The sequence below is a fragment of the Mycena indigotica genome (genome assembly GCF_014461135.1).
Source record: "Mycena indigotica strain 171206Taipei chromosome Unknown Mind.scaff0010, whole genome shotgun sequence".
Classification (NCBI taxonomy): domain Eukaryota; kingdom Fungi; phylum Basidiomycota; class Agaricomycetes; order Agaricales; family Mycenaceae; genus Mycena; species Mycena indigotica.
In genome coordinates this window covers 106,239-177,826 of record NW_023503009.1, presented here as the reverse complement: position 1 = coordinate 177,826, position 71,588 = coordinate 106,239, and the positions used below count along the sequence as shown (strand labels likewise).

Sequence of the window (71,588 nt, the reverse complement as noted above, 5' to 3'; positions counted from 1 at the left end):
ATCGAAACGAGGTACGAAGAATGGCGAGCGACTCAGCAACGGAGGGAGGATTGGTGCGTTTGCGCTTCGCCGATGGTGTTCGATCGATGAACCATTGCTTCAGTTGGGTCGAGACGCCGCTGACGAAGTAGAAGTCGCGTTCCTTATCTGTGATGGTCCCTTGCTTGATGAGCGGAGCTGCTAGACGCGTGAAATCGCGAAAATAAGCGTCTAAGTCGTGCTTGGTCTTGAAAGGCGACTTAGCAGTTTGGACACGACAGAATTCCTGTAGCATCGCTTCCGAGTAGCGCGGCGCCTCCTCATTCGCACCGTATAGCGCCAGTAAAGTAGCCCTCGCGTCACTCCATTTCGTAGTTGTTGATTCTGGATCGAACTCGGGCATGTAGCGAATAAGATCCTTGACTTCGTCCGACGAATATCGAAGGATGAATGGTACAAGGGTGTCCGCATCGTTTTTGCCAGCGGCGGCGCCATGCTGAAGGATCAACGAGAGGAAGTCGGATGGATACTTGCCGTTGAAGTAGGTTAAGCGGGGCGACGATGGGCTTGAAGGTGACACCTGAGGGAGCCGATATCAGTGAGATTAAAAACGAGCGAGGGTAGACACGCACTCCAAGGCCCGTGTGAATTCAGCTCCTCGGCCCACGCAACGATGGTGTTCTGCGTGCTTTTCAGGCTGGCAGGATATTTCCCGTTCAGCCCCGCGATATATCCGGGGTCGACAAAGGCATTAGCGTATTGAACGAAAGGGTTGGCCGCCCAAATTGGCAAAGAAAGGATTAACAGTTGAGAAAGAAGGGAGAGGCGAAGGAGTGAAGGTGTAGAGGGCGACGGAACAAAACAACAACATGGGGGATAACGGAAACGTGAATAATGGAGGACTTGGAGGAGCGGCTGCGGCGTTTTAAGGTACCGGAAACCTGGGATTCGGGTCGTCTGAGTTTCGATGGGAAGACTCCTGTCAAGTTGGAGAAATTCCTAGACAAGTGCGATCGAATTATCGACCAGGCGGGTATTACTGAAGCGGCGCAAAAGAAGGAGACGGTGTTGCGGTATTTGGATACGCGATATGTGAAGGAAGCGTGGAAGAACTTGATGCCGTACGGAGGAGGAACGTATGAACGAAGGTTCGAGGAGGCACTTGAGAGAGATTTGCGCGGAAGCCAAGGGGGCGAGTCGAGATCAAACAAACAATTAGTGTCCTCGATCTTGGACACGTTGCATGGCGACTTTGCGTCAGCAGTCGAAGCGGCTCTGAACCAGCCGAATATCGCAAATATTCTGGGCCCAAACGCAAATGCAAATCAGAACGCAGCGAACACTCGGAGAGGGGATCGTTGGAGTTACAAGGAAGTTCTCAAGGTGGTGGAACGGCTTGCGAACAACTGGTCGGGCAGAGAAGCGGATGCGGTATCAAGGGACAATGCTAAACCATCGATCTCGGTGTCGAATCTCAGTGGAGGACCATTATCTTCGGATGCGAGGGTCAAGTCGGAGTTTAGAGATCAAATGGAGAGTTTTGTGCTGGAAATAAATGCGTTAAAGGACGTCATGGCCGTGCGGGGATAAACAGTTGATTGAGACTATGAAGCAGATGCATGTAGCAACTGAATCTAGATCGAAAGAAACCGCGACTCACCAGTACCAAGGGCAACCTCAACGGGAATATTGCCAGGGTGGAGAGCGAAACTATGGTGGAATGCAAGGAAATGAACAGGGTCATTTCTGTGAAGAGACTGGCCATATGGTGCAGGATTGTTCGAAAAAGAGGGCATTATTGGATCAAGGAAAGATCGTTATGGAGAATGGGGGTTTGCGATTACCTGGTGGATATTATATCCCCAAGTATCCTGAGAATGTGTCTCGTTATCAGCGAGTGTTGGATTGGTATAGCAAGGGAGGAGGAGCTGGAACGACTGGGAATGCGCAAGCGAACTATCAATCGTCGTTCTTCAACGAGTATACTTCGAATGAGCAATACAATCTCTTGTATGACACAAGCGAAGATGAAATCCGTTCGTTGCGGGGCACAGATGGCGGTTATGGCAAAGCAAGTGCAAGCCAATAGCATGTCGACTGGTAGCCAACAGCAGCGTTTTTCAAGTCCTCAGGCGCCAGTGCAAACTTATCCACAGATCCTTCAACGGGAACCCATGGGGCAGAACAGGAGTGGTGGAAGAACGCAGCAGTGAATGGGAGAGAGTGGAGTTGGGAACGAAGCCTATCCTTCCTTCCGTCAAGCGCCCGTTCAAGCGGGCTTGCCAGCAGGAGATCCGAACTTTCAGCAGTTCTTGACGATGTATAACATGGTTCAGGCAATGCAGAATTCGCCTGGGTCGAGTTCGCAATTGGGAGGACAGTCGATGGAGTCGCAGTACGCGAACACACGTTCGCAGAAAGACAACTCGGCTAGAGGAAACCAAAATTTTTAGATAGTTCGAGGATGGAGACAGGGAGCAAACGAAAGAAGGCTTCCAAGGTAACGAAGAAAGCAGGAGAGGAAAGAACTCGAGGAGGAGCCCAATTCGGAAAGTGAAGAGGACGAAACGGAACCAGAAGTGTTGGAAAAGGAAGATGTGCCGAAGAAGAAACGGAAGGCGCGTGTCAGAGGAGAAGATTCGGAAGATGAGAAAGTGGAATACGCAGTGAGGATGGCTCCTCATTCGGAATCTCCAGGGAGAGAAATGGGAAAACACAAGAATGGTGAGGAACAGGCGTATAAATTGGCAACCAAGTTCGATGATCTGAATATCATTAAGCGTATCGTGGAGAAAACGGAGAGTACAGTCGTGCACGATATTACCGTGGGCGATTTGATCTCGCTTTTGCCAGAATACACCAAAGCTATGAGGAAGTCAACGAATCGAACGAGGCAACCGATAAAGCCAGTGTTACTTAACGGGAAACTTGATGAAGGATCGGAATATCCATTCATGGAGGACGAGGGTGTCGAAGCCCGACTCCAAAATGATGCTGTGGATATAGATGAACTACCAATGGTTGATTCGTTCTATATTTCGACTGAGGAGGATCGTCGCACGGAACGTTTGTTTCTTGTTTGGAGACATACCTGTATATCTGCAAGTCCACGTTATTGACCAAGTAGCGTACGAGGTGTTGTTGGGACGACCTTTCGACATCGTTACTGAGTCAAAATTGGAAAACTTTGGAAATGGGAACCAAATGCTCACCATTCACGATCCTAACAAGGAACGACGATGTGTCATTCCAACCCAAGCGCGGGGAACGTTTTCATCGACAACCAATTCAAAGAGGATTGAGAATGCGCAGAAGGAATCGTCAGGGCAAAAGGAGAACCAAGACCATCGAGTTAAAGTTGAAGCGGAGTCGGATTGTCAGAGCTCGTCCAGGAACTAGTGGAGGACTGGGGAGGCGAGGAACTGTGTATTAGGGTAGGAATGGACAAGTCTGGAGAGTTGAGAGTGGAAGGATATGTGGAACCTGAGGACGGACGTTGTTTCTCGAATGATGAATTACGAATGGCGTACTTAACAGCGAGTATGGAGTCCAAAGCGATGCCGAAGGACCAGAAAGCGAAAGAGCTGTTGCAAGATTTCGTTCGAGAGAGGTGTTCGGATCCGAAAACGAAGAAATATGTGGTGGAAACCAGAGTTGTAACAGAGGAGTATAGGGAAGACGAGAGTCAGGACGAAGAATGGAGAGCGGAAATAGAAGCATCTTATCTGGGACATGTCCACAGACACGATCCGTTGATACTGTGTCTGAGATGTGCGGATTTGGCTTTTGACAGGGAAAGGAATGGGACTGCAGTGGAACCAGGAGTCGAAATCGTTGAGACGTTTGCAGGCAAGAAGTATAAGCCAGTAGCCTTAAAGACGAGGCCGGTTTATGGCAAATTGCCAGAGCGTTATCGTATCAAGCGTGAGATAATCGGTGATCCACTCGCGGAACTACCCTCGTTATCAGCTAAACCAGTGGACTTCGTTCCAACAGAACAATACACACAAGAGAGGATGGAATTTATTGACAAGGTTCATAATACTGGATTCTTGTAGGACGAGGAGTTGAAAGTTATTCATAAATTTATGATGCTTCAATGGCCTGCGTTCGCCTGGAACGATGAAGAACAAGGGACCTTGCGACATGATTTCTTTCCGCCTGTTGAGATACCGACTGTGGAGCATACCAAGGGGGCAACTGGAAGAGTTCTGCAAGGTGATCAAGAAGAAATTGGACGCGGGAGTGTATGAACCATCGAACACATTTTATCGTTCTAAATTCTTTAGAGTCCTCAAGGAAGATGGGAAAAGTATTTGATTGGTGCACACTTTGGAACTGTTAAACGCAGTAACGATCGCACATTCGGGTATACCCCCAGCAATGGAGGAACTTGCAGATCATTTCTCGGGAAGAGCCTGTGGAGGAGTGTTGGATCTCTATTCTGGATACGATCATAGGGACTTAGCGGAAACCTCGAGGGATTATACTACGTTCCAATCGCCTTTTGGTGCGTTGCGACTGGTAAAACTGCCTCAGGGATGGACAAACTCGGTTCCAATCTTTCATGACGACGTGAATTACGTTCTGAGGGAGGAAGTACCACATGTTTCGATGCCATATATCGACGACGTACCTATTCGTGGACCTGCAATTCGATATGAAGACGAGAATGGAGTGGCGGAAACGATTCCAGAGAACAAAGGGATCAGGAGATTCTTCTGGGAACACATGCAGAACGTAAACCGGGTCGTTCAGCGATTGAAGTACCCTGGTTTAACGGTTTCTGGGATGAAGGTGGTGTTGTGCGCAGACGAGTTTGTAGTCGTTGGGCATACTTGTTCGTATGAGGGTAGAAGGCCGTCGACAGATCGAGTAGGGGTCATTACCAGATGGCCTCCTCTCAAGAACATGTTGGAAATTCCACAGTTCCTAGGAGTTCTCACCTATATCAAGCATTTCATTCAAGACTTTCACATAATGAGCAAACCGCTCACGGATCTGCTGAAGAAAGGGGTGGAATTCGAATGGGGGGAGTTGCAAGAGGCATCCATGGCGATTATAAAGAAGGCTGTTGCTGAGTGTCCTGCGATCCGTCCTTTAAACTATTCGGAGGACTGAACAACGGTCATTCAGATCTACAGTTCCTATAAAGGAATCGGCATTGTGATTTATCAATATCAGGAAGGGAACTCGAAGAAACGATACTATTCGCGGTTTTCGTCCATTCCATTGGATGAGCGGCAGGCAAGGTTTTCACAGGCGAAGAGAGAGTTGTTTGGAATCAAGAGAGGGCTTGAGCATATGCAATATTGGATATTGGGATGTCGAAATTTAGTTCTGGAAACGGATGCGTCATATATAAAGGGGATGCTGGATAACCCTGGCATGGGCCCGAACACTACGATTAACCGCTGGATAGAACAGATCTTGATGTTCCATTTCGAATTGAAGCATGTTGTGGGCAAGACCTTCACGCCAGACGGACTGTCTCGACAAGACAAGGTTCCAGGAGACAAGGAATACGACTATGTTGATGACGGACCGGAGATAAACAAGCCTGGGGTTCATGAAGACTGGCATTATTTGATCCCTCAGCCAAGGGAGTTCGATGATTTCAAGTCGGAAATCGATACTCGGGGTGGATATTACTTCGGAGCGCTGGATCTTGACGATGATGACGAGATGGAAAGCGAAACGTGGAGAAAACATGGCCAGCTGTGTCTCGACACTTACATGGAGTCTATCGACGAAGCGGAAGGCATTCGAAACGCTTATCAACGTGAAGGAACAGAGTTGCCTCAGTACATTCCGAGTTTTGTTCGAGAACCTGAGAAGTTGCTGCCTAATTCAGCTTTCAAATGGGACACACGCAAGCGTGAACCATATCCTGAAGACTATCGGAATGTGGAAGCAATCAGAGCTGATGAAAAACTGGAGTTGGTTGAGAAATGGTTGAGGAATCCAAAGAAGAGACCGAGCGGTTTTACGGATAGAGCGTTTGACGTGTTAATGCAGTACGCGCAGAAGTTCTTTCTTAGTGAAAAGGGTCGACTCTTCAGGAGGGACAAAGATGGAATGCATAAAGTGGTGGTTAAGAAGGAGCACCGGATGTATGCAATGCGTTCAGCACATGACAGTCTGGGACATCGCGGCGCTTACACTACGAAATCCTTGATAGAAGTCAGGCTGTAGTGGCCTCAAATGGATCGAGACGTGTCTTGGTACGTTAAAACGTGCCACATGTGTCAGGTTCGGCAGAGTACATTGTTGCGCATACCTCCAGTACCGACGAAAACACCAAGTTTGTTCCAGATGATCCATACGGACGTTATGGTGATGGGAGCTATTTGGAATGGACACAAGCTCGTTATTGCGGCGAGGTATTCGTTGAGCAGATGGTTGGAAGCGAAGGGACTTAGGTCGGATACGGCTGCTGCGATTGGCATGTTCCTGTTGGAAAACATAATCTGTCGTTGGGGATGTCCTGCGGAAATCGTTACAGATAACGCTCCTCAGTTCATTGGTTGGAGAACAAGTATGGAATCAAAGGCATTCAAATAACTCGAAAGCAAACGGACCAGTAGAGAGTGGACATCGGGATGTGAGGCAGTCTATAGTGAAAGCCTGTGCAGGGAACCCTAACAAGTGGTTTTATTTCTTACCACAAGTCGTTTGGTCAGATAGGATAACGATCCGACGGGGATTAGGCTGTTCTCCGTATTATGCGGCGACAGGCTGTCATCCGATCTTGCCGTTTGACATCGTGGAAGCGACTTGGCTAGTGGAATACCCGGGGCAGATCATTAGTACCGCGGAACTGATCGGTTATCGAGCACGCGCCTTGGTGAAACATATAAAGGAGATGCGAGAACGAGTAACTGAGGAGAAATTGGAGGCTGTTAGGCGATATGAGCAGATACACGCGGCAATGATAAAGGATTACAATTTCAAGCCGGGGCACATAGTCCCCGTTCGGAACACAAGGATTGAGAAGAGTGTCGATAAGAAAGCGAAACTGAGGTATCTAGGCCCAATGGTCGTCGTTAGACAAACAGCTAGTGGATCGTACCTTGTTTGCGAAATGAATGGAGCAATGGTTCCAGGGAAAGTTGGTGCTTTCAGGGCTATCCCCTATGAAGTGAGGAAACACGTCTCGTACTCAAAGGACATTGAAAAACTTATCGATATGTTAAAAGAGGAACTGGATTCGTTGGCCTTGGGCCAAGAGGATAACGAGGGGACGGACTTACAGTTTGGGAATTTGGATCTCGATGACGAAGAAACGTCCGATAACGAGGGATCATTGAAAGATTCTTAAGGAAGGAACCAGGTTAAAGGGAGAGTCGCAGCGTCAAGATACAAATGCCTCGAGGCGCGAGTACACAATACAGTCCGAGTAACGACAGGAACGGCTAGGGAACGTGGCCTTGTAAACGAGCGTGGGGGTATCCAGTATTGTGGGAGAGAGGGGAAAAACACTAGAGAAGTGTTTACTTGTGATTGTGGGATGGACCATTGGACGACTGAACATCCGTTAACGGAGGGATTGCTGTTCACGGATTCAGGAAAATGTACTTTTGGGGAGAGATATGGAGTGAATGTGCTGGGATAAAGGGCAGAGAGGAACTGGAATGGGTTGTCTAACCACAGCATCCTAAATAGGAGGGCTGGATTGCTGGGACAGCAAGATGTTAAAAATGGGGGAAATGGGCACAACGTGGTCCGGATGGAGCGCAGCGTGGCCCTCTGACGAGGAAAGCATGGAAGCGCGTCGCAATTGAATTAATCGCACCAACGGCGATGCACATAAAACGACTAGCATCATGTTTCCACCCTAGAAAACATCTTACTACCAGTGAAAGGCCCCACTATGTTATGAAATAACGTGGAGAACAATATATCCGGGGCAGGACCTTATGCTCTATCGTCACAAGGAGCTCGATTTTACTATCTGGAAACCAAGATCTTCAAAAAGTACCTTATCAACGAGATTTGTTTGGGCCAGAACAAAGCAAATCAAGGCACAACGCGTCCTTGGCATTTCAAAACGCTACTGTAAGGACAGGAATACTTGTTTTCAACGGTAACGACAGACTACAAGTTGGACTAGGGAGATCTTCATGGAGGATGATCAAGGGAGATGTTCAGTGGGGCAGGAATTAAAGGAGTGTGAGTGTAAGGGCAACCCCGGAGGCCTGAGATCAAGGGCTAGCAGGGGAGGATCCAAAGAGAAGAAAATCTAAGGGTCCGCCTGCTAGGGAGCTGACTATATACTGCTTGTCCGTAGCTGCCGCTGTCGGGCACAGAAAGCTTGGGCGGCGTCGCAGGCAAGGTCCCAGGGCGACCGTTGGGAGGGCGTTGACGGATCGGTGATTGTGCAGGCAAGATGGAGGGCTGGACCGGAGACGGAACCGGAATCGGACCGAAATCGGAGACGTCTCTGAGGGGCTGAAAGGGAGGTTCCCCTGACATCACCCCCCCCTTTGAATGTGGCGTCCCGACGCATAGACCGGAACGGAATCGAGTTGAAGGTTGCAGAGGCAATATGCCGTGGTTTGCCAGGGTACTTACGACTGGTCGTGCGACGCGTCGTAGCCTTTCCTTCTGACGAAGTAATTCAGCCGTTTATACCTCACCCTTGCGTCCAAGATTTCCTGTACTTCCCACTCCGGGACTCCGTCCTCGAGGTCTGGAGGGGGCTCGTCGTAGCCGGGGCGTCCATCGAAAGGGTCGTCTTGGGCGAGCTCAAGCTTGACGACGGGGAAGACCGGGTGGAGCTTCGAGTAGCGCGGAGGAAGGTCGAGCTTGTAGGCACCTTTGCGAGCCATAGTGGTAATATATAGCCTAATGTAGCCCAGTAGCTGCTGGGGAAGGGGTTGCCTAGATTGCCAGCTGCCACTGGCCGACCAGTGACTACTGGATTGTTAGGCTATAGGCTGCCCTGCCAGCCGGCTGATAGCTGATGGCCCGACCTTGGCCATGCCGGCCATGCAGATCCATCATTCTTGAACACCATCTGTTGATTGGAACGATGGCGCATCATATTCAGATCTCGCATCAATTCTCAGTCCATTCAATGGTATTTCCAGCAGTTGCTGGAAGCAGAGGCTAAATAGTGCACCTACGGGTGCGAGCCGCTTTTTTTTCTAAGTACAAATGGTCACATGGCCACAACAGCCCCACGTCGACAAGTCCAAAGCTTTTCATTTCTAAGTCTAGTTTTCACACAGTACCACTCGTTTTCAGAATCACTCGCATTGGCAAACAACTAATACTAAGTTAATGTTTCATCTACTTGCTCCTCGTTGACTTGCTGCCGAACACCATTCATAGCCCATGTCACATCGTCCACTGCGGCCAGCCAGCCCTCGGTCTTCCCCTTGCAGCCCCACCAGTACAAGCTGGCGATCACGCTGAAGAACCCGTTGATACCAGGGATGAGAAGCTGCCACGGCTCTCCCCCCCCGTGACACTTGGGCGGGGCGCAAGCCCTCCGTCCGCCGCCAGCTTGGTTGTCCGGCACACCACCACTTCCACCACTGTCTTTCGAAAACCTCCGCATTGGGGATGCTGCAATACTGCAACGACGCCTTGCGCTTGCGCTTTATCCACTCCCCCACTTGCTTCGGACGACCTTCAGCCGTGAACTGCCCTGTCCCATTGGCCCATCCGAATACGGCCTCCAGGGCCAGGAACATCTTGAGTAGTTTGTTTGTTGAACGGAGGCCCAAGGTTTTTTGTCGCCACCTCAGAATAAAGCGGAAGCAGCCACACGGCGTCCTCTGGACATGTCGGTATATCCGCCTCCTCCTCCGCATCCACATCCATTGCAACGACAACCAAAGCTCCATCTGTTTCGACGTCCATGTTGTCGATCTCGTTTGGCCCGCTAGTCGTAGTTTCATCCTTTTTTTGGCTGTTCACATCGTCATTGCCGTTGCCATTGTCGACGTCGTTGCCGTTGTCGAAGTCAATGTCGTTGCCGTCGACGTCATTCCCCTCCCCTCCCAGCTCTCCTTCATTTGCTTCCCCATCTTCCGGCGCTTGAGGCGGCTTTGGCTTTGGCATTTCCCAGGCTATTGTACTGCCGTTGGCTTCGGGAAAGAGCGTCGCCATCATGGCCTTGTTGCGCATGATATTCCTTTCGCGCTCGTTTTCGAAGGCCCTTCGTCGTACGTTGTCTTCATGGTTTAGACGAGCCTTTTCTGCTTCTGAATCTTCCTCTTCGCTCCCACTTTCCTCCATAGCAATATCCTCGTTCTTGTCCCGGTCGCCTTCGTTCTTGTCCCCATCCTCCCCGCCCACCACAGCTGCTTTCCTCTTGACGCCAGCCAAAGTTAGTGAGGTCGCCGCCGAGGCTGTTTCAGCGACAACGGGAGCAGCAACAGGTGCCGGCGCAGGCAACACGGATGAAGAGGTCGTTGAGGAAGCAGATGAGGTCGTTGAGGGGATTATCTGAGAGGAAGTCGACTGAGCGGAGGTCGTCTAGAGGGCCGTTTGCGAATGCGAAGGGGTCGTTTGGGAGGAGGATGTGGACGAAGAGGTTGTTTGAGAGGCGGAGGCAGACGATGTCGACACGCTGGCGCTGTCCTGTGCCTGGGGCGGTTCCACCCGTAGCTGTAAGTTTTAGGCTAAAGCCCTATGTACAGCTAAACAGGTGCTTGCCTACACGGTGATTTCCACCTAGGGCCAGCTGTACCTAGTGATTTAGGCTATTGACTCAATAATATCAATGATGGAATAAATTATTATATAATATATATAAGTTAATAATTATGTAATATAATACTTTAAACTCCTTTTCTTCAGGCCGATGACCCGGTATATAGTTGGGAAGGCCTGTATCAACAACTTTCCTAATTAGGACAAAATGATGTATCATGAGATAGCCATCAAAAGTACTGATGGCAATCAAAAATGGTTCCACAATAAAATCATTATCTAGATAGGTGCATTGCCACAGGTGCTAGGATACCAGATAAGGAATAATAATATTTTTTTAAAAAAGTGTCACACATGTCACACATGTTACAAAGCGTCACATTTGGCTCTAACAGAGGCCAGTAAAGGGCTGCCTAGGTAGGGCTAATCCTCTAGGCAAAGGGTTCCCTAGCCGTACCTACTGGTTTTAGCCTAAATCTTACCACTATGGCTCGCGGTTCATCACGTATAGCAACCACAAGTTTTTGCTCGATGGCTACCATTTTCCAATAAGCACATGTTAATTAATTATAGCAAGAGCTACTCACAGAACGCCGTCTCCAAATAGGCCTTCATTCGGGCAATATAATGCGCGTTGAATGCTGGGTCCCAGTCGGCGACTCCAACAGGCACAGTGGCCCTGTTCTCGCCGACAGACATGCTTTTCGATGGTGAGCACACACATCTTTGAGAGGAATAGAACGACACGCACTATTGGGTGCGAATCTCTCTGCCCAGCCGCGGCATAGGACCACCGCCGACCAGCAGGTAATGAAAACCCGTAATCTCCATCAGTCCTCCATAACGTCTTTCATAACAACGGGCACCAGGTCTATCGCCCTGCAGCCAGGTGAGTCCTCCCGCGACAAGAAGAAAAAATTAATAATAACCCACGTTTGACGATTCTCTGGCGCCGTATTTGTCCACGCTGCCACTTGGCGCAGATATTCATCCTTCTGTTCCTTCGCCTCAGCCCCTGCTCGGGCTTGAAGCTCGTTCCACGTTGAAGTACCCTTCACGCCCGCCAGTTCTAGGGCCACCTTGCTCATCATATCCGGCGGCAGCACTGCTTCACGGTCGGCCTTGGTGGCATTAGGAGGAAGCTCACGCTCCTTCCACCGCTCTGCGACGAGTGGCCCAATCAGGGTTGCGTAGGACTCGTGCATGAGTTGTTGATGGGGTTGGCGCGCGCGTTTCGGCCGTGGAATGCCGCAGAGCTCCGTTTTCAGCCATTCCTTGATATCCAAGTTTTTGGCCGCCGCTAGGGACTTTGGGGTGGGGGCTTTGGCTTGAATGGTGCCACTCTTGCGATTACGATACCACCGACATATAGCCTGTCATCGTCGTTAGCGCTCAAGAAGGCCGCGTCACGGAGACGATGACATACCTCTTTCAAGTAAGCAATCCGCTGCTCCTTCCAAACGATCTCCGTTGGCGACAGGCCTGTGTGGTCGTCCAGCTGAGGCGGTTGCAACGGGTCATGCCGGCTCCTCGAAGTCTTCCAGCTCCCAGCCTGTTTTTGCGAAGAACTCGTTCTGGACCGCGCTCATGAACCTTTGTAGTGCGACTTTGCCGCCACGCTTGGCGACCTCGTAGGCGGTTTGGTTGGGCTTGAGTACCTCCTCTTCATGAACACCGCTGGCCCAGTTGCGGCGATTGCCCTTCAGCGCGTCTTCTTTCGACATTTTGCTCTTGCCCTTCGTCGAGGCTCTGGATGACGATGCCTTTCGCCTTGTGTCTGGCGTCAGCTCGCTATCGAAAATGACGGCATGTAAGCAATTGGAAAGCAAAAGCAATAAACTTTGCCCCACGAACCTGTCCAGCGGACCAGTTGGGACAACGTCTGGTATCTCGGGGAGGTCCACATCCATTTTCCAATAAGAGAGGCAAGGTAGGAAACGAACGGCGTGTTGTTTTCGTTTGTGCCGGAAAAAAGAAAATAGTGACCATCACCCGATTAGACCGACCTCTTCTTAGCGCAAATCATCATGGCAGTTGCAGGTGAATGGCCCTTTCTCGCACCTATAGAGCGAGTTCCAACTCCCCCTGCACCCTCGATCCCCTTCTTTACGCCATCCATCTCTCCCTTTGTTGGCCCAGCAAGTTTTTACTCGTTTTCATTGCTCTTCACTGAGAGTTATCCAGCTTGTCGACAGCGGAACCGTTGCCCTCTTATATTCTCAAGATGAGATCTTGCCAAAATTAGTCTTCTGGCCGGCTCAGACGCTTCTTGCTGCCAAGCATCTCCCCCCCTTTCTTACCTGATGAAAGTCCGCCCACAACATCGCTTGCTCCCTCGTTGCGTCGCCCTTGGCAGCCGCGTTTTCTGCCTTACTTCGACCAGAACCCCATAGAGTGTCCCTTCTGTACGCGACCCAACTCCACTACCACCATCGGCTCGATCACTCTCCTCTTCACCTGTCTCCATCTCGCTGACGACGCCGATCCCGTCCAGCGCAATGTTGCCATCTTGGATCTTCTCAACAGGCGCGACTCGGTCCATCAGCCGCCTCTGGGCAATGTCATCGCGGTCAAGCATGCCCGTAAGCCCACTGCAGTACCTGAAACACCCGCATGGAAGAGCGAACTCCTCCGCATTCCACTTGTTGCATTGCAGCCCAGTGATTTGGCAGTTGTTAATGAACTTATCATCAAGTGAGTCGCTCCCGTTTACGCTTGCAGAATCCCAACTCACCGTCCCCAGCGCCTGCTTCCTGCTTTGGCACGTTAAGCGGGATTGGACGTATTTCATTCCCATTGAAGAGGCTTACGATCATCGAGGCGCGCTCCTCTACGCTCCGTCTCCGTCTCACGAGGAGCTTGAACGGGTGGTCCGGGAACAGCAAGTGGGGTGTTTGTAAACTTTTCAAATGAATCAATTTTATTTTGCATACATGCGTCAATTCTAAGTTCTGCGTCAATTCTAAGTTCCACGACGATTCTTCTGCAGATCATCCCACTTGTTCCCTATCTTAGCCTGGATCTGTGCTCGTGTCAACAACTGAACCCAACCGTGGCGTCCCATCGCATTAAGCGCATCATCTCTGATGGACCGTCAACGGAAATGCCAAGAAGGGGAGAGGCTTGGCTGGAGACTCACGCATTTGCGTAGACGCTGGCCGTCTTGTCGTTGTAGGCATATAGCGTCTCCCGTCGAGAGGTGTGCGGCTGGCTCTTGGTAGACGTGGACGACTCAGTCAACGATGAAGCCGTACTTGGTGAGGTCGAGCGTGGCGGAGTCATTGCCCGAGGTCCCCGATGGTGCTGGTGAGATGCCATGGATGCAATGGATATTGACTCCGTTTGGCCTTGGCCGTCATAAGGTCGCGGACCGGCACCAATGAAGGCAAAATCAGAGCTGTCAAGTAAGTACCGCGCGCCCGGGAGGGCAATCTGCGATAGCACGGGGGGGTAGGGCCAGAAGCCGAGGATGACGACCGCGAACATCGTTATGGTCAAGTGCGCAGAGCAAATTCCATTGCTGAAGTGCGCCTTGCCACACGTTATGGGCCGTAACATTCGCAATGTTGACATTTTGCGTCCGAGCAGCCCTTTCCGCGGTCCGCCTTGAGATCATTTCCTTCAGTCATCTGATTTACCAGCGACAAAAAAAAAAAAAACTCACTTAAGGGTGAAAATCCCGACATTGGGTACGAGCCAATACAACTTGTCTGACTCGTTGTGAGCCATGATTGAGTCGAAATTTTTGGAGTCCGGTATGAAAGGAGGGGTGCAAGCGTCGTTCATAGTGGTAGTCATGGTGGGAAACGACCAAGGAGGACAAAAGGACAGATTCATTGCAAACAAAACAATCACAAGGTGGGCTCGTCACCGGGAAGCTCCCCGGTCGCCAAAAATCTCCGCATCTCGTAAGTGGTTGCCGTGAAACGTCCCACTGAGCGATGAAGGCGGCATACATACGTGCTCACAGTATGAAGTTCGAGTTCTGGCAGTTCCTTGGCCAGGTTATCAATGCGAAGCAAATGGGCAACACAGAAAACGGGGGCGCCAGTTTCAAGAGTGAGGATCGGGTCCGATGTGATGGATGTAGACCAAGGATCGTCGCGCGCGCAAGCATGTGCCGTCTAGTACAATATCAGCAGGACACGTCGCGCAGATCTCCGACTGACTGACAGTGATAGTACGGCGGGTGACATGCACGTAGAAGGTTGGCTTCTCCAAGGCCCGCTTGTCGTTCACCCAAGGCGTGATCGACCGGGTGTACTAAGGGGGTCAGGGGCTAGGATAGATCCAGAGCAAGCAACTCACCTCAAGACCAAATGAACTTTGCAGTCGCTGAAGCATCCCATGCAAGGCATTGAAGTCTTGAAGATGAGATTCGTCGGCCGGTTGTAGAACAAGAAGCTATGCGGTCTGTCAGTGTGTGAGCCTGTCCGGAATGATTCAGGGGTTTCCATGACCGTAATGATCCTTCCCACAAATGCCACTCTCGCACGCTGATTGCGCCGTTGGTCCACCAGGTACCGAGTGTTGCCCAGAGGGAGCTGACGGTCAGCTTCATGGAGACGAGGGTGTAGTAGGATATCTTCGGCCAGCGAAGATTTGAACCACGAAGAGAAGAACATAGCCAATAGCTGAGAGGTCAGATCGAAAGAAGAAATGAAATGTGTGACGAAGCGTGTCGCGATTTGTCAAATGATATTACTCAAGCGTCAATGAATCGTAAATAGTACAAACGATAAATTTTGGGAGCCAAAAAGATGAAATGGCACTCGAAAATCTGGTGCGCGCGACTTCCTGGTGTGTAATGAGGCAGCTCGGTCTTCATTTCGACCCACTCCTCATCTAAGAGTTTTCTGACTTCGGCGCGAAGATAGTCGTGGAGTCGTTTCTTGCTGCTGTGCGCGAAATCCTGGCGAAGGTTGGCTTCAAAAGCGCGTTCTCGGCGTAGTAGACACCCATCGATAGCGCCGCTCAGTCCATATGTTGTGGATGCATCCTCCCATTCTCCAGGCTCATCCCGAGAGAAAGGGGGCTGAAGCCACTCGGTGATTTGCGCCTTTTCTTCATCAAAGTCGTCCTCTAAGGCCCATGTAAAAATGAGTTCATCGTCACGAAGGCAGGCATTGGCCCAGTCCTCCACAAGATCAGGTATTTTGAGGCGAGAGGGATGCTTCTTAGCTATTTTGCGTTTGGAGCGGTTGTGCCGAGCCTCCGCGCGGACTGCCTGGCCACTGTGTATAGTTAGAAATATAGGCCGAACCCTGCCAGAAACTCACTGAGAGCTGCATTCGTACTTGAGGTTAGCCTCCTGGTGGGTCGTCTTGGGGCTCATCGGTGTGTAACCGTGTGTAACCGTGTGTAACCGTGTTGTGTCTATAAGCTAAGTCGAAGAGGATAAGACATGTGTGACCTCACCCATAATATCAGTCAGTCGCTCGAGTCTCAAATTCAAAGTTGTCTGTTGCGACTGAGTTGTGGTGGAAGGATGTCGGGCAGTTGTAGGTAATGTTTTGCGCACCAAATCCTAGCAAAAGCGGTGGCATAGGCTGAGCACGAGCAACAGCTTTACAGTCCGGTTTCCTCACCCGAGAAATTTGCGACCGGGCCAGGACTGGTTGTTGTCGGGGGCCTCCTAGTACTTCATAGGAATGCTCAATAACAACATCAGGGAGGAAGGTGTCTCAGACGAACGCTATCTGTCGACACCGGTTTTTGACAGCGCCGCTTAGAAGCCATACAAGTCATCGCTGTACCCTTCTCAAGATTTCCCAAATAGCTGTGTAATGATTTGAAATTTATTAATGACTACTACACAACGATGCAAGTAATAACTACACCAGATTGCAAGGAAAAAGAGGCAGAGGGACAAGATAAGTCAGGGTTCGACATCCAAAGCCAGCATATTGACACCATTCACCCATCGTGAGCGCAACGCCGCCACTGATCGTGCCTTTTGCTCTGGGGTGGCTCGTTGCTCAAAGTCTTCGTTAGTCCGGCATCCATTGTCCACCCAGCGAAATAGCCCGCCTGCGCTATATTGCATAAACGACTGTCGGCTCTCGTGGTCTCGCACAGGCGTGTTCGAGTGGTGGATCGCAGTCGAGGGGATGAGAATGGTGCAGCCGGGCGGAAATCTAATGACGAGCCCGAGCTCCCAGAGAATTATATGTCCCCCTTGGTCCGGGTCAAAATTCCCAAGCGCCGTAATGGAGCACCAACCCCACGCAAGGTTTCCGAAGTCAAGGTGGCGACAAGTGACGACGTGGCCAAAGTTGAAGGTGCAGGCGGCGAATATGCCGTTTGGGAACGGCCAACCCCGGGCAAGGCTGGGCTTCCACTGAAACAAGGCGGCTCTTGCCCATTCATAGTAGCCAAATAGAGCGGGAGCCCAAATACTCATCAGCGCTGGGGCTCGTTGTTAGGCATGGGATGGGCGAAAAAAAAAAGCCAAACGTACTTCGAGCGAAGCCTGCGATCCGCTTGAAGCTTTCGTGCCGCAGAAGCTCTTCCCTGACGGCCTCGTTGGTTGGGTGCAGGCTCAGAATGCCGGGCTCCTTTTTTTGTGGAGTTAGCTCAGGCTGAATGACTTTAAGAGCGCACCGTCTGGCCGCCGCCGTGCGAGACACCTCGCGCAATGGCGCTAAAAGGCCGTTGGGCTCTACGATGATGCATTTCCTGCAAGGGGGCGTGTAGTCGAGACTGGCACGAGCAGAGGAGGTCAGAGGCTTGCCGCATGAGGTCGCTCCACGTCCGATCTCTCGGAGTTCCTCCCAAAATGGCGACGATACGGCCTTCAGAGTCCTTGATAGGGATGGTCAGGCTGTGTTCCCATCAGCCAAATAAGCAGCGACGCAAGAAAAGGCCTTACCGTCCGTCCCAGCAAACCTCCACGAAGCCTTCGCAGCCAACCATAGCGTCGACTTCAGCCTGTGAATGTCGCTCTCCCTCCGTTCCATATGACGCGTCAAGGGCGGGGCTGGTTGCGGGCGGTTGCCGGACGGGGGCGCTTCGCAGGCCAATCCAGGCTGGTTTTGAGTGAGGCAATTGCTGAGCGTCGAGCTGGACTACTATGGCATGTTGTTGGCCTTCTTGGCCTTCTTGGCGTCGGGCGGCCGTGTACTCGCTTGCCCAAGCCGTCGTCACCATTTGCCAGCCCCAGGGCCGCACGTCGACGGTTAGACTTTCGCGTATTGTTGAGCCTGGCCGAGGAATTCGATGTCGAGGGGGGACTTGTTGCGGGGGAAGACGTCGAGGCCGAAGGCAGGATCGTTGAGCTCGCAGGGGGAGTCAATCCCTGTTGAAATTCGCCATACTGGTCAGGGTCGACCAGGTTTTGGGCGGGCTGGTGGCAATCATCCACCAGAGATCCAGGGGGAGAGGACTGGCTCAACCTAAACTCGAGCGCTGGCGATATTGCGTTCTGGACAGCAATCGAGTAAGCGGAAAACTCCCGCCCTGAACATGTCTTGCGAAATAGCCCTGCAGAGAAAAAAGTGAGAATGGGCGGCCAACGGCCCCCAAATGCTCCACATGCCGAGGTCCAAGGGCGTTCTCTCTTTGGAGGAGCGTCTGAGGGCAAATAGGCTTGCTCACCGGCGAGCTGCATGGTGGAGGAGCTAAGCGAGGGGAAGGCGCAAGTTTGGCAAGTTCATTGGGAGCTTGCACGCAAAAACCAAGGCAGTGTGAGAAGAATGATATTGATAATGTGATAATGTGATAGTGTGAATAACGTGTGGATTCCTGATCCAATCATGCTTCGTTTCCACTTTGACCCCGAACTTCATGGACCACAAATCCGACTCACTAAACTCAAGTCAGTGCTTTGCGTGCAGTGCTTGCTTATCCTGTTGGTTCACCCCGCTGGCAGGTTTGACCACCACCTCCGCCGCTGCCTCTGACGGCGAAGGGGTTGAGCGAGCATGGGCTGATGCGCTTGACGGAAAAGACGCGCTTGACGGAAAGGAGCTTGAAGGTGCGTGCGTTTGATGATCACTTGGCCGCCAGTGAATGATGTGAATTCAGAGAAGAGCGGACACCTATCTCTTGAAGCTGCCGCAAAAAAGACGACGACAAAAAGCCATATGATAGTAGTATTATCTTTTGCTGGTTAAAAGTCTAAATCGAAGCAGTCCTTTTCTGCCTACTGTAAGGGCAACCTCGCGAGGCTCAAAATCAGAGTCCTGAGCAGAGGGGGAATCCTTAGTGAACTACTACAACAGGAAGGGACGCTACAGACTCACCTGAGCAGAGGGGGAATCCTTAGAGAACAAGCCAAGGAGCCCTCTGCCCAGGTGCACTACTATATACCAGTGACCGGAGTAATGATAGAGTGACTGCATAGCGACGGATGACGGATGGAAGAAGTCAGGCGTCGCTAATGGATCCTAGGTGAGTGTCGAGTAGCCCTTGAAGCTCCGGAGAGGCAGGTTTGGGACCGTGATGCCAAGGGAGGGGCCCAGGCATCCCTAGAAGGCCTAAGAAGGGCTTCGGGAGGTCCAGGCTGGCTCTGGGCGTCTCCGCTTGTGACCGTGACCGTGACAACCGGAATCGGAATCGGAGTCGACTCCGGGTGTGTGACCGTGACGTGACGGCCGGAAACGGAGAGGGAAGGCGTGGAGCGGAAAGGGAAGGAGTCTGGTCTAGCCCAAGGGCCGGGGAGTGTCGAAGAGGACCAATGGGAATGGCGGCCAGCCATGACCACTGGAGGGTAGCGACAGGGGTCACTCGGAGACGTCCCCGGGACGTCTCCAGAGAGGTGGAGGTGTGAGGGCGTGCAGCCTGGGGCGCTGCAGTAGGCACGAGCCTTAACGGCAGTAGGCCTCACCCAGGGGAAGGCCCGATGACGGGGGGCCGTGGTGGCGGAGTGGAGAGCGGAGCCATGGCAAGGCTTAGCCATCCGAACATAAGCCCGAACGCTGACATGGGTTGGGGACACCCAAGAGGTCCAGCAGGTAGAGATCATAGGGAGACCTTGATAAGTGACAGCCCAGAGAGGCTAGAAGGCCATAGGCTCAAGGTCTCGGAGGGAAGTGGTGCGTCCACATCCGGAGAGGTCTCCGATGGCATTAGTGATCCCTGATGGTGACTCCGCCGGCGGAGAGACTCCCGGAAAGGGGTGGCCAGGGAAGTCGAAGACTGAGGATCACTGGATGTGGGATGTGGTGCGGGCAGTGGAGGGAGAGCGTCAGGGTGCGGAGACGCGGAGACATGAGCGGAGACGCGGAGACGCGAGCGGAGACGCGGCGCTTGATGGGATCAAGTGACGGCATCAGGGTTTCCCCTGACATCTACCTCATGTCCGACCCCACAATCTCGACTGCAAACTTTGTCTCAGGTGCCTCAGGTGGGTCTCATAGAGTTGTTGTTGATAGATCTGCAAATCTGATTTGTTGCTGATAGATCTGCAACGCGGCGAGCACTTCGCAATGAACAACCATGCTATGGCACTTCTGAGAATGCAAGATTCCCTGTTGATGCCCCTGTGTTTCACAATGAGCTACGACATTGCGTGTCAATATTCTCAGTACGTTCGTCTATAACTGCTTGTGGCTTGAACTGAGGACATACAGCAAAATGCATTGTAAGAAGACGGAGACAGACATCGCGACGAGGGCACAACTTGGGGCACAGGGGGGTCAGCAGCAAAATAGCCGCAGTGATTGAACTATTTAGCGTAGGCGGTGTCTTAGCTACATTGATGTGGCGCGATGAGGCGATGTGTCCTTTCCAAGTCCTTTTTTCACTCCTTTCCTCCCAGACCAGATGAGTCGCAAGAACAAAATGACATTCGTTTTTGACGACAATCCATATGACCCAGCAGTCGATGAAGGCTTTCACTATAGCTCTGACGGTCAGCGCACGCACACCACCTTCTCCAACCCAGCTCCGCAAAAACGGATTCGACCCGAGGCTGTGCACTCCGATGCTTATGCGACATGGGTGGATCCACCGAACTTCAACAGTGCAGAGCTCGAGGCGGTGGCGGACAGTATGAGCTCAGAGAATATCATTCAGCACCAAATACCAGCGCCGGAAGAGAGCAGGAGGATGCGCTATGTGAGCTCGGTGAGGTTTTCTTGTTCTGCGGTTCCGGAACACATTGCTGACTATTGTTGATACAGAAGGATGATCCGATGGCTTTGTGGCGAGATGTCAAGGCCGATTTCTTGGACGGCTTACTCCAATCAGAGGGTCTCGGTGATTTTCTCGAGGATCGCATGTGCAGTTGCTGTGCAGACAAGATAGAGAAACAATGCCTGTTTCGCTGTGCGCAATGTGGTACCTTGCTGCAGTGTGAAAGTTGCTTGCGGTCACGACATGAGCGGAACCCTCTCCATGTCGTATCGGTGTGTTTTTGTCTGCTGACTGATATGCAATGACTAATTAGCGCTCAGGAGTGGACGGGAGCTTTCTTTACCCGAGTTGCCCTGCATCGTGTCAGCATTCACGACGACTCCCCCTGCAGCCTCAATCTCACATACCAGCTCGGACATCATGGCCAACGCTGCGATCGACCGACGCCTGCTAGAATCCTGGTTGTTATAGACATTCGGGGCATATTCACCCTGAATGTGCAGTTTTGCGACTGTAGCAAGAGCTTGCGCGCTGGGCTCATTGCGCAGTTGATGAAGGAAAGCTGGTATCCAGCAACAACCATCGATCCTTCGACCTGCGCTATGTCAGGGTTCGGGTCGGGCCAACGGGCCCTATACGGCCCATCGGGCCCTCACCACCCTTAGAGCCCTAGGGCTTGACAAGCCCTCATAATTCACAAGCTCAAAGCAATGAGCAACAACACTAATATCCCAGAGAAGGGACATAATCACGGATCGCGCTTTAGTCAGCCATCAAGCCATCATGACCCGCCATCAGGGATCATGATGCGCCGCCGGACGCCCTTGACAGCGGGCCCAATCGGCCCTAGACAACCACAGGGTCCAGGAGGGAGCTCCTTACTGTTGCATTGCCAAACACTCCTTAGTGTCGACTTTGGCATGGCTCCTTTCCAGAGGAATGGTCCCTGGGCTCCTAGCGGAGCGACCAGGGACGACCAGAGACATCCCCTGCTCCCTTCTGATCGACCCTCAGCGGGCCCGATCGGCCCCTAGCGCCCACAGTATATAAAGACTAGAGTATTACTCCTGTACCTTAGGTTTAGCATTGAAGTCTCTTCCTTTGAACCCTACTCCGGCCTGGTCCCCTAGAGCGGGGTTGCTGCGACCATACCCCAGGAAAGGGGCGTCTAGACGACTTCCAACACTCCAGGCTAGCTTGCCTCATTGACCTGAGCCCTTGGTTGGGCTGGACAGCTCAGGCTCTTGTCTCTTATGTTCACCCTTGTCCTAGCCACTTCTTCCTGCTCTCTGGCCTCAAGCTCTGGGTTCCCCTGGTACGGGGCGATGGGAGGGTGCGGGCCCGATCGGGCCCGCATGTCACGCGTCACACCGCGCCGCCACGCGGTGTCTAGGAGCCACAGCGACTCGTTGCTCCAGGAAAGGAGATATGTCGCCCCTTGGACTGGCAACCCTTCTCAAGCGCTCCAGGGGTCTCGGGCCCGCAGCCCCTGTTGCGTGGCGACTCCCCCTCGACCCCCGAACCGTCGGGCGTGACCGCGTTACGTCACGCCCCGCCCGAACGGCTTGTTCAACTGGCCCAGCCTATGCCTTGCCCTATGTCTTGGGCACCAACTCTACTAGGCAGCACTCTTTGGCTATGGACTCGTTCCCTTCAGCAGGGGTAGGAAACTCTAGACGACTACTCGTATCCTGTGACACCGCTGTCACACAACGTGACAGCGGGGCGTCTCGAGTCGCCCCGAGTTGTCCCTACCCTGCTCTCTATTGCAGCAGTGGCACCATCTACGCTGCCTGGTTGCCGACCACCCAGCTATGGGGGTTGAACCATCTTTCCCACACTTGTCAGACTGGCAGGAGACCGTCACGTGGGCCCGGGCCGGCCCCGTTCCTGACAGAATGCTAAACCTCCTTTACTGTCCTTCTTTCAAGTGTGGGGCGCTCTCTGGAAAGCTCAAGTTCTTGGAGCATCCTTTCTGTGCTGAACGACCACTCTATGTGTCGGCACTTCGTCCAATGGGTTGAGGAGTCATCCCTTTTGTCTTGAAACTCCTGGGAGCCAACAAGTCTTGCTCCATTCGTCCTATGGGTTGAGGAGTCCGCCCCTTCGCGTTAAAACTCCTGGGAACAGGTCAAAACCTGCTCCACTTGTCCACTCCGGTTAAGGAGTTCTTCCATACCTTCTGCGCCTAACGACAAGACGAAACGACCCGATTCGAACCTTCGATCACCGACAACGACAAGGGACCGAATTAACGGGCCCTTTCGGTTCAAATCTACCCCGCCGCCATACTCGCGGGCCCGACAATCCGTCTGTTTTGTTCTTGGTGTGCGTTCTTAGGAGACCTTGTGCGGCCCGACTCGAAGTCTGGCCTGTCAATCTACGGGCCCGATAACCCGTTGGTCCGAACACAAACCTTTGTTTCTTTCGCCCCTACTCGGCAAATTCTTTCCCTATACCCTCTTCTTTCGAATTCTCGTACCCTGGCGCCGAGGTAAGGAATATCGGCTCCCCAGATGTCGACTTCTGGGCCGCAACTTCTGTCTGCCATGGGGCGTCCACTCCGGTGAACGGCGCTTGAGGCACGGGAAACGTTGAGTCCGTCCCCACCTCTATAGCAGCCAAGGAGAGTGGAAAACCACTCTGGGAGCGCTGGGGGAAGAAGCAGACCCAGGCTCTTTTCACTAGCAAGAGACCCGTCCCGTGCGCCCGAAACGTCACCCCTTTCCCAACCGTGGGAAATTTCGTTCAAAGGTGCTGGCCTTCAACCAGACAAACCCAAAACCATGCGAATTGATGTTCAAACCCTCATACGACTAAGATGATGGGATCGATGACCTGAATCGGCCCGATTCGCCCACATCGGCCCGACCGGCCTGACGGGCCCCGACGAACTGACGGGCCAAATCTGCATATACGAAAAAACAACGATGACCCCTGGAACGGGGTGTAGCTGCACAATGGCGGCGAAAACCGGAGACAATAACACCCCAAAATTGGAGGCTGGACAGAGGGATGGCTAGGTGTCGTCATAGCGACCCCATCGCCTCTGGGCTTCGACTGGCAACGAGATTGAACATTGCATATGCGCGGACGCACTGGACCGGACCGGGCTGAAACTACGCAAACAGGAGAAGCTACGAAAGGTCTAAAAACGCGCAGCCAATGCTCAGCATGTAATTGGAAGCCAGTGTTCGGAAAATGTGAACAAACCAAACACCCCGAGAAACCGGGGCGACCAAGCCACGCCGACTCGAGATGAGTCGTTCCAAGGGAGGGGGCGATGTCACGGATAAGACCCGGCCCGTCCGCTCCGGCGCTGGTGTCGGGCCATCGCGGGCCCGTAGCACGCAGCACGTGATGACAGGGAACATGCGCCCCAGTGGGAGGAACGCACACGTGGGAAGCACGTGACCGAGAACGACGCGTCGAGCCGTCGCCGAGCCCAACTCGACACAAGGCGATAGGGGAGGAGTGCTAGGAGGTTAGGAGTAGCGCCTGGCCCGCAAGGGATGTCCGATCGTCCCCTCTGCGGCTAGGAACGGGAGAAATGGGGGAGACTCAGAAGCGTCTGGATGTCCGATCATCCCTTGCAAAGGCGCGCCTGGGGCAACAGGCGATGGGGAGGAGTGCTGGGAGGTTAGGCGCAGCGCCTGGACCGGATGGGGTGTACGACCACCTCCGCTTCGGCCAGGAACGGGGAACGGGGGAGACCCAGGAGAGCGTCAGGATGTCTGATCATCCTTTGGGAGGACGCGACTGGGGCCTGGACGCGAGAGAGGAATCGACTAAGCCCTTCGACGAGAAGGCATCTACATGCGAATGACGAAATTTTTTTCTCAACAAATCGGAATTGAATACGGAAATCGGACGATAAAACTCGGGACGAGTTTCGCCTAGTGGGGGGGTGATGTCAGGGTTCGGGTCGGGCCAACGGGCCCTATACGGCCCATCGGGCCCTCACCACCCTTAGAGCCCTAGGGCTTGACAAGCCCTCATAATTCACAAGCTCAAAGCAATGAGCAACAACACTAATATCCCAGAGAAGGGACATAATCACGGATCGCGCTTTAGTCAGCCATCAAGCCATCATGACCCGCCATCAGGGATCATGATGCGCCGCCGGACGCCCTTGACAGCGGGCCCAATCGGCCCTAGACAACCACAGGGTCCAGGAGGGAGCTCCTTACTGTTGCATTGCCAAACACTCCTTAGTGTCGACTTTGGCATGGCTCCTTTCCAGAGGAATGGTCCCTGGGCTCCTAGCGGAGCGACCAGGGACGACCAGAGACATCCCCTGCTCCCTTCTGATCGACCCTCAGCGGGCCCGATCGGCCCCTAGCGCCCACAGTATATAAAGACTAGAGTATTACTCCTGTACCTTAGGTTTAGCATTGAAGTCTCTTCCTTTGAACCCTACTCCGGCCTGGTCCCCTAGAGCGGGGTTGCTGCGACCATACCCCAGGAAAGGGGCGTCTAGACGACTTCCAACACTCCAGGCTAGCTTGCCTCATTGACCTGAGCCCTTGGTTGGGCTGGACAGCTCAGGCTCTTGTCTCTTATGTTCACCCTTGTCCTAGCCACTTCTTCCTGCTCTCTGGCCTCAAGCTCTGGGTTCCCCTGGTACGGGGCGATGGGAGGGTGCGGGCCCGATCGGGCCCGCATGTCACGCGTCACACCGCGCCGCCACGCGGTGTCTAGGAGCCACAGCGACTCGTTGCTCCAGGAAAGGAGATATGTCGCCCCTTGGACTGGCAACCCTTCTCAAGCGCTCCAGGGGTCTCGGGCCCGCAGCCCCTGTTGCGTGGCGACTCCCCTCGACCCCCCGAACCGTCGGGCGTGACCGCGTTACGTCACGCCCCGCCCGAACGGCTTGTTCAACTGGCCCAGCCTATGCCTTGCCCTATGTCTTGGGCACCAACTCTACTAGGCAGCACTCTTTGGCTATGGACTCGTTCCCTTCAGCAGGGGTAGGAAACTCTAGACGACTACTCGTATCCTGTGACACCGCTGTCACACAACGTGACAGCGGGGCGTCTCGAGTCGCCCCGAGTTGTCCCTACCCTGCTCTCTATTGCAGCAGTGGCACCATCTACGCTGCCTGGTTGCCGACCACCCAGCTATGGGGGTTGAACCATCTTTCCCACACTTGTCAGACTGGCAGGAGACCGTCACGTGGGCCCGGGCCGGCCCCGTTCCTGACACGCTACTTTCGAAGCCCTCGACCTCTTTCGAGACCTCAATGTCGTTGGGAACATCAGTGTGCACGACTTCGTGGGGACATTAGAGAGGAGAACGGATGCTACACGGTTAGGAGATACCCCGGTACGTTCATTGGGACGATGCTTGAGAACATTGGTGCTGACTAGCCCGGCAGGAGCGATACAAAGCATTCAATACGATGAGAGAGGGGAGCCGTAGTGGTAGTATTTAGCCTAATTCCAGTAGATGCACCTAGGAAATGCATTGCCTAGAATACTAGGTACAGCCAGAGACTATGTACACCTAGAGCTTTAGCCTAGTAAGTCTCCCTAGGCCAAAGCATTATTTTAATAGGAATATATATTATTCCTCTTTTTCTGGTATTCTATTACCTAAGCTAGTGCACCCATTTATATAATGTTTTTAATGTGGAACCATTTTTGATTGCCATCAGTACTTTTGATGGCTATATTACAATACATCATTTTTGTCCAAATTAGGATTGTTATTGACACAGGCCTTCCCAACTATATACCGGGTCATCGGCCTGAAGAAAAGGAGTTTAAAGTATTATATATGTATCAATATTAATATTATAGGTATTATATAACCATTTATTCAATCATTGATGCTATATTGATCCAGATACCCTGAGATGATTCTAGCCTAGACCACTGGGTACACCTAGGCTAGGTACATTTAGTATCCTAGGCAATGCATTTCCTAGGTGCATCTAAGCCAGAAGGCTAATTCTTACACCTATGGGTGGATGGGTGACGATGAGCCGCCAATTTCGGTTCCTGAAGCGCTGCAAACGAGCAGGAATCGGCCACCACGAAAAACCCTTTTGAAGCTGTGGGCGCAGGGGAGCTAGCGACTGCGTGTTGGGCATGCCCAGAGCCTGACTTCAATTTGCCGGAAGATTGGGCGTTGTGTCCGCCAGAGGATAAGTGAGTGCTCTCCCTTGAGGATTGTTGTCGCTCTAACATTTTCGTTTGAGGTTTCTCTACTCGCTACTGCTAGCGCTTGATGCAAACTTCCGCCTTAAAAATCGTATTCGAGCCAATGAGCGAAAGGATCCATCACTGGGGTCCGGCTGGGGATACTTCGTGGAGAATGACGCTTACAAGGAGCATCTCCGCGACTATGTGGCCGAAACCGACGTAAGCACTACAACTTTGGTGATGAATAGTCCTAATATGCCTCCAGGTCAGCACCTGTATTGCGTTTGCTGCCCTTATGCAGAAAGAAACGCGGCTAACAACCGGGCTGCGTGTTTCTGGCGTTGGGGGCTGTGTTTGTGGTAGACATGGGGTCGTTAGGGCCCAAGGTTTGGGCGATTTGCAAAAAGGCGAGCGGTGAGTTATGTGTTAATAGCTTCTATCGTTGGAGCTGACCTACCTGCCAGGTACGCCAATATGGACTACATTCTGATGCATGCTTTGGGAGACACTCGCGTATGGAAACTGGTGTTGTCGTACGACATCGCCTGTCAATGGAAGCAGAGGCTTCTCATGCGTGTGGCCGATATGGTGAAGGAGGGAGGCGTAAAGAGCTTGGACGACTTCGAGTCCATTCAGTTTGCGCTGCCTGTTTGGCATGCGGCGGCGCACGACATCAACTGTCGAGAGGCGCTGTCGTCGAGCCATGCCCCGGGAGTAGGTCGCACGGATGGAGAAGGCATCGAACGAACTTGGGTGGTCCTAAATCCCATCGGTTTTGCCACAAAGGAAATGGGGGAGGGCAACAGGCACGACACCATCGAAGACAAGGTCGACCATCTTAATTTCGAAAAGAACGTCGGGCAGGGTATGGCTTAGTTGTTTCCCTGCTTGTGCTTGGCTAACGGCGCTATGTCAGGGGAGAGTTTGGCTCGCAAGCTCATAATTGCGACCGCAGAACAGGACTGACAGATTCGAGACTTCACGGGCATCGACTGCACTCTTGAGCCGGCTTTACGTGATGAATGGCAGGCCTATGTGGAAGAGTGGCAAGCGGATAGCTCTAAGCCCAACCTGTATGTTGTTGCCGGGGGCAAGGAAGGTCAGAGGTCGCGCAAAAGGTCTTACATCGGCTGACTGTGGTTAAAAACTGTAGCGGGACCTTCCGAAGCCGAGGTTGCGGCTGAGCTCAAGAAATCAGGGGTAGAAGAGGCGCGAGAAGGTCGAGGGGAGTTTATTGGTGAAGCTACGACGGCGGTGGCCTTCGTTAAAGGCCTAATGCAGTTGGAGGCCCAAAAGTGCGTTAATGATTTGGTGCAGAGATAGATAGCTTCTAATACTTGGAGTAGGCGGCGTATCAAGGCGGAAATCAAGGGCAAGACTGTCGTTACGGCCGAGCCGAAGCAACCAAATCGAAGAGCTCCATGCTTCGTTCTTCAAGAAATTGAAGACCATCCAACGGCATCAGGAAGTCTTCATGCCTGGCGTGTTGGTTTTGCGAGCCAGAGAGGAGGAATGCCGCGACCCTGACATCCCGCCAGTCAAGGCAGAGGACGTGAAGCTGTGGTTTGCCGCGGACTTGACGGAGTCCCAGCGAAAGTGGGCCTGCAAAAAGGGTGTCGTCACAATCGAGGCTAAACTCCGACGGGCGCAGTGTGGTGATGCTCTCACCAAGATTCACAGCCTTCTGTACTCGAAAACCCATCTCGTTTATTCCCGAAACGAGTTCTCAGTCGGGCAGCTCGCGTCTACCCGGGCAAACACCCTGATTGGGCGTGTATCAGACGAGCTGTCCAAGGAGGTGGGGAAATATCGGCAAGCTCTCATTGCTCTGAAGCGTTTGGAAGGCCCGAATTGCGCCCCGGAGTTCCGAGAGCTTCTGGACTCAGATCTGAATGTGAGATCGGAGACGGAGAGCGACGCTGCTTTGAGGCGTCAGCTGGGAAGGATAGGATCTTCGCGTCCTGCTTGAAATGAACCGTCTTCAACGTCGACGGGGGAATCGGCTGGCGTTTCTTGGATTTGGAAGTCTTTGGGAGGGGATGAGGAAGTCAGGGTTCATGACTGTACGTCATTTGCTCTCTGTGTTATGGATACATAGTCCTGACGCTCAACAGCGGTACGAGTGCAATGGGCCAAAGCCCTTGCTCGCAGGGATCGTTGGGTGGAGGAGGAGAGATTGCTGAGGGAGGAGATGAGGCAGGTGCTGCGTAGCATCCGTGCGACCGTGGTACAGTGGGAGGCGCGAGGCCAACTGCGAAGTAATGTTGAGCCGGCATTGATGGCTGGATTGAAGGCGTATGCAGATCGACAGGCTGCTCTTCATCGCGAGATTGGAGAGTGCTTTTTCTCCTTGTGGACGTCACGGAAGGGAGTGGCTGGGGCAGTTGTTGGGCGTGACGCTGTGGTCTATCGGCGCATACTAGACGGACTTCCCGAAAATGAGTTATCTAATCAGTTAGTAGTACAGTCTCGTTAATCTAATCATCGACACGTGAAAGGATAGACCGGCAACGGTAAAATCAGTGCATTTTGATGCCGTCAGTGGATTCTGTTGATACCGTCAAGAAATCAAGGTTATCACCTCCCCCATCAATTCAGGCAGCTGCCGAATGGCCGAGGTCAGCGCCCGAAGTGTTGTGCCTCACCCAAGAGCATAAATTAGGCTATATTTGCCAGTAACAGCTGGCCCGGTGGGAGCTGGCAATTTAGGCAATGGTATTTCCAGCAGTTGCTGGAAGCAGAGGCTAAATAGTGCACCTACGGGTGCCTTTGCTGACCTCCGCGACTATCTTGAACGGTCCGAGGCGGCGGTGGGAGAACTTCTCCGAGGGGCGAGTCGTCCTGATGTCAGAGGCATCCAGCCAAACACGGTCGCCAACCTTGAACTCCGGAGACGGAGTGCGTCTCCGGTCGTAGTAGCGCTTATACTCTTCCTTGGCCTTAGTGAGCGTGGCCTTGGCTTCAGCAACCCCAGTGGCCATTCGGTCGCGGAACTCGTTCACAGACTCCATAGCGGAACGGACTCCGGGTTCAAAGCCCATGCGCGGAAGCCGTCCCGTGTCTGTCATGAAGGGGACTTGCTGCATGGAGGAGTGAACGTGGTTGTTGTAAGCGAACTCCGCGGCCGGAATCAGCTCATCCCAGTCGTCCTGCTGATAGTTGGTGAAGATCCGCAGGTACTGCTCCAACTCCTGGTTGACGCGCTCTGTCTGACCGTCGGTCTGCGGGTGGTACGTGGTGGACGTGGCAGGCTTGATGCCGATTAGACGCCAAAGTTCTCGGGTGAAGTCCGCAATGAACTGCGAGCCGCGGTCGGAAACGTACTTCTCCGGAGTCCCGTGGTGCCGCCAGACATTCCTGTAGTAGAGGCAGGCCGCTCCTACTGCATCGACCGTTGTATGGCACTCCGAGAAGTGGGCGCGCTTTCCGAGGGTGTCAACGACGACCATGATCGTGTCGTACCCATGGGCCTCGGGGAGCTCGACAATGAAGTCGACAGAAACGGTATGCCAGCGTTCCGGAGGCGTTTCCGTGGGGTGTAGCTCTCCGTGGGGCAGTCTCTGGAGTGCCTTGGTATGACAGCACAAGTCACAAGTTGCAACGTACCGGCCGATATGGCGAGACATTTGGGGCCACCAGTAGTTCCGGGAGACCAACTCCAAGGTCTTGAAGCGACCTGCGTGTCCGGCGACTCGAGTGTCATGGCAGAGCTCGATGATCCGTCTCCGGAGGTCCTTGTCCTTTGGTACGACGATTTTCCCTTGGAAGTGGAGGAGGCCACCGGAGACGGCCCACTCGTCGGAGCGTGATGAGCGGGGGCCTCGAGCTTGACCTTGGACCTTAAGGAGTTGCCGGGCCGCTAGCACGACGGGTTCCTCCAAGTCAGGCTCGCCAGAGAGGGCGTCACGAATGTCGCCAAGGAGTTCGGAACCAGGACCGGAAACGGAAACGCCCTCGAGTGCGCGGACGTGGAAGAGCTCGGGTCGAAGAAGGACAACGTCGGAGTTGTCGGAATCGACTCCATGATCGGGTCTCCGAGAGAGGGCATCACCAGGCCTGTCTCCGGTTGAGGTGCTGCGTCTTCCTGAAGTACTCCAAATTCTTGTGGTCAGTCCAAATCTCGATGGGATGTGCGGCGCCCTCGAGGAAGTGTCTATATTTTTTGAGTGCACGGATGATCGCGAGCATCTCCTTGTCGTGGATTTTGTAGTTGCTCTGGACATCATTTAAGCTTTTGGAATAGAATGCTACAGGGTGCCACTTCCCGTCCGGGGCGGATTGTGAAAGAACTGCCCCCGTTGCATAATCAGAGCTGTCCGCCTCGAGTCGGAAAGGCCGTGCATCATCCGGAATCGCCAAAACCGGTTCCGAGGTGACCGCATCCTTGATTGCTTGGAACGCGGAGGCCTCCGCGTCGCCCCAAGTCCACTGCTGGTCCTTCTTGGTGAGCACGAAGAGTGGTCGCGCAAGGGCCGAGAAGTCCTGAATGACCCTGCGGTAGAAATTAGCGAATCCAAGGAACTGCTGAATGTCCTTCTTGTTCTCCGGAGTCGGCCAAGCGGAGACGCCTGCGATTTCGACGTGGTTGTGGGAGATGATGACTCCGAGGTACTCGATTGACGATTTTTTGAAGTCGCACTTCTCCGCTCGGAGGTACAACTTGTGCTCCCGGAGTCGCCATAAGACCTTCTGAACAATCTGCCGGTGTTTCCGGAGGTCAGAATGGGCGATTAAGATGTCATCAAGGTAGATCATGACGTCTCCGGAGAGGATAAGGTCCTGAAAAATGTCATTCATCATCGTTTGGAACGTCGCGGGAGAGTTCGTCAGGCCGAAATACATCACCAAGGGCTCGAACAAGCCTCGGTTAGTCCGGAAAGCCGCTTTCCACTCGTCACCTTCCTTGATCCGGACGTTGTTGAAGCCCCAACGGACATCGAGTTTGGTGAAGTAACGAGCGCCATTGAGCCGGTTGATGAGGTCGTTGATCAACGGAAGGGGGTATTTTGACGGTCATTGCATTGAGTGCCCGGTAGTCCTGGACGAAGCGGAGTCCGCCATCCTTCTTTTTTACAAAGAAGACCGGAGACGCCATCGGAAACTTAGAGGGGCGAATCCGGCCCATCGACAGCCCTTCTTCGATGAACGCGTCGAGTTCGCGTTGCTCGAGAGGCGAGATGGGGTACACCTTGCACTTGGTGGGCTTAGCGTCGGGAACGAGTTCGATGGCGTGGTCCCAGGCTCTCCGTTCTGGTAGCGTGTCGAAAGACTCCTTGTTGAAGACGTCCTGGAACTCCTTAGCCCAGTCCAGGATGTCAGAGGGCGGAGGGGCAGAGTTCCTGGCAAAGGCTTCAGCTAGACGCTGCGAGACGGTACTGCCAGCACGTATCTCCTCTGAGGGGCGGAACGAGGTGTAGAAGATGCGGTCACCATCTTCAAGCTGGCCATCGTCCTCGTCCTCGTCGGAGTCCGGCGTCAGATCAGGCAGACCGGAATCGCCATCGGAAACAGAGTCGTCTCCGTCGTCGGGGCCGGAGAGGTCCATGGCACAAACCGAGGGGAATGGGCCGGAGCGGAGACGCTTCTGGAGCGACCGGAGTCGCCGCAGCTCAGTCCGTTCGACGCGCTCTTCCTCCCAGCACGTCGAGCAGTTGCGGGGGCAGTGTGTCATCTTGACCTCCTTGGTTTCCCAATTGATCTCTGGGTTGTGTTTCCGCAACCAGGAATACCCCAGGATGAGGTCTTGCTTGCCAAGATGGGTGACGGCCAGTTGGACTCGTTCGGCGTGTCCCTTGTAGCGCAGGACTAAGTCCGCGATCTGTTTGATGGAGCCTGCGTCATTGGGAGTGCCATCAACATTGAAAACTGGAATCGGCTGGTCGAGGGTGCGGACCGGAATGCCATTCCGAGCGACATAGTTTGTGTCGATGAAGTCGGAGGTGGCACCACAATCAACCAGACCAGAGAGCGAGAGCCTCAGTGCGCTAGTGGTGGACTCTAGCTCCAACGGGAGGTGGAGGGAGTTTGCCCCAGGGGTAGCGGCGACAGTGTACTGCTTGGGCAATTTCTTTTCCCAGGCAGTGAGGCGACGAAGGACAATGACCGGAGTCGCAGGCGGAGTCGGAAACGGAATCGAAGCGGGGGCAGGAGAGGGTATGTCTTTCGTTTCAGGCTCGTTGTAGGGCAAAGAACTGCATTCATCATACAAGGAGGCAAAACGATTTATGGACGCGAACGAGGGCACACCAGTCACTCGTCGCGGGGGACAAAATCCTCTCCGGTCATCGACTCCGCTGCTGTCTCCGGCAGGGCAGCTGTGTCCGTGTAGCGGGCGATCAACTCCCCTAACATCTCGTCACCGAGTTGTTGGATCACCTCGTCGAGGATGTCCATTGAGCGGACATCGGCGGGGAGGGGGCAATCCCGGGCGAGATGGTTTGGGTCGCCACACCTGAAGCAGGCGCGACGAGGGGCACCCCGAGCCCTGGTGCGATCCAACTCCATAGGGACGGGAGCTGGAGGCGTCGGAGCGGGGGCGCGGGCCGCGGGTGGCACGACCGGAGCCACCGGGCGGAAAGGCGCCGGAGCCGGGATGCGGTTGACCGGAAACGGAGTCCGAATCAAACCGCCTGGCGTCTTGGGGGCGGCTGACTTGATCAGCTTGGCCCGGACCAGGGCCTCGTATTGACGGAAGGCCCGGGTGCGCCAGCTGAGGTAATCCCGGAGGTCCGGGGGGTCGTTCGAAGACGTGATTCTGTTGTTGATCAAGGGATGAAGTCCGTGGCGGAACTTGGTCACCTTGACCAATGCGTCTTCGAATCCGGCGAGGTCCATCAGGTCCTCAAAGTCGTCAGTGTACTGGTAGACATCCTTTGTACCCATGTGATAGGCGGAAGTCTCCAGTTTGGAGAGAGCATGATCTTGCTCATTCTCCTCGACGAACCGGAGTCGAAACTCGGAAACGAACGAGCCCCAGGACGGAAACGGAAACGGGGCTTTGCTTCCGTGGCGCTCCGCCCATTGCTGAGCGGGTCCTTCTGCCATGAACGACATGGCATAGCGGACGGCCTTTTCCTCACTCGCCTCTCCGTTGACCACAAAGGCCTCAGGGGCAAGCCGGGCGTAGGTGCGGACCGCGTGGAACGCGCGGCCGGCGCTTCCGGTCGCCGTTGAAGGTGAACGGGGGGTTTGGTCGCAAGACCAATTTTGAGGCGAGGTTGATGTCGCCAAAGAGGGCTTCGGAATCGCCCTGGACCGGAGTCGGAGTCGGAATCGACGTCTCCGGCGATGGTATTTGGGGTCCACCAGCATTATTAGCGGCGGCAGTGGCAGCGGAAGCCTGGTTGGTGAGTAAAGCAAGGGCCTCAGTTAGGCTATCGATTTTCGCCTCGAGTGAGTCCAGCCGGTCGTCTGCGGTGGGAGTGACTCCGGACGGCATGACGGGTGCGGGGACCACAGGAGTGGAGGAGGAGGGGACAAGTGGCAGAGGCGGTGACACCGGGCGCAATGTCATTGGCGGCCGCCAGATGACAGGATGATAGGCAGTATCTCTGACAGGCCGCATGGCGGACCCAACGGGCGGTTCCATAGGCGGCCAGATTTCTTTGTCTAATGCTTTGTCCAATTGCATAATATAATACATGTCATCTTGCATGTGCTACTTGGACCGGGAGCAGACTTCTCCGCTCACAAGTGTGACACGCAACACTGTTTTGCCGCTCGGTGTGCAAGAATCGGAGATCGTCCACGGCTTGGCCGCGTGACCGGCGCTCCGGATCGGTGTGACTCATGCCGGCCTCTCATGCCAACCTCGATGGTCCCACTCACCACCTTGGACCACAGCGCACACGTAGAAGGGCGGTGATGTGGGGAGGAATGCTGGATGATGTGGGGGAAGTGTAAAAGAGGGGAAGAGACAGCTAGGGATGGAAGGTGAGTGGTGAAAACCACCCAGTTTCCGCCAGCTCACTGTCACCGCCCTCCTACAGCCAATTCTGGGCTGTTCCCCTCCATCCTTTGAGGGGCGTCCCGGACGCCCCTCCTCTTTCCATATCTCGGCGACTGAGATCGTTGAACGCGCCGTTGGTGCTCCTCGGCCGACACAGTGTCCAAAGTGGGCTCAAAATTGCTTGGGCCACTCCAGGCGCGTTTCTCGGCCGAATCTCTCCAAACAGCGCCCTCATACTCGGTACCCCAGAGGCCTCCTGTCCCGCGCAAACGGCGGTCATCGTCTCGCGCGTTCCCGCCTGCCGAGACTCACCATTTCCGACTTCCCCCGTTGACCCCGTGCTGAATCCTTGGCCGTTTCGCGCCAAACTGCAGCGTTTAACGCCAGCGGGATGTCTCTCCAAACGCTGAAAATCTCAGCGCAAACGGGCGAGCGGTTGTCCCCCGGGGCCCCGCCGCCCGCTCGCCTCATCCCCCTCCCCTCGTCCGCTAACAGTTGCAGTCGATTGCGCGGGGCTGCCGCCCCAGCCGGGGCCCAGCGTCGCACGGGACCCGCGCTCAATGCCTTGGGCGGAATGGGCAAGCACTAGGCCTCTCTTGCGGAAGCTGACCCGTGCAGCTGCTGCCCCGTTTCCTTCGAGAACATGGGCAGTTGAACGACCATGTTGGCGCTTCCTGCGCCACGAATTCCGGCCGGAATGAACGGGAAATAAGTGCTTGGGCGAGAACGCGGCAATGGACATGTTGTGCTGGTCCACTGGCACATCCAGCTGGTAGATCTCCACTGAATTCAACACCAATAATGAACAAGGGCAGCGCTTTGCCCGAGTAGAATTTGACGCCCGTTCGCGGTCGTGATGGCGTGCGGTGCCCGCCCGCAGTGGCCATTGGATGCAGTAACCAGCTCCACGGACCACCCGGTGCCTCCCTCAGATCTACCAACCCCAAGCCCTCGCCCTCCTTCCTGCCGGTTACACACTTGTGGTCGTTGTTTGATGATGGTGGAAACAGGAGGTCGTGTTGAAGCCGCGCTCAAGCAGCGGATCATGATCCAGCATGCCTTGTGTATTCAATGCAAGAAATGGCTCGGTGCGCAGAGTGCTGTACCGGCTGGTCCGGAGGCGCCGGGCTGATGGGCTGATGGGCTGACGGGCTGACAAGGTCCCCGGGTTATCCTAATCTCGGTAGCGTGATTGTAATGAATCAATACATGTTTTTCTTTGTTATATTCTGGATCGACAGCTTCACAAAGAAATAACAAAGAAACAGTAGGCTCCCGTTGGAACCGCCGTTGGGTCTGCCACATGGGCTGCCACATGGGCTGTCAATTGGACTGCCATCTGCCGGCCGCCATTGACATTGTGCCCAGTGTGACGAGGGCGGAACGGACTCGTACTCCGAGCCTGAGTCAGCGCCCGAACCTGGCAATCTTGTCCGGTTGATCCCGTAGAGAGTTTCTTCTGCTGTAAGGGCAACCCCGGAGGCCTGAGATCAAGGCCTAGCAGGGGAGGATCCAAAGCGTGAACATTGGTAAGCAAATACAAATGAAGCTGACCTAGCAGGGGAGGATCCAAAGAGAAGAAACTCTAAGGGTCCGCCTGCTAGGGAGCTGACTATATACTGCTTGTCCGTAGCTGCCGCTGTCGGGCACAGAAAGCTTGGGTGGCGTCGCAGGCAAGGTCCCAGGGCGACCGTTGGGAGGGCGTTGACGGATCGGTGATTGTGCGGGCAAGATGGAGGGCCGGACCGGAATCGGACCGGAATCGGAGACGTCTCCGAGGGGCTGAAAGGGAGGTTCCCCTGACACTCGACCTCGACCTCGACCAACGTTCGCAGGTGCTACTCGTGCTGGTGTAAACACTACCATCAACACACCGCGTGCTTTTGTGATGGGCAAGAAGGGTAATGGTCCGCCGGGTACACGGGGCTAATACTACTCACTTCTCCATACCTGCATTTCTTTCTTACATCTTGAAACCTAGAATTTTGATGTCAACCAGTGGACTTTGAATAATCTACGATACCCTATGTTAGTTTCTTTAATAAACTCTTTGCTCACTTGTCTTGTTGGCTTATCAGTCTCCAAACCTTCAAATAAATATTGCAGCATAAGTACTAGAAGTTGCAGCATAAGCACTACAGCTACAGCATAAGTCTTATATGTTCTTGAAAAGCTGTAATATATGTGCTATAATAGCAGCATAGGCACTATTATTGTAGCGCAGGGACTCTGCTCATATTATGAAGTCAAGTCCCAAAATTATTGCATTTACAGTAGTTTTATTGGTACTTTACTGCAACATAGGCCTTTTCATGTCATCTCTTCAAATTAGAATGATGAGCCCAGTGGGCTTGTCATTCTAATTTGAAGAGATATTTGGGATTGGCAGGTGGGCTGCGCTCGTCCGATTCTGGTTCCGACTCTGGTCACAATCACCGATCTGTCAAAACCCTCCCAACGGTCGCCCTGGGACCTTGCCTGTGACGCCGCTTGTATTTGTGTACCAATGTTCATGCTTTGGATCGTCCCCTGCTAGACCTTGATCTCGGGCCTCCGGGGTTGCCCTTACAACTGGGACTTATGTGGCATTGATTAGTGATTGCCTTTTTTTTGGAAGAGCAGTTAAAAAAACAATAGTCCCTGTATTCTGTATCTTTGTATGGGTTAAGCTGTAGCAGATTATGACAGTAAGTACCTAGCTATTTGCACTACCTAGATGAGGCCATTGCCTACAGGCATGTAACTTTTTTAAATTAGAAATATCTTATGAAGGTAGTACATATGGTCATGTACTTATTATCATGGTCAGCTACAGTCAAATTCAGCAAGAATGGCTTGCAAATGCCTTGATGAGCTTATGTACTTGACTTGAGGGTATACTGGTATAACACTATACAATAACGGGAATTTACTCTACACACCAGTAACCTTGGGTAGTTTGATAGCTGCCCGGATTTTGTCCTAGTAGTCATGTGTTTTGGAAAGTGGGGCAGAATCCGGGCAGAGGCCTGTTTTCTTTTTTTTTTCTAAAAACAAGAGGCCATATATGCCTGGTCACAATGGCGGATTGGTTTATGCTATCACATAACAAACCGGCTCAGTTCTGACAGAAAAAATCGCGCACCTGTATGTAAAAGTTGCGCAAGGCTCAAATGTTGCACAGCTGAGAATAAAATGCAGACAATTGCACATCGGAGTTTGATATGAATTCAGGCTGCAAAAGTTAGTTTAAAAAGTACTAGTTTTTAACCAAATTTTCTTCTGCCACAAACAAATAGTTTTTGCAAGACAAAAGTTGGTGAAAAAACCATAAATTTTCTAATAGACTTTCCAAAAGAGGAAATTACTACTTTTGGAATGCCTTTTCGCAGTTCAAAGACCAATGGTTTTCTTTCTAGTTTTTTTTCGCAAAGAAGTCCATTGTTAAAGGGTTTTACTATAGTAAAAACTAAAGGAATTCTTTGCTTAAAAACTTAAAAAGAAACCGAAACCCTTGTTTTTCATCTGTGAATAAATCATTTTCCTTTAATTGTGTGAAAACTTGAAAGAAAACCATTTGTTTTTGATCTGTGAAAGCCCCTTCCAAAAGCAGCCATTTCCTCTTTCAAGAAAGTTGATCCCAAAATCACTCGTATTCTTACCAATTTTTCTTGTACAAAAACAACTTGTTTTGAGTAGAAGAAACTTCATTCATAAAGTAGTACTTTTTAAACTAGCTTTTACCACCTGAATTTACCTCAAACTCTGATGTGCAACATACGATGTTTAGCACACAGCATACAGAAGTGGGGGGCAGCGATTCACATGGGAGTGTGGATGGAAGAAACGATTGACATGGCATGTGCAACACGGCATGGTCCGTGCGCGCCATGTCAATCACGGGCAGATTGTCCCGCCATCCCCAAGTTTTTTGCTCTTCCCCCATCTACGCTCCTACCGTTATTCTTCCTCCCTCCAGGTGCCTCTTGATTCCACTTGTTGGCTGTGCCGTCCTAATGACTGCTCATCTTGCTCCGCCATTGAGGTCGCCTTCTTGAAGGCTCTCCTCCCGTTCACTCGAATTGGCGACCAGCATACTGTCGGTGGCTCAGCGCTCAGAGCCTTCCTCCTCGACATCCAATAGCTTCATGGTGTCAAGATGCATGCGAGGCGCCGGCGGAGGAGTGTGGGGATTCTGTGAAGGGTTGGACCACACCAAGTGCGTCACCACCGTCTTGCTGTTTTCACGACCCCTAACCTGTTCGATAGGGGAGCCAAGGGGCTCATCTCATTCATAGGACAAAGACAGGGGATGTATTTGCAACCAAATGGCAATGTATATTCACATGCCGTTCTTGCTCCTAACCACCATGTCCTCAACTCCCGACACCACACCCGCCGCCCTCCGCGCAGAGCTGCAAAAGATTGACGACAACATCAATGAACTACACGCTCGGCTAGCCGCCACCCTTGCCTCCCGGCGCTGTGTTGTGGACCGACTCCGAGCGGTAACCTACGACGGCATTCTGAACTTGCCATCCCAAATCGTAGGTGAAATCTTTGACCATTGTACGCGGCCAATAAGAATTGGATGTCGTGATACATACGCCCCACAACGAACTCTGACCGTCGTATGCCGCGAGTGGTGCCGCGTCGCACTCTCCTTGCCTTCTTTGTGGTCCAAACTTTCCATCTATAATGCAGCAGACCCGTTGCGGCAATACTGGCTCAAAAAATCACGCAGTTACCCGCTCGAACTTGAAATTGGTGATTCAGAGGCGCTCCCAGGCCTTATGGAGGAGGTGGCCCTGCGACTGGCCCGGTACACCGGTGCTTTTCATGCCCTTGTGAAGCCGGCACCGACGTTCGATGAGTGCCGAGGGAAGTTCGTGGGTCTCCAAAGCTTGACTCTGGAGAGCTCTGCATGGGCTTCCTGCAATCTGGCCACGGACCCTCCCCTCACCCTTTTCGCCGATGCCCCAGTACTCCGCGCCGTCACCCTGGCCTTTGTCCGGCGCGAGCAGATTGTGCTGCCATGGGAGCAGATCACCACCTTCTGCGTCAGTGGCGTCGACCGCGCTCATGCTTACGACTTCCTCAAAAGCATGCCCCAGCTGGAATCACTCACGATGAGCGTGAGCCGGACAACGCCGGATGATGATGTCAATCTTGTCTATAACACCGGAGGTAATGCCCGCGGCATCAGGGCGCCTGATGCTTTACGGGCATCAGGCGCACCTGGAGCATCCTTCAGATGCATGCCGCGTGTTTCCAGCAAGGTAGTACGGAAGATGTCATTAGTCTGACAATCAATTTGATCCCTTTCTCTCCTCGATCACGCGTTTGATCTCCCTTTGTGCTATCATCAGTGGTGACGCGCATCGACAGAGTGGATTGGTGAGGGGTTGCTGCAGCATGGCAAGTGGTGACTCTCTCTCTCTTTGACCACCACTACTGATTCAGACTTTAGTTTCAAGTTATCCATGTCTTCACAGACTCCAAACCAACCTGCAGACAATCGCTTCAAACCCTATGATGCGTCAGATTCACGCTATACTGATGTCAAGGGCAAGCCACGCAAACCCCGCCCTGCTCCACCTACTCAAGCTCCAACAAGCGAAGCTGGCCACAGCTCTGGTGACCGACCAGCCAATGCCTCCCCATTCCACTTCCAGTGCTCCAACAGTGCACTCCGAGTCCCCTCCTCAACAGCCCAGGCCTCCACAGTCTCGCATACCCCGGCCACGCGTTGATCATAATGCGCCGGGGCCATCACGCCGGCGCTCGCGCTCACGTTCACCTCGCCAGGCTGATACTCCAAGTCACGAGCACTCTGCTCATCGGAGGTCTCGTCATTCGCGTTCGCGTTCGCGCTCTCCGGCCTGCCGGTCTGGAGCCCGGAGCCGGTCACCAACCACTACGGAGACGGTCCCACTCACCGCAACCGTCAGGCCGCACCAGTGCCTGGCCACCAAAAAGCAATAACTCATATCAAACCCCGCCATCGACATTTTATCCCCAGCACATCCTCCGACCTCCCACTACTCCCACCCCTCGTCAACAGCTGACTGGCCAACGACCCCCGGCGTCAGCATCGGCCTCAGAACGCGGGTCGGGGCCTGCGTCGGGACCCGCGCGCGGCCCAGCACAACTGAATGCGGTGCCGGGGCCATCACGAAGGCCAGCGCAAGCGCCGGAGTCGCGGACGTTCATACCGGGGCCGGGTTCGGGGCCGGGGCGGGGGCCAACAGCAGGCTCAACTCCAAGCCCAGGGTCAGGGCCCGCACGAGCACCATGGCAAGCGCCACGGCCATTGCCCAGGCCACCTTTTGCTGGTTCTGGGCCGGCTGCGGGGCCGGCGCTGATGCAAGCCCAAGCGCCCGGGCAAGCACAGGGGTTAGCACAAGGGTCAGGGCCGGCACTGAGGCAAGTGCAAGGGCCGGCCGCGGGACCGGCGCTGACGCAAGCGCCGCCATGGCAGGCGTCGGGGCAATCGCCCGGGCCTTTACCGGGGCCCACTTTCGGGCCGGTACCAGCGCCGGGGCAGGCGCAAGGACCTGCGGGGCAAGCGCTGGGGCAAGCGCAAGGGCTGGCGGCCGGGCCAGCACCCGCGGGGCAAGTGCATGGGCCAGCACTGGGGCAAGCACAAGGGCCGGCGGCCAGGCCAGCACCCGGGACGGCTGCGGGACCGCCGCTGACGCAACCGCCGGGGCCAGGTGCCGGGCCAGCACCACAGCGAGTCCCGGGGCAAGTGCATGGGCCGGCGCAAGCGCCAGGGCAAGCGCCGGGTCAAGCGCATGGGCCAGGGTCTACTTCCGGGTCAGCATGGGGACCGGGACCAGCACCGTGGCCAGCGCCCCAGCAATTTCATGATTTTCATCCCGGTCCACCACCACCTCCACATCAATCAGCTCCTCCTTCTCCACCTCGACAGTCTTCCTCGCCTGGACCACAATCTGGTCCAAGTCATCAAAAACCTTTTTCCTCCCAATTCAGGTGGAGGAAAAATGAAAGACGTAGTCATGAAAAGAAGAAGGGTAAAGAGAAGGCCCCCAACGATCAGAGTTCTTCCGACCGGTCGCATGCTCGGAAAAATAAATACCGAATTCCAACTCGGGGCAGTGGTAAACTGTCAGATACAGATGCTGATCTTCAGGTAAGTTTTTTACTTATGTTTTCTTTATCTTCTGATTTACTCTTATAGAAAGGAGCTACACTCCACTTCCAAATCCTCACCAATATTCGTAGTCAATCAGATATGGTAGTAGCACCAACAGCAGAGGAGAAGAAGCAATTCTCAGAACGCTTTGGCTCTGCTGAAGAGTGGCGAGCAAAGCTCCGTTCTCTCAGCTACGATGAATCACTGGGTGAGGAGAAGGTTGAAGAGCTGCGACGTGGGGATGCAATTCGTAAGCAAGGCCAAATCGTCAAGGACATTGCAGCAATGAAGAACACTCACCTCCACATTATCTTTAGTGCTGTCTTTGAATCAGGCTTGGCTCGTTTTGCTCCAGATATTCTAGGTTCTCCAGATAGCTTATATAATCTCGCACATGAAGACATTGCAATTGAGACTTTTCAACGTGTAGCTTTGCATCAGGCATATACACGTGATACTACAAATCTTCGAAATAGAACCCTTATTCGGCAGCTTTATCGACACTTCTTCTTTGCATCAATGTAGGACAAGGTCATAAGCGAAACCCGGAATCCTGGTTCAGTGACCACTCAACAAGAGAAAACCAATGTCTATAAGCGCCGTAGTGATGTATGTTTTATGATATACCTATATATTATATGCTAATCTTTTTTTAGGATCAGCAAGAGTTCCAGGATTTTCTCCAACAAGATGGCTGGCCTATTTTCACGCGCCGTCTTGCATCATCTCCAGAGTGCTGCAGTGAAGATGAATCTCAGGCAAATAATATCTATATTGCTTGCAATCTGGAATTACGAAGCAAAAAGGCTATGCTATTCAAGAAGAGTATCAACAAGCGTATGCTAGCTTCTGCCCGTGCCAGATCACGTTTTGTCCCACGCACTCGTGTTTATGTCGAGTCCCCACCTGCACCCAAAATTGCATCTCGTATTCCCAAACATGCTCCAGTAGATTGGTTTGACCCAGCTGAGTTTAACAAACTCAGTGTACGGCTTCGTCATCTGATTTGGAAAAATGGAGTTGCTCTTCCTGCCTTAACCCACTGGGAGAAAGATAAAGAGGGAGATTTACAGGTTCCAGACAAGTTTAAAACCCTTAGTGGTGATGAATGGGATGAACATGTTGAAGAGGTATTAAAGGAGTATAATATTCCAACTGAAGAGGAGCTTAACAATGTTGATCTTGAGGAGGAGGAGGAAGAGGAGGATGTGGATGACATGGATATGGATTAATAATACGTCAAATATGCTGCCTTTATGCTATGCCTTTATGTTACCTATGAACTATGAGTTTTATGAATTTGTCAGAAGAAAGAATTCAAGCTAGGTGATATTTAGGGAAAATCTAAGCCTCAAATAATGTGATCTTATTTTCTCAATAAATAAATTAACAAAACCAATTAATAGATAAAATACACAAAGAAAAATATAAAAAAATATTTTAAATATTCCGTCCCCAATTTAATGCCCATGATACTACTAAACAATGCCAGTTAAGTCCATATGCACCCAATGAAGGCTTATAAACTGCAAGATGTGTGATAATATGATGTGGTTCAATAATACATATATCTTGAGATGGCTCTGCCTCCATAATAGCTGCCTGGAGCCAGTCCCGTTTATGGAATGGCAGAGTTTCAAGTAATGGAGATATCATAGGCCTATGTTTTTCAACTAAAAGAAATGTTTGAATATGACCCTGGAGAGGTATAGTCCATATGTGCTGAATATATCCTGTAAAATGATACTGATGATTGACAGGATCCTTAAACTGAATCCCACTATTCCCTTCATGAGACTGTTTGACACTATATGTACGACCATTGAATTTAATTTCAGACAGTTTCTGAGCCCTAGCAGGAAGAATGTATTCATTCTCCCTTAGCATTGAGCCAACATTTTCCAGCCATGATGACCATTGTGTTTGCCCTACTGAATGTAGATACTGCAATATCTGGTTATAGTTGTAGGCTGGAAGCTCTTGTTCATTACGGAGCCATTCTGCTTCTTCAAGACTTCCTAGAGATCTTGTGGATCTAGAGTCAGAATCTAGAGGTTCTAGGATATTTGCAAGTCTGCTTAATAGAGTGTTAGAAGAGTGTGTATCATTAAGCATAGCTTCAAATCTAGCCCGTTTTGCTGTTGTTTGCAAAATTGTATACTCCATATCACCTAAAAATGGAAATAATCAATAGATATACAAATATATTATAACGTCCACTGACCATTCCGATGATTAGTATTGATACTAGCTAGCACACCATTTAAACGCTCTCCTGCAAATTCATTGAGGGAAGCTAATGGTCCAAACCATTTCAGTTGTGTATGATTATGCATTGCCATATGGAAATTTGGCTTCTGTGGGAAAAAGGAAAACAGTTCTGATAGTGACTTGCGGTATTCAATCAGATGATACATATATTCTGTTGCCAATTCTGGTGTTGTTCTGAAAAAAAGAGATAATGCTTGTGCATGCTACCAGATGATAGAAGTTGTCCAACAATGCCTCAGCCATTGTTCCTCTGTCTGCCCAGATTTCTGGAATTACCAGAGGAAGAATTGTTGTGAATAAAATCAGAAGCTCTTGAGCTTTGAGTTTTCCATGTGATGCTTCACCTAGATTAGATGGTGGGCGACCAACCCAGGTTGGGAGACAAACTGTAGCAATGCAATTATGGATAAGGTGAATTTCTTCTTTGTTGAAATTGAAGATATCACCAGGACCATACTCTAAATCTTCATTATCTTCACTGTGGATATCATGAAGTAGACTTTCAGTATGAGCTTGAAGTTGCTGGTTCATAGGTGTGGGTGTTGTTGAGCCACTAGAGAGTGTGTCACTCTCAGGATCAGAGTATATATGAGAATGATGTCATCTGCAGTAGGTTCAATTTCCTGAGGTTCCAAGTCATCAGAAAGATCAGATGCATGTGTCATCTCTGATTCTGAAAGTTCAACATCATCTCCATCTAGCTGCTCCCTGGCTTGCTTAGCTGCTAGTGATTTGGAAAATTTTTCTGTTCTTCCTATTCCCCATACTTCCCGTAAATGATTTTCAGCTATTCCCTCTAAAGACCCATGCATATAGCCAATTACCAAACGTTTAACTGGGTCCCACCCAATTAAGCTATGCGTAGGTGTCCAACGTACTCCAGTTTTTTTGGATAATTCCTCACGTGCAGATGTTGATTTGAGCATAAGCCACTGTTGCCCAATACTTTTTACATCTGCACCAGAATGGTATATCCAAGACTCCCAGTCAAGACTTTCCAGCTGTTGATATTCAAGAAGACAGTGAGAACAAAACTTTGTTGCATTGTGAGCTTTAAATCCTGCAATCTTCCTAAAATCACCAATCAATGCAAGAACAACAAGCTGAATCAAAATGTTGCCAAGTGCAGTGGGAATATCTCTACCTGGACCCCAGAACTGATTGAGATTTTTCACTAAAGAATCTAAAATGTGGGAAATGGTCCAGACATCAGGCATTCCAGGACCTGGTATTAATCCAAGAATAAAGATATTTTCCAACTGGAATCTAAGCTCTGGTGGAAGACTTAAACAGTAAAGAACAATAGCACCACAAGAAACCTGTTTTCCTAAAATTGGTCAGTCAATTAAATATAAATTAGGTTATTGTCAATAATTTACCTGCTATTTTATTGGAGAAGGGATTGAACCAGTCAACATAAATTGCCCACACCAAATTGTTTGGTGAAAAGACAAAGTTACCAAGGCTTTGCCATGCAGGACTTTCCTGAACATCTCTCATTTCATTTGGATATCCATGATATTGTCTTGATCTTGATTCTGAGGCAGTTTTCTGAAGTGCTTCACGGATAACAGAGCGACCCATAAAGAAAGAAAGCCATGATGAGAAGTTCTGGATAGAGAAGTAATGTCTTGCAACCTGTTTTTCTCCTTGACGGGTTTTTCTTTTTTTCCACAAGTTGGTATTGCAGAATTTTCCACGTTTAGGATTTTTGCGCCATAGACAAATCTCTGGGATTGGTTGTCCTGCAGGATACATAGTATAGCATGTTGGACAGCATACTATCCTTTCTATTTCTGGCTCCAGATCATTGTTGCTATATAGGGTTCGAATATCTGCTGAAATAGGAGCAGCTGTGGGATTAGAAATAACCACTCCTGCAGTTTGGAGCACTAGAGCAAGTGACTGTAATAAAAGTCCAAGAATAAGGCTTAGTGCCTTGAGAACCTTGCTTGACACATCTCTACTCAATCCAACAGACAGATTAAGCCAGAGAACAAGAACTATAAAGAGCTGAAGTGCAGGAGATATAGCTAAATAAATATTATATGAATTGTCAATAATTGCTATGTCAACAATTACCTTTGTCCAGTTCATCATCTTTAACCTCTATAACAGCCTGAGGCTCTTCAGCTTGAGGCTGCCTATTGTTAACAAGACTATTCTGCTCTAGATCACTAGTGGCTAGCGCTGAAACAGCATGCCGATCACGCTTCTGATGCTGGGAACGCACTTGGCGGCTAACCTCCCTCCGCCCTCCAGGGAGCTTGGAGCACTCTATGCAGCTACACCAGGCCATGGGAGCAAGAAGACGGACTTGAGATCATCAGGAAAAACCCCCCATGCTAACTTTACTGAAAAGTTGGGATAATTATCTTGCCCGCATATAATTTGAATAAAGTTTACATAAATGTGCCAAATTTTCCGAAATTTCCATTAATTCATGTGAAATTTTGACTTATTATGAGAGCACACCACTAATATCATGACAAAACAATTCCTTTGGCTTCGTTGTATTGTAAGGAGAGCCATGCATAGACAAAACTGGGCAAAAGTACTTCAACACCTTCTGACCCGCATGCCAAAAACTTCGTGAAAACTGTTAAGTCTTGCCGAGACTGATGACACCATCTCGCTGACGACGCGGTCGGATATGTTCCGCGAGCCGCGGCGAGCGATCCGTAACCTTTCGTAAGCATCACGGACAACTTCTCCACCGTGACTAGCATCTGTCACATTGAAATTTTCTCTTCCCAGTCCCCCCATCTTCCGCCTTTAGCACTTCAGCAGGCAGCCCTCAGACCTCGAATGGTACGTGTTGCTTCTTGAAAGGGAGCCAACTGATCTGTCCGCAGGTGACTTTCTTCACTACTAGTGTCACTACTACCACTGGCGCTCGCAGGCAGGAGAACGAGAGCGGCAACGAGTGGGTGGGTGCGACGCCCGGTTGAGGGCAAACCACGCCGAGCCAGCATGGTGAGTGCTGCCAAAACAGCCTGAGCATTGCTAACTCACCGTTACTGTCATCTGCACCGTCCGACCGGCCACCTACATAACCGGCGAGAAGCCGCCCGCCGCCGTTGATGTGGTCGCCCGGGAGCCTGAACTACTAGGTATGTTCATGTTCCCCTTGCTGCATGCCAGACATTGACGCAACGCTGACACATATGGATAGGGCGGCCACCGCAGCCTGCACAGGTCAACGATGGGCCGCGGGCTCCTCCCTGACGCCGAGGATACCAACCCCGAGCGCCGAGTGGCGCAAGCGCAGCGGGGACGGCGGCCACATGTGACATGACGGGGACAATGACAATGGGGCGCAAGCTCGAGCGCCACCCGCCACATCCCCGCCGTCGTCGGAATGCACGCTCCACTGCATGGCTGTTGTTCCTGACCTCGTTCCCACCACATGTACTATTAGATTAGTATGTTAATAGCTAGACCTGTGAATATGATGAAATATTGTTCTGCTACTCAAATACATGGAAGATTCAAACTAATATTGGACAAAGTTTCGAGAAACTTTGCCTAACCTAGTTTTGGTAGAAGGTTATTTCGGGAAATTTTGGGGAATTCTATGAAATGTCATAATGTAAGAAAATTTAGGAAAATTATCTGTTATTTTGTTGATTTAACCATAAGTTTGGGAAGGAGGTTTTCCCTGATGATCAACATCAAATGTATATATATTCAGTGCCTCATGTATTACACATGTTTTAGCCTAATGCACGCCTGATGCCCGTAAAGCATCAGGCGGCCTGATGCCGCGGCACTTGCCTCCGGTGTAAAGCACCCCCCCTCATGCATCTCCGCACACTGGAGATAAACCTTGGGCGGGAGTTAGACTACGAGTGGGTGAAGCAGCTGTGGCTGCCCAGATTGGCACATCTGTGCGCGCGCAACATCGGGACAGCTGCCATCTCTCCCTTTGCCAATCTTCTGCGCCACACTCCCACGCTGACTAGCCTCGAAGTCCACGGCGTACACCCTGCAACTGCCCAGGAGATATTGCGCTTCACTGCGTACTGCGCAATTGATTCATCCCTGTCCCTCGACCATCTCCGCACTATCGACTTCGAGCTCGTTCTCGAGAAGCTTCCGCTGTTAAGTGGATGAACAAGTGTCCGCAGTCCCCGCCACGGTGCAAGGTTTCCCTGAGGGAACGGCCAGCGGGTTCCTGGGCGGAGGAAAATTACGACGCTCCCCTTCGAGCTCTGCGCCAGCACGACGCTGCATCGTCTGCAAAGCGCAACTGTGCTTTTGACATTACGACACGGCACTTCTGCCTTTCCTCACAAAAGGTGGGTTTTTATGATTGCGGATGGTGGAATGGAGTGCTCACATGATATGCAGACTCCGTCGAAAAGCCTGGCTGAGCGGCTGGAAGAGTGCTTGCTGGTCGTGTGAGCGACGGAGCAGTGTGTGTGTAGGTTGAAATTCAGTCAGTGAGGCGCCATGAATCTAAGCAGCGCAGCCAACGAGTTACGAGAGGAGGAGCACCACGATCGGAAAACCAGTGAGGCGGTGTTGCGGGAGGCAGCCTTGTGCCCGGGGTTGGGGGCGCCGGCGCAGCAGTCGGCGTCACGAAGTCGATGATATGGTATGAAACGATGGTTGTACAGTGGTCGATACGGGAGCGGAGGTGGGATACCAAGCGCGATGGGAGATCCACCGCAGAGGGCTAGTCCAAGTGCGGCGATTGCAAAACAGTTGTCGCGGAACGACCAGCTAGCACTACTGGGGCGTGATTCAAGTTCTTCCGATATCATGGTTGTGAGTGCGTGTTCAGGAGCAGCTAACCGTGAACGCGCCGCTGACCCAGTGGTATACCAGGAGGCCCATCAACGAGAAGAGCGAGAAACGTGTTGTAGGCCGGGAGGTTGCGCCGAGACGGCTGTGCGGTGTTCGCTAGTCAAACGCGACGGTCGGAGGGAAATACGATTGTCGGAGAGTAATATCTCGACTTGGAACTTGGATATTGGTAAAGTGACACGCAGTAAAGCAGGACTCACAGGGTATCGCCAACAGTAAAGCACACAGGATTCGCCTGCTGGCCGGAGTTTTGTTTTCGCGTGTAGAGGTGCAAAGCACGAGTCGCCGCTTGGAAAGACGCCAATCTGAAAGCTATTACACCTCGGCCACCGACGTTTCAAAGGCGTGGTGGACGTCGGAAACAACAGCATGGTCAGTCCTAAGCCTGAGGTAAAAAATGGGATCACGAATACCGTCGATACCAGGCGCTCATCAGAAGCAGTAAGGTCGAAGTTTGAGACCAGGAACCACAGCCAGGGATTGCGTGAGCCGGAGCGACTGTCGCTAGAAAGCAGAATGAATGGCGTACTCGAGAGATGTAGTTACACATTTCGCACAAGTTCGGCCACCAGCCTTTGCCCAGAATGGCACGCGGGAACGATCAGCGCCAGTATCGACCGGAAAGCACACGTTGGAAGCAGTAAGGGCCGGAGTCTGAGACCAGGTAGTAGCACTCGGTGCGTTCGTGAGTTCGATGAGATGAACAACGGCAGTGTGGAAGGAATTGCTCCTGAAGCAATGGAAGCCAACTTCAACCTGCTTGCCGTAGCAAGACCGACGCTGCTGCGGAGTCAATGAGGAAGCTTGGAGGATGGAGAGAAGTACTTACAGTGAAACGACATGCGTTACATGTATAGCAAAACCTAGATGCAGCTTAGAAACATGCAGAGTACGGAGCCGCCACACTAGTTTGCTCGAGAATATTCATGTCGATGTCCCGACGCCAGATATCGCCAGCGACGCGCCGAGCAGAACGATTTGGCTCAAGAGGGTCGGGAGGGAATCATGCGAGCGCAGGAGGGAGACTGGTTCCCTAAGCTGCATACTTGAGGGAAGGAGAGCGACAAACGACAAGTGTATTTGCATACGAGGTTGGACCCAGGACAAGAGATAGGGCGGCCAATTCTCTAGGGGACGAGCGGACGTTGAGAAAAGGATGCTTGAGCCGTGGCTAGAAAATCGGGAAATCATCGTCAGTAAATGTGGAGTAGGGTCACCGTAAGTAGGGAATGGCACGGGTATACCCACGGGTATCTGAGGGCCTACCCGTACCCTTACCCGCACAGCCACAGTACCCATACCCGCGGGTACGGGTATGGGTTTACCCACGGGTGGCGCAGTGAGTCAAGAAGGCATGGTGACGAGACTGTGATTAGTGTCCAAAGTACGCCAGAAATGTGCGGTAAAAATGGAACACAAATTCAGAATCGAACAGAGAACCTCTTGACCACCAACCACGAGGGGAACCAGCTGAGTCAGGAAGCGACGGGTAAGGGCTGCACTGACCCGTACCCGTACCCGCACGGGTAAAACCCGCGTACCCGCGCGGGTATGGCCTACCCGTGCCATTGCCTAACCGTAAGTAGTGACGATAGCGTTCCCGACGCGGAAAACCAGCCTCGCAGACGATGAAAGGGCGAATTGCATGAGCAATGAAGCTGATCTGGTATGAATTTGCGAAGGGCCCCAGACGCGTCGTCGTTGTGGTCGGACTAGGGAAGCCGTTCTGGTGGTATTAGCTTAATCTCATCGCTTCGAAAGAGTCAGCATCAAGCCGCATGCCCCCCAGCGTTGCCGGTTGTCATAAGAGCATCGTGGCCTTGGTCAGAAATTGACAAAGAAAAATGGGGAAGCGGAGGATGCAAGTCTTGTGGGTGTCGAAAGCCGCCGGAGAGAAGAAGAAGAACAAGACCGCAATTAAAGGGTAGCTGACTCAGAGTGTTAGAATGGGCAATACCGCCCCAGCGCGTTCGTTGTAAAGATGGCTGTTGAGAAGTTGCTTCCGATGCCAAGACGACCGGCACTCCTGTCGTCGCAAGTCGCAAGTGCTGAATCTGTAAAGGCGTCAACGAAGCGCCGTAGAATATAGAGAAGTACATGCATATCAACATTGCAAGCTTTCCCCGGCCTTCTTGCCGTTTATGGGGCAGGAGGGCGAAGCTGACAGCATGCGGTAGCCCGACAGTCATGTGGCGCGACCTGGCGACATCCTGGCCCTGGCCACAGTGAATGATCTGGAAATCGTTAGCCAGCGGCTTTTCAACAGAGTAGCGCACATTAGCTTCACGGAGAGCTGGTCCAGACGATGAATATAGCGCGCGACACAAGGCAAAAGTGATTCATGCGGAGAGCGCACGAGCAAGGCATGTTGCCGCGTTGGTATTAGCGTGGGCACTAGCACTTTCAGCGTTTCGGTCGTGACGATTTGTGGGGCGGGAGAGAGGAAAAAAGACACTGAAAACGTTTGAGTAAGCACAGGTATGTGGGTGGATGCGACTCACAGATAGCCCATAAGATGTTCAGCAAGACGACGGGCCAGAGCGACAAGCCGGCGTCCGGAAGAACGCGGCGGCTTGAAAAGGGAGAAACCAACGGCTGCTACGGCGGTCATAACCCGCCAGGCACTTGATGTGCTTTGCTTGATGGTGGTTCAACTCGGGGCTGTGGCACTGAGGCGAACCAACCCTGTGCATTGTCCGCTGTCTGCTGTCCGCTTCAAGGTCATAAACCATCGCTGTCCTGTCTCCCACCACACTCATCACTTCAGTCTCAACCGTCAAATTTCTGGTCCATCAGCAATGAAGACTTTCCAAGGCAATGGACATCGAAAAAAGACACTCCGTAAGCAAGTGTAAGGGCAACCCCGGAGGCCTGAGATCAAGGTCCTAGCAGGGGAGGATCCAAAGCGTGAACATTGGTAAGCGAATACAAATGAAGCTGACCTAGCAGGGGAGGATCCAAAGAGAAGAAACTCTAAGGGTCCGCCTGCTAGGTAGCTGACTATATACTGCTTGTCCGTAGCTGCCGCTGTCGGGCACAGAAGGCTTGGGCGGCGTCGCAGGCGAGGTCCCAGGGCGACCGTCGGGAGGGCGTTGACGGATCGGTGATTGTGCGGGCGAGATGGAGGGCCGGACCGGAGTCGGAACCGAGTCGGACCGGAATCGGGCGCGTCTCCGGGCCGAAAGGGAGGTTCCCCTGACATCACCCCCCCTTTGAATGCGGCGTCCCCTGACGCATAGACCGGAACGGAATCGAGTCGAAGGTCGCGGGAGGCGATGTGTCGTGGCTTGCCAGGGTACTTACGATAGAACTCCGCGATTTTCTCCGGGGCGAAGACGCGGTCGAAGCGGACCCACTGGTCGTGCGACGCGTCGTAGCCTTTCCATCTGACGAGTAATTCAGCCGTTTATACCTCACCCTTGCGTCCAAGATTTCCTCTACTTCCCACTCCGGGACTCCGTCCTCGAGGTCCGGAGGGGGTTGGTCGTAGCCGGGGCGTCCGTCGAAGGGGTCGTCCTGGGCGAGCTCGAGCTTGACGACGGGGAAGACCGGGTGGAGCTTCGAGTAGCGCGGAGGGAGGTCGAGCTTGTAGGCACCTTTGCTGATCTCCGCGACTATCTTGAACGGTCCAAGGCGGCGATGGGAGAACTTTTCCGAGGGGCGAGTCGTCCTGATGTCAGAGGCATCCAGCCAAACACGGTCGCCAACCTTAAACTCCGGAGACGGAGTCCGTCTCCGGTCGTAGTAGCGCTTGTACTCCTCTTTGGCCTTAGTGAGCGCGGCCTTGGCTTCAGCAACACCAGTGGCGATCCGGTCGCGGAACTCGTTCACTGACTCCATGGCGGAACGGACTCCGGGTTCGAAGCCCATGCGGGGAGCCGGGCCGTGTCCGTCATGAAGGGGACCTGCTGCGTGGAGGAGTGAACGTGGTTGTTGTAGGCGAACTCCGCGGCCGGAATCAGCTCGTCCCAGTCGTCCTGCTGGTAGTTGGTGAAGATCCGCAAGTACTGCTCCAGCTCCTGGTTGACGCGCTCTGTCTGACCGTCTGTCTGCGGGTGGTACGCGGTGGACGTGGCGGGGCTTGATGCCGATTAGACGCCAAAGTTCTCGGGTGAAGTCCGCGATGAACTGCGAGCCGCGGTCGGAGACGTACTTCTCCGGAGTCCCATGGTGCCGCCAGACATTCCGGTAGTAGAGACGGGCTGCCCCTACTGCATCGACCGTCGTATGACACTCTGAGAAGTGGGCGCGCTTTCCGAGGGTGTCAACGACGACCATGATTGCGTCGTACCCATGGGCTTCGGGAAGCTCTACGATGAAGTCGACGGAGACAGTATGCCAGCGTTCGGGGCGTTTCCGTGGGGTGCAGTTCTCCGTGGGGCAGTCTCCGGAGTGCCTTGGTGCGACAGCACAAGTCACAGGTCGCAACATACCGGCCGATATGGCGAGACATCTGAGGCCACCAGTAGTTCCGGGAGACCAACTCCAGGGTCTTGAAACGACCTGCGTGTCCGGCGACTCGGGTGTCATGGCAGAGCTCGATGATGCGTCTCCGGAGGTCCTTGTCCTTTGGTACGACGATCTTTCCTCGGAAATGGAGAAGACCGCCGGAGACGGCCCATTCGTCAGAACGTGAGGAGCGGGGGCCTCGAGCTTGACCTTGAACCTTAAGAAGTTGCCGGGCCGCTAGTGCGACGGGCTCCTCCAGGTCAGGCTCACCGGAGAGGGCATCACGGATGTCGCGGAGGAGTTCAGAGCCGGGACCGGAACGGAAACGCCCTCGAGTGCGCGGGACGTGGAAGAGTTCAGGCCGCAGAAGGACGACGCCGGAATTGTCGGAATCGACTCCGTGGTCGGGTCTCCGGGAGAGGGCGTCAGGCCGACCCATATCGCGGCCAGGCTTGTGGTGCAGCGTGAAGTCGAACCGGGAGAGGTACAGGGACCACCGGGCCTGTCTCCGGTTGAGGTGCTGCGTCTTCCTGAAGTACTCCAAATTCTTATGGTCAGTCCAAATCTCGACAGGGTGCGCGGCGCCCTCGAGGAAGTGTCTATACTCCTCGAGTGCGCGGGATGATCGCGAGCATCTCCTTGTCGTGGATTTCGTAGTTGCGCTGGACATCATTTAAGCTTTTGGAATAGAATGCTACAGGGTGCCACTTCCCGTCCGGGGCGGATTGTGAAAGAACCGCCCCGTCGCATAATCAGAGCTGTCCGCCTCGAGTCGGAAAGGCCGTGCGTCGTCCGGAATCGCCAGGACCGGTTCCGAGGTGACCGCGTCCTTGATCGCTTGGAACGCGGAGGCCTCCGCGTCGCCCCAAGTCCATTGCTGGTCCTTCTTGGTGAGCACGAAGAGAGGGCGCGCAAGGGTCGAGAAGTCCCGAATGAACCTGCGGTAGAAGTTAGCGAACCCAAGGAACTGCTGAATGTCCTTCTTGTTTTCCGGAGTCGGCCAAGCGGAGACGCCTGCGACCTTGACGGGGTCCATTTCGACGTGGTTGTGGGAGATGATGACTCCGAGGTACTCGATTGACGATTTTTCAAAGTCGCACTTCTCCGCTCGAAGGTACAACTTGTGCTCCCGGAGTCGCCGTAAGACCTCCTGGACAATCTGCCGGTGTTTCCGGAGGTCGGAATGGGCGATCAAGATGTCGTCAAGGTAGATCATGACGTCTCCGGAGAGGATGAGGTCCTGGAAAATGTCATTCATCATCGTTTGGAACGTCACGGAGAGTTTGTCAGGCCGAAATACATCACCAAGGGCTCGAACAGGCCTCGGTTAGTCCGGAAAGCTGCTTTCCACTCGTCACCTTCCTTGATCCGGACGTTGTTAAAGCCCCAACGGACATCGAGTTTGGTGAAGTAACGAGCGCCTTTGAGCCGGTTGATGAGGTCGTTGATCAGCGGAAGGGGGTACCGGTTTTTGACAGTCATCGCATTGAGAGCACGGTAGTCCTGGACAAAGCGGAGTCCGCCGTCCTTCTTCTTGACGAAGAAGACCGGAGACGCCATCGGAGACTTGGAGGGGCGAATCCGGCCCGTCGAAAGCCCTTCCTCGATGAACGCGTCGAGCTCGCGTTGCTCGAGGGGCGAGATGGGGTACACCTTGCAGTTGGTGGGCTTAGCGTCGGGGACGAGTTCAATGGCGTGGTCCCAGGCTCTCCGCTCCGGTAGCGTGTCGAAGGACTCCTTGTTGAAGACGTCCTGGAACTCCTTAGCCCAGTCCGGGATCTCGGAGGGCGGAGGGGCGGAGTTCCTGGCGAAGGCTTCGGCCAGGCGTTGCGAGACAGTACTGCCCGCGCGTATCTCCTCCGAGGGGCGGAACGAGGTGTAGAAGATGCGGTCACCATCTTCAAGCTGACCATCGTCATCGTCGTCGTCGGAGTCCGGCGTCAGATCAGGCAGGCCGGAGTCGTCACCGGAGACGGAATCGTCTCCGTCATCAGACCCAGAAAGGTCCATGGCGCAGACCGAGGGGAACGGGCCGGGGCGGAGACGCTTCTGAAGCGACCGGAGTCGCCGCAACTCGGTCCGTTCGACCCGCTCTTCCTCACGGCAGGTCGAGCAATTGCGGGGGCACCGTGTCATCTTGACCTCCTTGGTTTCCCAATTGATCTCTGGGTTATGTTTCCGCAACCAGGAATACCCCAGGATGAGGTCTTGCTTGCCAAGATGGGTGACGGCCAGCTGAACTCGTTCGGCATGGCCCTTGTAGCGCAGGACCAAGTCCGCGATCTGTTTGATGGAGCCAGCGTCATTGGGGGTGCCATCGACATTGAAAACGGAATCGGCTGATCAAGAGTGCGGACCGGAATGCCATTCCGAGCAACATAGTTTGTGTCAATGAAGTCGGAGGTGGCACCACAGTCGACAAGCCCAGAGAGCGAGAGCTTCAGTGCGCTGGTGGTGGACTCGAGCTCTAACGGGAGGTGGAGGGAGTTCGCCCCAGGGGCAGCGGCAACGGTGTACTTCTTGGGCAGTTTCTTTTCCCAGGCAGTGAGGCGGCGGAGGACGATGACCGGAGTCGCGGGCGGAGTCGGAGACGGAGTCGAGGCGGGGGCAGGAGAGGGTGTGTCTTTCGTTTCGGGCTCATTGTAGGGCAAGGAACTGCATTCATCATACAAAGAGGCAAAACGATTTATAGACGCGAACGAGGGCACACCAGTCACTCGTCGCGGGGACAAAATCCTCTCCGGCCATCGACTCCGCTGCCGTCTCCGGCAGGGCAGCTGTGTCCGTGTAGCGGGCGATCAACTCCGCTAACATCTCGTCACCGAGTTGTTGGATCACCTCGTCGAGGATGTCCATCGAGCGGACATCGGCGGGGAGGGGGCAATCCCGGCGAGATGGTTTGGGTCGCCGCACCTGAAGCAGGCGCGACGAGGGGCACCCCGAGCCCTGGTGCGATCCAACTCCATAGGGACGGGAGCTGGAGGCGCCGGAGCGGGGGCGCGGGCCGCGGGTGGTACGACCGGAACCACCGGGCGGAAAGGGGCCGGAGCCGGGATGCGGTTGACCGGAAACGGAGTCCGAATCAAACCGCCAGGCGTCTTGGGGGCGGCTGACTTGATCAGCTTGGCCCGGACCAGGGCCTCATATTGACGGAAGGCCCGGGTGCGCCAGCTAAGGTAATCCCGGAGGTCCGGGGGGTCGTTCGAGGACGTGATTCCGTTGTTGATCAAGGGGTCAAGTCCGTGGCGGAACTTGGTCACCTTGACCAGCGCGTCTTCGAATCCGGCGAGGTCCATCAGGTCCTCGAAGTCGTCGGTGTACTGGTAGACATCCTTCGTGCCCATGTGATAGGCGGAAGTCTCCAGCTTGGAGAGAGCGTGATCTTGCTCGTTCTCCTCGACGAACCGGAGTCGAAACTCGGAAACGAACGAGCCCCAGGACGGAAACGGAAACGGGGCTTTGCTTCCGTGGCGCTCCGCCCATTGCTGAGCGGGTCCTTCTGCCATAAACGACATGGCATAGCGGACAGCCTTTTCCTCGCTCGCCTCTCCGTTGACCACGAAGGCCTCAGGGGCAAGGCGGGCGTAGGTGCGGACCGCGTGAGGAACGCGGCCGCGTTTCCGGTCGCCGTTGAAGGTGAACGGGGGGTTTGGTCGCAAGACCAATTTTGAGGCGAGGTTGATGTCGCCAAAAGGGGCTTCGAGTCGCCCTGGACCGGAGTCGGAGTCGGAATCGACGTCTCCGGCGATGGTGTTTGGGGTCCGCCAGCATTATTAGCGGCGGCAGCGGCAGCGGAAGCCTGGTTGGTGAGTAAAGCAAGGGCCTCAGTTAGGCTATCGATTTTCGCCTCGAGTGAGTCCAGCCGGGCGTCTGCGGTAGGAGTGACTCCGGACGGCATGACGGGTGCGGGGACCACAGGAGTAGAGGAGGAGGGGACAAGTGGCAGGGGCGGTGACGAGGGCGGAACGGACTCGTACTCCGAGCCTGAGTCAGCGCCGAACCTGGCAATCTTGTCCGGTTGATCCCGTAGAGAGTTTCTTCTGCTGTAAGGGCAACCCCGGAGGCCTGAGATCAAGGTCCTAGCAGGGGAGGATCCAAAGCGTGAACATTGGTAAGCGAATACAAATGAAGCTGACCTAGCAGGGGAGGATCCAAAGAGAAGAAACTCTAAGGGTCCGCCTGCTAGGTAGCTGACTATATACTGCTTGTCCGTAGCTGCCGCTGTCGGGCACAGAAGGCTTGGGCGGCGTCGCAGGCGAGGTCCCAGGGCGACCGTCGGGAGGGCGTTGACGGATCGGTGATTGTGCGGGCGAGATGGAGGGCCGGACCGGAGTCGGAACCGGAGTCGGACCGGAATCGGGCGCGTCTCCGGGCCGAAAGGGAGGTTCCCCTGACAGCAAGCATCTTCTCACCTTGCTCTCAATTATTGACACATTCAGTCGACGACCATCCTGAACTTCCTCAGCATATTCAAAAGTGCATCGATGAGAATGTCAAACAGGCCGACATCCCAGCAGAGCTGCTCCGGGAGCATAACATCAAGATTGGGTGTGTAACGAAGCAGATTTTCATTGGTGGCAACTGATTTGGGTCTAGACTGCGCAGTGTCGAACGTATTATTGACCGTTTCCAACTCAAAACCACACGCCATTCTGGTCTTTCGGAGCTCCAGAAGACCACAGCAGTACTGACGGTGACAGAAGAAGATCCGCTCGGTCGATGGGGAGCCCGAAAGGTGAAGGAAAAACTTGCAATGCAGGGTATTCATATGTCGCGGTGCGTCAATCTTCCTAGATCTTACACACTATCTTATATCATCTCCAGGCCTGCTATTACCACTGTTCGAAAAGCAGCGGACCCTGATGCCAACGATAAGCGACGACCAGATGCTCGCACCGTTCATAAAAGTGGTATCTTTTGTAGCGGCCCGAATGAAGAATGGTGCATGGACGGGCATGAGAAGATTCTTGATTGCATGGGTATTGGAATCTATGGGACAATTGACAAGTATGGACGATACGAGCTTCAGCTCAATGCGATGCGATCTGTGCGTCGTGCTGATATTCCTCCGGCACTATACCTCAGACTTGTCAAGGAGAAGGGAGGTGAGCTCAACCCAATCTTGTTTGGTCAATATCACTCAGTCAACTGGTTCTAGGAATTCCTATCCAGACGACGACAGATATGGGCAGCGAGACTGGTATTCTCGCAGCGCTGCAAACAACACTTCGGTGTGTGATATGATGTTGATTCTCTCGTATTGTACTTATGGCTTTTAGTCAGGCTGCATTTGAAGCCCTTCCACTTGACCAACTCCCCGCTCATCGTTCTGTCAAGAGCGTTTATAACATCACGCGTGAACGGAACTGGAGACCTCTGTGGGAGAAGGACCTTGCCAACATCAAATTTCAATATGAGAGCGGCAAGATTGGCGCAGGCTATCATCCACAAGATCCCGTCCACCAGTTCGTGCAACCTCGTCGTCACTTATATCCGATGTTAATTGATTTCAGGGAGATCGCAGTGTTTGTATGGGGTATGGCGGTACAACGTCGACTTGACGAATACAAGCGGGAAAATGCGCTGCATCGTGTTCGAAAGCAGAAGAATGTCCTTCTTCCAACTGGCGGCCGACATAAGGACTTTTATGAGCACCCGGAGCGCTGGGGCGGAAAGGACCAACTCATTCCTGTCGACATGGCTATTGTTAACAAGCTAATTGAAGAGCACACTCCACCAGACCTTTACCAGTTCACCAGCAACGCTGCCATGGAGGCCCTCTGCCAAGCCCTTTATTCAGCGGTCCAACAACCGGAGGTCAGCTCTCGAAATGCGTGGGCGGTGTTTACAGCAATGGTGAATGCGCTTCCCCAAGTTGTATAAGTAACCTTACATTGTCTTTATTCATCTCGTACTCCAAAACAACATATTGTGGCTTCTACTGCCTCTGATCTTAAGTAGCTTGCCATGTCTGCGAGAAGACCCTCCTGATCACGCGCCAGCACGACACCCTACCCCCTGCGCTACTGCCAACATATAGTGGTGGGCCTGCAATGCCGTCGGCGATGCCTACACTGGCGGGGCAGTAAGTAAGCGGGAAAGAACAAGGAAGATAGCAAAACACGCACCTAACATGCCCGCCGAGAGACGACCGGCCACGCGAGACAATTTGCGTGGTGTTGTGCGCCGATAGTTGCATCGTTCTAGCGCGCAAAACCAAGGGGGGTTCAAGATCCTTATCAGGCACATGGGGTAGGGGGGAGGGGGGGGGTCCCTGGGGGGTAAAAAAAACTTTTTGTATATAAAAGATTTGGGCCTTATATGGGTATAAAGACACTGAAAATATAGTGTATACCTTCTAATTTCTATAGTTCAGCACTCTCATTACTTATATCTATATACTTTCAGGCCCATGCACTTGGATAGCCCACTCTGTCAGAGGCCCATGCATCAGGTAATTGATGAGAGGTGAACATGTTGGAGGGTTAATATGGCCTTCCATGTGTGTGTTGGAAGGCTCTAGGTACATACATACCTACACATATACACATACACATGTATAAATTTTTTACAAAAAAAAGTTTCACAAAGATTGAATTTTTTATCCCACTTTTTGATCGCATCAGTGGTCACATGACGCTGATCGTGAGAATATATTACTATATATGGCAGGAGGGGGGGAGGGGGGGGTCCCGGGGGGGTCGGAAAAAAACTTTCCGACCCTATATCCGTGATTCGAACTTTGAACCCCCCTTGCGCAAAACCGTGACTGCCTTGTTGCTAGCATAAGGAAATCGCAGCTCTGGGTTGTTGATGGCAGGGGCAGCTGTTTCGGCGCGAATGACTCTTCGGCCCGCGTCAGCATCTGGCCATGGATGGGTACCGAAATGCGCCGCGCGCGAACGTTGAGTCCTGCATTAATGCACATGGAGGTCGTTGTCAAACCTAACGGTCAGCGGGGTGAGATTGGTTTGTGGATGAGCTTACAGGTGAGTTCAGTGCCGGGAGCAAGCGTTTGAAGGCAGACTCGTGAGCGGAAAGCGTAGGCGTCCTCAGCAGAAGTGCCGAATCGAGGAGAGCGGACGCTATGGGAAGATGACTGGGTTATTCTGGCGAGGCATGCAATGGCCGGCGCTGGCTTGTGACACCCGAGAGTCGCAAGACACAGCGTTCCCTCCTGATTCCGTTCATCTCCCGCGGAAGACGCCAGAATTCGCGCTTCGGAAGGCACAGTGGCGCTGCCTGTGGTTCGAATTGCAGGCAGAAGGAAGCGCGCCCGCCGCCCCGGCTGCCTACCACTACCATGCCTGGTAGCTGTGTGCATGCCTGGTATCAAGCTCGAGGGTCTGACCACAGGCTCATGGCAAATCCAAGGCAGTTTGATGGCTGCCCGGATTTTGCCCTAGTGGTCACGTGTTTTGGAAACTGGGGCAGAATCCGGGCAGAAGCATCACGTGCCAATCGCGCTGGCTGCCCGGGTGGGCGGGCTGCGAGCGGGCGGGCGGGCGGGGCCAAGCAAAGGGGAAAACTACGTCTACGCCTGGTTCGGGACTGTGTGAAAACTTTGAGTTCAGCGCGTGTTCGGTCTGGCGGGGTGGTGGTTGATAAAAAAGAAGCCCTGATAGGCATCCGGCATGCGGCGCCGAAGGCCGAGACGGGTTCCCACACAGCCTCAGGAAGTTTTTCTTCAGCTTTCTCACCGCGAACGCGTTTGTCTGGGTGAGACGGGGCTGGGGTAAAGCGTTGGGTCAGCGCGTCATGGGCGGCTCAACGACTTGTTGACATTCTTGCAGCGCAGCGGTTACGAGTATTAGAAGGGAACACAGACTTGTATAGGTAGTACAGATAGCATTACAGTGAATTACGAAAGTTGTCCAGTGCTTTCCTCCAAAGAGTCTTCAGGTGCTGTTGACTTACGTTGGATAACAGGCCGAGGCTTTGGGCGAGTAGAGGGCAGTCCCAAGTGGCGGCAGATAGCATTGCATTTGTGCTGCGCCTTGAAACCTATAATACCATCAGGGCCATTGTCACCCAAAGACCCAACGGAAAAATCGCTGAAAAAGAATTAGCGACAGATAGGCACCGGAAGGCGGAGGTACTTATGCGATTGCATGAAGCATAAGGTCAAACATAACGAGTTTGTCTGGCCCACGTTCATTGCCGACAAGTACAGGCTCTTTGATACCTTATAATAATGAATATGTCATATACAGAACAGAATCAAGCCACACCTTGTATATCGGCAAATACCATACTCTCGCCGGAGTCAAACAATGAAAAATGAGCAAATGCGTCACAAGTCTGGCCATAGAAATCCTCCTTGTTGGTCCCAGCCTGCTCGGTACCCGAATATTTGATGGTCGAGGTACTGCCAAGCAACGGGTCAACCAGGAAGGTTCGGCCTTCTGTTGGCCCTGAATCAACGCGGAGCAGAAAGGGCTGCGCAACCTCCAGGTCTACCAAACAATTAGTCCAAGAATGAACTGTATCAATCTAAGAACATACCTGCAATACGAGTAGTGTTGTCTGCGGCTGTGCTCTTGAAGCGCTCAAGCATGTCCGAGGCCAAGTACTGAACCTGGGCCTCATACAAAAGCAACTTGGCATTTTTTCTCCACCGACGGCTTTGCGCCATCACCAATATTATAGTACTCCTTTGCAGCGTAGCGACGACCATCGAGTTTGATCTACCATTTACCGTTGAAGATAGCAAATTAAACAAAGAGGAATATTGACAAACCTCCGACATTGATTTTGTCTTGCCCCGGATTTTTGATGGAAAGAGTTGGATTGTCGTGGTGTCCTCATCTTCGAACAGCTCAAGTCGAAGTTCAAGAGGGACACCATCACCGGAGCCATCGGCATCGACAGGAACTCGAACGAGTGAAATAGAAGACCGCTTGACTGTCAGCTCCTCTCCAGGAGGCGGTCGAGGCCGTGGTGGTGCAACAACAGAGCGGTAGTAGTTTGCACTAGCAGGTTGGAGCACGGGGCCTAATGAAGATGAAGATTTGTCAATGTTAGTCCGAGAATCACGCACGTTTGAAGGGTGGCTCCCCCTCAGAGTCAGAGTCAGGGCTTATATTGCGTGATTTGCGCTTGCTTCCAACAGACGCGGTGAGGTAGGAGCTGAGATTCTCCGTGTCCTACCGCTATTAGAATGAATAAGAAATGGTTGAATTTCAAGTACCTGTGAATTGATGCGCAATTTGAGGTTAAGGGAAAGCACACGAGCATCGCGATCCTTTTTGGCGATGGTTGGACCGGTGCTGTTAGCGAGTGTATACGAAATCAGTGGGACTGGGACTGGGCCAGTCCCACTGATAAGGTCGAGTCCCACTGATATGGTCCACATTCAGTGAGACTGGGGTGAGAGGCTGGACCCATGTCCGAGTCCCACTCATCAATTCGCGCCTGTGCCGTCTGATCCATTGATCATCACCCGGAGTCACGGTGCGAAAATGCAATCAATTCAAAATCTATCTACGTTTTCTGACTGGCATCTTATCTACCTTTACAATATCATCATCATATTCTCGCCCTAATGCGCGGCTTGAAGGACGACTGCGGCGCTTCCCCAACGGTGCTGACGATGCAACATTGGACGGCCCCGGGCCTGCTGTTGATGATGCCAGATTGGATGGGCCTGCTTCCGGGATCAACGACCGACGGCGTTTACGGCCAGGAATAGTGGCTGGCTGCACTGTTTCTACCAATTCCATTCGCTCTGGACTTGGAGAAGGAAGACTCGGCAGCTTTGGTGGCTCAAATACTATTGGCGGCCCATCTAGTACTCGGCTGTCGTCATTCCAAGTGGTCCGGCCTAAGTAGGCCCCCGCTCGAACGCCCAAGTCTGATGTATCCAGCTGATAGTACGGCTGCATATTGGCCATTTCATCAGGCTGGAGCGTCCTTGCCAACGGTCCAAACTTGCCGTGAATGTCACTGGCAATGTGTCAGCGTAGGCATCGAGTGGGTATAAAAAGACTGACAGTGTCGACTCGGATAGAGGTGAACTTGGCATCGCCAGGCTCCCAAAGCCGCGGCCTGTTTCTTCAAGCACGAGTTGTCCAGAGAGTGAGCCTGGCTGGCCAAATGACATGGAGTTGCTATAGAACGTCGCTTCATTGGCCTGGCTTGTCGACTCAAACGGACTTGGATTCATCTTGAAATACTCTGCCGACGGTCAGTACCTGTCGACGCATAGCACCAGACCAAATACCATCGACTGCTGCCTGCATTTCATCTGGATGCCAGTCAGATGTTAGGTAACTGGTCGTGAAAGTTGGGCACAAACCAGTCCAATATGCCTCGAATGAATCCTCGGTATTCGCACTGTTGCTCCAATGTCACACTAGGACTGGTTGTAAGGATGCAAGTGTCTCCATCAGGAAGCGACAGGCCGTCGGGTAGTCGACCATTATTCTCGAGCAGATATTTGACATCGCATTTTTCAACTTTAGCTGGGATGCGGAGACAAATATGCAAGTTTTTCTCCTGCACTGTCCATCCAGAGCAGCCGATGAACGCATCTTGTCCATCGACATTGCGTTCCTGGATAAAGTCAGCTATTGTGAAAGCGAAACAAATGGCCCACTGACATTCGCGTACGGAACAATAATTGGGTGCCCGTGGCAATTTTTGTTCTTGCACCGCTCAGTGAGAATTTGACCATAGAAACTGTGCTTTGTCAATTTTGGGCACAATCGACAAATGGATGGTATACCGAGCAAGGAGACGGACAAGAGAGTTTGCCTCGCGTTCATTGGCCTCGAGTTCACGCTTCCATAGATCTTGTCTTCCCTCTGGATCCGGCTCATATCTCTGGTGGTTACTCGATATTTCGGTGGGTACGAATTCGCAGGTCTTGATGCCATTGCACCGGCGAGCGCTACGCTTTGCGCGGACACGAAGATTGGGGTCATCATAAAAGCCGTAGACCCAGGTATCGCCGCTAGCATGACCAAACGAGCCTGCCCATGAATTTTGGTCCTAGAGGGCATTAGTATCGGTGCATAAAATCGGCGATTCAACGAACGGCTGCAACAATAACATCTTCAGCTGTCCGAACCAGCTTTTTTTGTTTTTTGCGCCGTTCCGCAGGGCCGTGAGGATGCCCCTCCGGCTCAAACAGTTCGGGGGATGCGCTTAGATCGACCAGGCATGCACAATCGTCTCGCGGCACAGGCCAGGTCGAGGGAGCTGAGGTCCTCGTTTCCCACCGATCAATGCTCAGTTCGCGTGTGACCATGATGCGCCGCTTTCTTCGTTTCCCTGCTTTCTTGGCGTGCCGCACTGGGAAATCGATGAATGACAATAGATAATGAACAGATTACCCAACCTTCGACAACTGGAGATGGCGGCTGCGGAGAGCTTCGGTGCGAGCTCTCATCCAACGAAGTAGACCGTCGTCGAACAGACGACAAACTGGCTGCAGAAGATGGCTCGCGAGGGCTGAACACATTCGAGAGCGAGCGGCGTGAGCTTGAAATCGAGACCGCCCTGGTGTGAGGCGGACTGGAGCCTGCAGTAGACGACTCCATTACTCCACTACTAGCCTCGGATAGTGCCCGATCAAATGGGAACCGGCGCATTGTGCGTCCTAGATGGTAGATTGAGTCGCGTCGAAGTCAAGGGAGTTGAACGATACCTCGTAATGGCTCGACTGCGGTCGTCGGGGATAATTGACTCGAGTTGGCTTGATATGCGTTGTATGCGGCGGGACTGACCCAGGCATCGATGTTGTCCAACGAAAAGAACGGATGTTGTTGGAATTCAGCGCTGACGAACTACAGAACAAGTTAGACTGTATGCGACGGAGAATATATCTTACTGTTTGACAATATCCGTTGAGCTCGTCGATCGACGCGTCCCGATAGTCCCATACCGTGGCACTTGACCCATCAGAAGCGAGAAATATGCTGTAGCCCGCGGAAGTAATCCAGCTGGCACGGTTTGACACCGAGAAACATGGGTCATGACCAACCAATGCCAGGGCTGGTGGGAAGGCCTGAACGAAATGAGCGGCGTAATTGACAGTATTGCCCGCGAGATGCTCACAAAAGCAAGATAGCTCCGTAAGTCGCGCAGAGAAAGTGTCGAAACAATGTTCTCCAGAGACGTGTCCATCTGTAAAGCCGTGAGGGGGAAACAGGCACTGAGGACTTGGAAAGGCGAAGCACACCTTGAATTTATATGTTGGCTATGCGCTATCCTATACGGGGGTAAATGCGCAAGGAAAAACAGTTATTGGCCTACATCTCAACGTGTTGGTCATTGGACCGCTCATCAGGACAGGGATTGCAGCGTGCCAGTGCGACTACTGTGAGTCAGACACTACCGCATGCATAAATTTATCAGAACGGTGGCGCCAAACGCAGTGCGTGACAGACAACGCCGGAGATGGCGGCGGCGCGAGGATGACTTGGCGCCCGGTGACTCATCCATTCTTGTGAGCTCGGAGCTTGCTGCTGAAGGCCGCAAAGGGTGACTGAACACACAGATGATGTTCGGATGGCCCCGCCCGGATGCGTGAAGGTGCTGTGGGGACCGTCATCGGAGTCAAGAAGGACACGTGTCACATGCTGTCAATGCGGTGACACGTGTGATCGCCGCTTGATTGATGCCTTCAGCTGCCGCTTGATTGATGTCTCCAGCTGCCGAATGTCATCAATCCCACTGAACATGGACAAATCAGTGGGACTCGTGGTTGATCAGTGGGACTGGGGACGAATCAGTGGGACTTGACCTCATCAGTGGGACTGGGCCAGTCCCACTCCCACTGATTTCGTTATCCCTCGCTGTTAGCCCACAAATGGCCGATTCGACTGTCTCCCGTGACTAAATGCAGCGGAACAGCATCACCACATGCAGAATAATAGTACGTGACTTCGGAACTACCATAAAAAGTCTCAGTCCATGAACCAAGAAAAAATGAACATACGCATCAAGAGGGTGATTGCAGTGTTGGAGAACAGCGCGTTGAACACCAAGAAGCATATGGCCAAGAACCTCGGCTGCAACCATAGATTCCTTTGCGGTCTGAAGCATGCTGTCATAATCGACAACTTGTTTGCTCTTTGGGATTGGGACACCATCGATATAGAGCAAGAGAACCTTGGCGAACTGTAAAGCATTAACACGATGTCAAAGAACAAGTGATAGGCATGTACTTACCCGAATGTTTATTGTGGGCTCAGCACGTTGTGTACCCCCGAACCTTGTTGCGCCCAATACCAGAATGACCAACAGCCAACATGGCATTTGCATAGCTACCAGAGATTGAATCCATGACGGCTTGCGCATCGGCAACACGCGCAGGGTTGTTTGTGAGAGAGACGCTGGCAGGTGGAATGTAAATGTCTCGCAAACGAGGGTTGGGTGGATTATCGGTAGCGTTGTGAATTGTTATCATGTTAGAATCTACAAAATTGTCAGTTGTGTAAGATGATGATCTCTTGAACCCACCTCTCTTCTTGCAGAATGCACAGCGGGTGCTGGGAGCAAGATACTGATAAAGCTTACCGCAACCCCCACATTGCGGCCATTCTGTGTTTCCTCCAGTATCGCGATTGTGGCAGCCATCACAGCGGTCACTGTCGCACCATTCGAAATCGTTAGCACAGCCGTTGCAGATCGGCATGGTTTGTGGATTGGTAGAGAGAGAGGTGTCGTCGTTGTAGAAAAATGGGTATAGACACGTTACAAACATATAGGCTGCTTATATACCCCGTCGAGCCTCTGAATCGTCCGGCATGGCACACAACAATGCCCAGGCTTCGCTTTGTACATGTCAGGCTTTGTACACCGTGCAAAATAGGAACCTACTGAATAGGGCTGCTGTCTCGTAGATGTCACTCGGAAAACTCCCCAACCATAACAGAGTGGCACCAGAGGCCTTGTCTGTGGACTTGCATAGGGGGGGACTGGCATCATGTCCGTGGGCAGCAGTTGCAGCTAGACCAGAGATGAGATGAGTGGTCGGCACTGGTGCTTTGACTATGGTGTGAGGCTGTGACGATCAAACCGGTTCGGCCGGTGGACCTATCAAAGCTGCCTTAAAGCACCCTGGCGGGTTATGGCCACGGTAGGCTGCAGCCGCTTGCTCCAGGAGCTCGAAAACTCAAGGGGTATGCGCCGGCGCAAGCCGAGACGTCAGGGAGGAGGGGAGGGGGGTGGTCTGGTGGCCTTAATTCACTTTTCTTTTGTATGGTACAGGTGGCTGGGAATGCTATCAATGGTCTTAGAATGTATATGAAAGCAGATTTTGGGGTTGTTCTGAGACATGTACAATTATTTTGATGAGAATTTCCTATTTGGGTGGTGATGACTCAGCCACCTCACACCCAAGTCGCACCTGCCTGTGGCCAAAATTGGTCTTGTGATAATGCCTGCAGGGTCAATGTTGGTGGAGGCAGAAGAAGGGACACCATATATAGAGCCACTTAGTAGTACTGCATGAGATTCTCACCAGTTTCTGGCGCCCATCAAGGAGTTCCCTTTCTGGCACATCACGTGCGATCACGTGGCGTGATGTCACACACAGGGAGGGGGGGTGTCCAGCAGTTGCTAATCCACTTTTCCGACCTGATATCGGGAGTTTCAGAGATGCATACCTCTTGCGAAAACTTGAAAAGCACCACATGCTCTAGATGCATCGCATCTACAAGCAAGCCCGTACTCGGCCCGCGATAAGTTCGACAGCCTCCCGCAGCCGGCTGGCGCCAAGGATGGCGTGGTGGTGGTGGTCGTGAATCAAGAAGAAAAAAAGTGGCGTCATGTCATGCGGATGACGTGAACTTATTCTTGTCACTCCCGACAGCCGATTCACCCTTCTTTCCTTTCCGCCACGATGACCGCCACGACGAGCTAGGCGCTGCTGCTGCTGCTGCTCACTGCTGCCACCTACGTGTACCTCTGTCGTTCCGTGAGTGCCCGCGCCGCTGCTGCCACGTCATCGCTGACCTCGTGCCCTTTCGTTCTCTTACGGCCCCATCGCGCTCATCGTACCCGCTCTCGCCATTCTACGCACTGCAAAGACCCCGCCCCCGCTGTCGATGGTCGACAAGAAGATGGAGGAGAACATCGCGCAGTTTTACGGCGTCATCGGCGCATCATGCGTGGCCGTTTCCCCTTCCCATTGTCGTTACTGACTCTGATGGCGCCACAGTGAAGGACACGCGCCGTTTTCTGGGAAAATACAAGCGGATGGATGTCGCGGTAGATGCCTACTATGGCGATCCGGACGCCATCCCTGCCTGGTCCCCGCCTGGTCCTCGGCCCAGTCCCACTTTTTACGACCAGTGTCCGGCGCGTCTGCCACAGCCAGACTCAACGCGCTGTTTGACAAGCACAAGCGTGCGTCACCGCTGGGGATTGCTCGCTATACTCACTAGTAATAGACGCGGATGGCGGGGAGACAACGGTCGAGGGGACCATTCGAATGTGCGAGGATCTGGGTGTCGACCCTGAAGATGTTGTTCTTCTCACTGTTGCCTGTGAGCTGAAGAGCCCCCGCATGGGCGAGTGGTCTGGCTGGAAGGCGGAGTGGGCCAAGGAGCGCTTGGGATCGGCAGCGGTGGAGGTGGAGGTGTCAGCGCGCACCAGCAGCACCGGCAGCAGCAACACCCCGGGGCCGCCAGTAGTACACAGGCGTAAGCTCGCGACAACGCGCTCGGGCCCTAGCCAGTCCGGGGATGGCCTGAGGGAGATTGGCAGGGTATCGGGAGCCAGCGGCAGCCGCTCCAAGTTTGTCTCTCCGACCTCCTCCTTGTCCGTTCCCCGCAAGACCAGCGCGCTGCCCTACGAACAAGGATGATTCGCTCTAAGTAGCCTCTGAGATGGTACGGCGGAGCAGGACATCGGAGTAGGCGCACCTTGTCATCCCCACCTCTCATCAGCTAGCTCCATTACAACGCTGCTCCGCGTGCTACTCGTCAATCAAGACGTTGGCCGACTCACCCCGAGGATTCGGAACAAAAGTGGGGCATTTTTAAAAATTTTAATGAGGGAAATAAAGTTGCCAATAATGCCTACCATTTTTGTTGCCTAGATATCCATCCAAAAATGGTCCATATTTCTGACCAGATTTATGAACAATAAAAGTAAAAAAAAAGGACCCAGATCTGATCACAATCTAGGTCTCAATAAGCTGGCATTTTTGAAAACAAAAAGAGTTTAAAAAATGCTATCTTTTTTTCAACCCAGATTGTTCTGATATCTTTCCCCACTTTTTCATCTATTTTTTGTCCAAAAAATTGTTATAAAAATAAAACCAGTTTATTCAATAAAAAAGGAGAACAAAAAAGGCAGGTCAGATAATAGTGAAAAAAGGGTGCATTATTCTTAGTGGCCCATGATCGGCCGACTCACGGCCACGTATCGGCAGCGGGAAATTTTTCATTCATTTATCATCAATTTACAAAAAAAAAGTGAAGTCACACTACGAATGAGCACGCAGATATTCAGTTCCCAGTTTGTGCTGTGCTTGCTGGATTTTCATGGACTTGGTCATCAGTCGGAGGGACTTGCGCCACTGTTCCTGCGTTCGCAATACTCCTTGCCCCGACTCCATCTTGACGAGTTCCTTGTCAAACCACTTGTCACAGTTTGGCAACCACCATCCAACATTGAGACCTGATTGCGCAAATGCTGAGGGAAGTGGCCACCAAGATAGACGACGCTGTTGATGACCTGTGGCGTCCCGTCGATCCAATTGATCTAAAAATAATCAGTCCGTGTGCTAGATTTTCGGTTTGACTGACCTGTTGCTATTGAATAAACCCCACAAATCAGATCCTCTTCCTCGGCCGTCAATTTCTCGAAGAAAACAGCCCGTTTTGGCCCGGGAATAGGGAAGGATGCATTGGCATCATATATGTTGAGGTTGTCTCGCGAGCAAAGACTAATCGGGCTCTCGATGATAAGATGGGCGATTCGCGAAATGATGCCGCCAGCATAAATCGCAAGTTTGCCCCGAGGCGAGCGTAAAAATTCGTCGGCAAGCCTGACATATCCGTAGTAGTCAAGGAGTGTCGGCATGTAATTTGCCACGCGAAAGCCCAGTCGAGGCATTGGTGGTGGAACTGCTGGGCTCAAACGCGTCGGGAGCGTCTTCCACAGCAGTGTAAAATTGGCTTCCGCCAAGGACAAGAAGAGCGATGATTGTCGACCAATCTCGGACGGATGAGCGCAACAAGTTTAGTACAGCCTGGGCACAGGGTATCACGATGCAAGATTGCTCGCTCTTGCCTTCACCATGGGGCCGAATGATGAAAATATATCTTTCATGCTCCTCTTTTGCATCCACTCGTTCCACAACTTGAACATCGATTCCGCGCTGTTCCCAAAGATCATGGTGCGTTAAATCAAAACAGCCGAACGGAACATCAGCAAGTGAGCTGGCGGACTGGAGTGCATGTAGAAATGCTCTCACATCTTGGGGCGGGTCCGTGTCCCAGTCATTATTTCCCATGGCATTGAGTGCCACATGCGGCTGTAACATTTCCTTGGGCAGGGAATCACCCTCGGAGCTTCGAAAACCAAAGTGAACACGTAGAGTGTCCGCCACTGAGTACGTCTCTATGGGCGGCACCCTGCAAGTCCTGTCTACTTCAGCATGTTCTAACTGGGACCCCGTAAGGAGGTCATCAGCGGCAGCATTGGGTTCTTGGACGACAGCGGCCGCGTTGGGATGTATCTCTGGCAAATCCAGGGTGACGGAAGATTGGCTTGGCCAGAGCCCGTCAAAATTACTGTCTCCAGCAAATAGATCATCTTCCGCTTCCATCCGAGACCTGTCGTCCATGGCCAGCGGATTTAAAGGCTCACAGAGGTCCCACTCGTTATTGTATTTGTCATAAACTCGAGTTTCGTTCGAGTAAAAGTCCCAAGTCTCCTCGATTTCCGAACGAGGGACACGATGGCGGATGTAGAACTTATCGTCGTCCATGTCTCTCCATTCCCAGACTGTGGACTTGCGCGTATATATATTTTTCGTCCGCGCATAGGTCAGACGAACAAGACGCTGCTCTTTTTCCTTTTCTGTCTCTGCAGCCTCCCGCCGTGCGTTCTTTAGCTTGCGACGATAGAAGAAATCGCGGAA

The 71,588-nt window shown here is 52.9% G+C and overlaps 2 protein-coding genes across 2 annotated transcripts; both read left to right on the top strand.

Moving 5' to 3' along the window:
* Positions 1–25,667: 25,667 nt before the first annotated feature.
* On the top strand, positions 25,668–28,836 carry MIND_01114200 (uncharacterized protein; the record flags this gene model as incomplete). The annotated part of the gene is made up of 11 exons (XM_037367705.1): positions 25,668–25,872; positions 25,940–26,046; positions 26,746–26,873; positions 26,924–27,086; positions 27,133–27,281; positions 27,332–27,732; positions 27,784–27,789; positions 27,844–27,966; positions 28,021–28,162; positions 28,214–28,356; positions 28,406–28,836. The coding sequence occupies 11 exons, from the start codon at positions 25,668–25,670 to the stop codon at positions 28,834–28,836; spliced, it is 1,998 nt and encodes a 665-aa protein (XP_037215537.1).
* Positions 28,837–57,381: 28,545 nt separating this feature from the next.
* MIND_01114100 (uncharacterized protein) lies at positions 57,382–59,368 on the top strand (the record flags this gene model as incomplete). The annotated part of the gene is made up of 7 exons (XM_037367704.1): positions 57,382–57,388; positions 57,925–58,033; positions 58,082–58,261; positions 58,310–58,590; positions 58,644–58,716; positions 58,765–58,950; positions 58,999–59,368. 7 exons carry the CDS (start codon positions 57,382–57,384, stop codon positions 59,366–59,368), a joined length of 1,206 nt encoding a protein of 401 aa, XP_037215536.1.
* Positions 59,369–71,588: the final 12,220 nt, after the last annotated feature.